Source organism: Salvelinus fontinalis, chromosome 2 (genome assembly GCF_029448725.1).
Source record: "Salvelinus fontinalis isolate EN_2023a chromosome 2, ASM2944872v1, whole genome shotgun sequence".
Classification (NCBI taxonomy): Eukaryota; Metazoa; Chordata; class Actinopteri; order Salmoniformes; family Salmonidae; genus Salvelinus; species Salvelinus fontinalis.
The window spans coordinates 80,004,662-80,069,601 of record NC_074666.1 but is presented as its reverse complement, the minus strand read 5'-3'; the positions used below and the strand labels follow the sequence as shown (position 1 = coordinate 80,069,601).

The window sequence follows — 64,940 nt, the reverse complement described above, 5'->3', positions numbered from 1 at the left end:
TAGTCAGTTTTACAAGGGTATGTTTGGAAGCATGAGTGAAGGATGCTTTGTTGCGAAATAGGAAGCCGATTCTAGATTTAGTTTTTGATTGGAGATGCTTAATGTGAGTCTGGAAGGAGAGTTTACAGTCTAACCAGACACATAGAATATGTGGACAACCACAAATACCTAAGTCAGAACCGTCCAGAGTAGTGATGCTGGACGGGCGGGCAGGTGTGGGCAGCGATCGGTTGAAGAGCATGCATTTAGTTTTACTTGCATTTAAGAGTAGTTGGAGGTCACGGAAGGAGAGTTGTATGGCATTGAAGCTCATTTGGAGGTTAGTTAACACAGTGTCCAAAGAAGGGCCAGAAGTATACAGATTGGTGTCGTCTGCATAGAGGTGGATCAGTGAATCACCAGCAGCAAGAGCAACATCATTGATGTATACAGAGAAAAGAGTCGGCCCAAGAATTGAAACCTGTGGCACCCCCATAGAGAGTTCGAGGTGGAGGTCCGGACAACAGGCCCTCCGATTTGACACACTGATCTCTGTCTGAGAAGTAGTTGGTGAACCAGGCGAGGCAGTCAATTGAGAAACCAAGGCTGTTGAGTCTGCCGATAAGAATGTGTGGACTGACAGAGTCGAAAGCCTTGGCCAGGTCGAGGAATACAGCTGCACAGTATTGTCTCTTATCGATGGCGGTTATGATATCGTTTAGGACCTTGATCGTGGCTGAGGAGCAACCATGACCAGCTCGGAAACCAGATTTCATAGCGGAGAAGGTACGGTGGGATTCGACATGGTCGGTGATCTGTTTGTTAACTTGGCTTTCGAAGACCTTAGAAAGGCAGGGTAGGATAGATATAGGTCTGTAGCAGTTTGGGTCTAGAGTGTCTCCCCCTTTGAAGAGGGGGATGACTGCGGCAGCTTTCCAATCTTTGGGGATCTCAGACGATACGAAAGAGAGGTTGAACAGGCTAATAATAGGGGTTGCAACAATTTCTGCAGATAGTTTTAGAAAGAGAGGGTCCAGATTGTCTAGCCCAGCTGATTTGTAGGGGTCCAGATTTTGCAGCTCTTTCAGAACATCAGCTATCTGGATTTGGGTGAAGGAGAAATGGGGATGCTTGGGCAAGTTGATGTGGGGGGTGTAGGGCTGTTGCCCTGGGTAGGGGTAGCCAGGTGTTAAGCATGGCCAGCTGTAGAAAAATGCTTATTGTTATTCTCAATTATCGTGGATTTATCAGTGGTGACAGTGTTTCCTAGCCTCAGTGCAGTGGGCAGCTGGGAGGAGGTGCTCTTTTTCTCCATGGACTTTATGGTGTCCAAGAACTTTTTGGAGTTTGTGCTGCATGATGCAAATTTCTGTTTGAAAAAGCTAGCCTTTGCTTTCCTAATTGCCTGTGTATATTGGTTCCTAACTTCCGGGAAAAGTTGCATGTCACGGGGCTATTCGATGCTAATGCAGAACTCCACAGGTTATTTTTGTTCTGGTCAAGGGCAGTCAGGTCTGGAGTGAACCAAGGGCTATATCTGTTCCTGGTTCTACATTTTTTGAATGGGGCATGCTTATTTAAGATGGTGAGGAAAGCACTTTTAAAGAATAACCAGGCATCCTCTACTGACGGAATGAGGTCAATATCCTTCCAGGATCCCCGAGCCAGGGCGATTAGAAAGGCCGGCTCACTGAAGTGTTTTACAGTGATGAGGGGTGGTCGTTTTACCACAGACCCATTACGGATGCAGGCAATGAGGCGGTGATCGCTGAGATCCTGATTGAAGACAGCAGAGGTGTATTTGGAGAGCAGGTTGGTTAGGATGATATCTATGAGGGTGCCCGTGTTCACTGATTTGGGGTTGTACCTGGTAGGTTCATTGATAACTTGTGTAAGGTTGAGGCAATCAAGCTTAGATTGTAGGATGGTCGGGGTGTTATTAAGCATGTCCCAGTTTAGGTCACCTAACAGCACGAGCTCTGAAGATAGATGGCGGGAAATCAATTCACATATGGTGTCCAGGCCACAGCTGGGGGCAGAATGTGGTCTATAGCAAGCGGCAACGGTGAGAGACTTGTTTCTGGAAAGGTGGATTTTTAATAGCAGAAGCTCAAATTGTTTGGGCACAGACCTGGACAGTAAGACAGAACTCTGCAGGCTATCTCTGCAGTAGATTGCAACTCTGCCCCCTTTGGCAGTTCTATCTTGTCGGGAAATGTTATAGTTAAGGATGGAAATATCAGGGTTTTTGGTGGTCTTCCTAAGCCAGGATTCAGACACGGCTAGGACATCCGGGTTGGCAGAGTGTGCTAAAGCAGTGAGTAAAGCAAACTTAGGGAGTAGGCTTCTAATGTTAAAATGCATGAAACCAAGGCTTTTACGGCTACAGAAGTCAACAAATGAGAGAGCCTGGGGAATGGGAGTGGAGCTAGGCACTGCAGGGCCTGGATTAACCTCTACATCACCAGAGGAACAGAGGAGAAGTAGGATAAGGGTATGGCTAAAGGCTATAAGAACTGGTCGTCTAGTACGTTCGGAACAGAGAGTAAAAGGAGCAGGTTTCTGGGTACGCTAGAATAGATTCAAGGCATAATGTACAGACAAAGGTATGGTAGGATGTGAATACAGTGGAGGTAAACCTATGCATTGAGTGACGATGAGAGAGATATTGTTAATAATATTGTTAATATGTTAATAATAACATTATATCTAGCTGTTAATAAGAAATCAGGTCCACAAGAAATCGTTTGAATTACCTTTTTATATTCCAATGTCAATTTGTTTACCAACAAATTATGAAATGCCATGGATGCTACATGTAGTACATTAAGATAACTGCAGTGGAGCAGCTGTGTGGAGTCCAACTATTATCATCATGTTCTTCTTTCTGTAACAGAGTAGCTGTGCAATTAGTTACACGTTCCATCCCCTGAGAGAGGGGATATAAACAGTATACATTTAAATGTTTATACTGGTGGCTATCATGCCTACTTAATAAAGGTCAAATTGAACTACAAAAAAATAGATAGGCTACTGTATTAAAAATACATTTCTTGAAGAGCACTGTGTACCTGTCATTATTTTATTCTCTGGTTTGATGATGTGTTGGTTCAAATAAGTATTTGCATAGCCTATCCTTTGAGCAACATTCTTGCGCACACCTGCACACAGTAGACAAGAACACAACATTTCGTCAGCAGCTTTGCAAGGTGAAGGAATGGAATTTGCAATGCTTCAGTTTCCCTGCTTGAAATGTCATTACATATCACCTCAGCCATGGCATTTCAATGAGGGAGACTATAAAGGTAGGGCACGAAGTGTTCAGGGATTTATCAACTGACTGACAACTCTTAACGTGTACTTTGTGGTACATCTTATGTGTATAATTGTTCTTTACCCGGTTGTGTATGCTAAATACAGTGACTGAAAAGAGCAAATATATTATCTTTCTCGAACTCACCAGACCCTCAATGAGCTTGCCATGGTAGGCCAATTTCTTTAACCTGTTCAAAATTGACAATGTCGGCAGAGACATATTAGAAATATGGCTCTGAATACAGGCTGTAGCATATATACTGTGAGATCACAAGTTACATTGCATTCGGAAAGTATTCAGACCCCTTGACTTTTTCCACATTTTGTTACATTACAACCTTATTCTAAAATGGATTCAATTGTTGTTGTTTTTCCCCTCATCAATCTACACACAATACCCCATTATGACAAAGCAAAAACAGGTTTTTAGAAATGTTTTGAAATGTGTAAAGAAAATGAACTGATCACATTTACAAGTATTCAGCTAGTGTATATTTGCAAATTAAGCAAAAACAATTGTCTTTATTTTAATACAAAGCATTTAAAAATACCTGATATACTAAGAAAATGTATATATGAGTGCAAGAATCAAGTACATTAGAAAAAACATTTGTTTTTGTGTGCTATAATTCAGTCAATATCTGATGGGGGGGGGTCTAATAGTTTGGAGTATCTTCATCCATTGTACAGCTGTAAATGTTATTAGAATAGTTTTTACAAACTTCTAACAATTTCGATGACAGGTCTGAGACGGCGCACACCTTTTAAAAACCATACCGCCAGGGGATGAGCTCCTGGAGTGGCACCATCAATTCCCATATGACACGCTGAAATAGTTGCCATATACATCTTCTGGGTGGAGAATGAACAGCCCCTGCTTGAAAAACCCCCGTATCAACATTAAAATGTCCACCAGAGGAACAATTCCTTTATTTTTGCACCAAAGCTCAAAGCCCGCCACGTAAATATATCCTCTCGTGGAGCGTGCCATTTTAAGGACTGTACTGTAACAATAAACCCTTGCCATCAGTTTCAGCAAATGCACAAAATTTGCTGAAATGCTTTACGTACATATATGCACGAATTGAATGTGTGATTGGGTTGAAGCCTCACATGATTGTGTTGTCAGTTTATACCTTTCAAGGGCCAAGCCCACAGATTCCAAATGTCTGGCTGCGGCAAATGACCTACGCGAACCACTTTTATTGTAAATAAGAATGGTAGTTTGGGCCAATGGGGAGCGACAATGATCAATGACCAGTCCTCCGGAAGCACTATCTTCAGTGTGGTCTGAATCACGACCATAGGGGGGAAACGCGTAAAGGAGGGTCCGATGACACTGGTGTTCGCTCTTACAGTACACAGCTATGCAAAGTTTTCACATTCTGCTGCCTTAAATTTAAAAAAAAATGTGACTCCAGAATGACACACATTAAATACATTATTTACTATTCATATCTATTTGGCACAAAATAATCTGAAACACAACCAAAACAAACAGCAAATGCATCCAACACAGTTGTAGAGTCACAAGCTTGATGTAGTCATTACGTGCTATGAATATGGGACCAAACAAGTTGTACTATGTAATAACCATATGTGAATATATCCTAATACTTTTATTTCCCTAAAATGGGGGGTCTATGTATGAAAGTGACGTAATTTCTAAACAATTTAACGGATATGGATGGTAATTGTGGTTTGTGGACCTCAACTGCCTCTTTAAAGATACAGATCAACCTTGTATGGGTTGTATGAATTACACACTCAACATTACTTTATTTCGTTTTAGAAACAGGCAGTATAGACCTTGACAACACTGCTTAAATGGGAGTCTATATTGCGGTTGGTTTTGAATCTGGGCCTAGACTGTAGGTATGCGTGCGTAAAATAGGTATATCAAATAGATCATCTGTCAAAGTATTATGAATAACTATACGAATCAACAATATTTTACAGTAGTATGATGATGTCTTAAAGGGCGGGAAGTATGGCTGGAATTCAGCAATTCAGAGTATTGTAAAGAAGTTTATTGTTTTTCATTGAAGATGATATGTAATTGTCAGGAGGAATATTTTTATTTTTACATATTTTTACATTATTTAGGAAAACATTTACAGGAAAAAGTCGTTGGTTGCATCACACCACACAATTTTACAAAATTGCTAGCACAATTTAACCCAATATAAAGAGTGTTTGTCTTTTTATTTAAATATTATAGCGTACATGGTAATTATTTGTAACACGGATAAATAATATAAATATATAAAGGTTACAATGGCATACTTAATATATTAAACGAAATTAAATTTTATTGCAGAATTGATCTAAAAGTAATGCTACTCTCACACGTGTTTCTTGGCATTTTTGATTACTTGTGAAATGATGCTCCCCATTTCAGCTCTCACGACCTCCCATGAGCACGCGCTGAAACGCTGAAAGAAAAAAGTGAAAAAAACATATTTTAGGTGAAAATAATACATAATACACCATAGGTATAGGCTAAGCCCACTCCACCCCTCTCAATAGTTTAGATTTGAAACACAGCTGACAAAAAAAATGCAACCTATGATATGTTTTACCTCATGTAAAAGAAAGTCATCCAGCTCTTTGAAGTAGTTCTTAATTGGAAGGTTTAGATGCACACTCATGTCTCTCACCTGAAATAGTAAACAACATTAGTATAAATATCCATGCGATTACATGAAAAATAATAATAATAATAATAATAATAATTGTGTAAAAAGCTACAGTAAACAAAAAATAAACATAACCAAGAACGTACACATTTCGAATAGGTCCTATTTTGTCGATCAAGAAGGTCTTGGAGGTCCTTGAGTTTGATGGAATTCCATTTCACAAGAGTTAGGTTTTGTTGGAAGAGCTCGCTGGCTAGTTGAAACGCAAGTCTCAGTGTCCAAAACTTTTCCCCCTCCTGTAATCACAATAACACCCCGTGTAACCATGCAATTGAACTTGACTAACACAGAAATTGTAGCCACTCATGATCTCCTGAGCATCACCTCTATTGAAAGCGTTGGACGTTGGACCCTTAACCTTTCCGCCTCTGGGATACAGCCTCTTGGTAACCTCTCCTATACCACACACAAAATACATCATATCTCAATAAAACAACTGAATATATGAATGAATCAAGCTCCAATAATCTATTTTTAAACTAGAATAAATAACTTGTGATCTCACAGTATTTAAGCTACAGCCTGTATTCAGAGCAATATTTCTAAATATGTCTGTGTCTATATAGTCAATTTGTAACAGGATAAAGAAATGATCCTACCTCGGCAAGATCATTGAGGGTCTGGCGCGTTTGAGAAAGATAATATATTTGCACTTTTTGGTCACTGCATTTAGCATACACAACCGGGTAAAAAACAATTATACACAGAAGATGTATCACAAAGGACATGTTAAGAGTTGCCATGTGTCCTGTCAAGTTGATAAATCCCTGAACACTACTTCTTAACGTTGGGCTACGTGCCCTAACTATATAGTCTCTCTCATTGAAATATCATGGATGAGGTCATATGTCATTTCCTAAGGCTATAAAAAAAGGAAATTCCAAACAGGGAAACTGAAAGAGCATTGAAAATTCCATCTCTTCACCTTGAATAGCTGCTGACGAAATGTTTCGTTCTTGTCTTCTGTTTGCAGGTGTGCGCAAGAATGTTGGTCAAAGCATGGGCTATGCAAATACTTATTTGTACCAATACGTCATCAAAACAGAGAATAATATAATGGCAGGTACACAGTGCTCTTTACGCAATGCATTTTAAATACAGTAGCCTATGCATTATTTGTAGTTCATTTTTACCTTTATTAAGTACACATGATAGCCTACAGTATAAGCATTTAAATGCATACTGTTTATATCCCCTCTCTCAGGGGATGGAACGTGTAACTAATTGCACAGCTACACTGTTACAGAAAGAAGAACATGATGATAATAGTTGGACTCCACACAGCTGCTCCACTGCAGTTATCTTAATGTACTACATGTAGCCTACATGGCATTTCATTATTTGTTGTAAAACAAATTGACATTGAAATATAAAAAGGTAGTTCAAACGATTTCTTGTGGACCTTATTTTTTATTTACAGCTAGATACAAAACAATTAGTAACGAAGCAAGTTGGGAGAAGTAGGTTCAGTTTAGGAAAAGGGTGGCAAAAAATGCTAAGAAATAAATAATAGCAACCTTTGTCGCGGGGGATGATGCCATCGGTGAATACAAACCATAAATCGCTTTCACTTTCGATAACAGCAGGTTTTACATACCCCTGCATTTCGTAATCTATCCCAGTAGGTAGAACGTTACACGTCACCTTTTAAGATGGTTAGCTCAATTGTCCTGCATTCTATTTGTAGCCATCTTCTCATATGGTGTTGAACATAACCTTTATATATTTTTATGAATATATCACATGATTTCACATGATTGATTTGTTTATGTAATTATTTGGTTATTTATTTAAATGAACTGTACAATGCAATTCAGCGCTTAGCTGCCAAGCATGTACACCATGACAATAAACTAAACCTTACTATAAATACGATTCATACCTACTGGATATTTTATTGGCTATAGGCCCCAAAAATTAAAAACAGTCTAAAACTGCATTATAATCTACAATACTCACTATCTCCTAAGAAATTCGCCTGTCATATTTAAGTAAGAGTGTAATCTGATTGAGACAACCCCATATAAAACCCGGTTGACATTTTCTGATCTGCTTGAAGTGATGTCAACAGGCCAGCAGGGGACATTCTTCCCCCTTAGGTGCTGTTGTGAGGACAACGTTTTTTAGAGAGGATGGATGCTTCAAATTCATGTATGGGGACATACACTGTAGCAGTTAGTGCTAGACAAGACAAGATATGGATGCTTAGAATTCTTAATTTACTGAATGAATCACTTGAATGCCATTCTCAACTGTGTGCTTTAAAATATAAGTTGAATACATTTGGAGATGAAATCAAAGCAAATAAAATCGAATTAAATTGAATTTGTCACATACCCAGTTTACAGGATGTATAAAAAGTGGAGTGAATCCTTACCACCTCTACACCTGGCTGTCAAAGGAGTGTTGTCCGGCAGCGAATCAGTTAATTCAGCTTATTTTACTGCCTTTTAAAAGAACATAGTTGATATGGCTGACTTGCTTAAACAAATGTGGTTTCAACTGACAATTGAGATGTACACATATGACATAAGGGGATAAGAAGCAGATAAGAGGCAATCTGTACTTTCGATTAAGACATTAATGAGCATGCTAGGACAGACATAGTCAATATAACTATTTGTTAAGCACTTTTGAAATGTACAGCGACAGAATTCAGAACATGGGCCATTCCTACAGTGTTCTCCCTGTACACCAAGTCAGAAACGTAGGATAAATATTTCAATATTCAATGTTTGCATTTCTCCGAAAAAGGTTATAGGCTTCAAGTGCACCGCCAAGTCAGAACAGCAAAAATCACTGAAGCTGGAGACCCATATCTCCCTCACTAACTTTAACCACCAGCTGTCAGAGCAGCTCACAGATCACTGCACCTGTACATAGCCCATCTGTAAATAGCCCATCAAACTACCTTATCCCCAAACTGTTATTTATTTATTTATTGCTCCTTTGCACCCCAGTATCTCTACTTGCACATTCATCTTCTGCACATCTATCACTCCAGTGTTTAATTGCTAAATTGTAATTATTTCGCCACTACGGACTACTATTGCCTACCTCCCTTATCTTACCTCATTTGCACACACTATATATAGACTTTTTCTCTATTGTGTTATTGACTGTATGTTTGTTTATTCCATGTGTAACTCTGTGTTGTTGTTTGTGTCACACTGCTTTGCTTTATCTTGGCCAGGTCGCAGTTGTAAATGAGAACTTGTTCTCAACTAGCCTACCTGGTTAAATAATTGTGAAATAAAAAAAATTCTCTGGATTTATGGTGCTTTCAAGACAACCGTGAACTCGAGAGAAAAAAATGGTTGAATCGTGATGACGTCAGTGATCTTCAGGTCGTAGCTCTAGAAAGAGTCATGAGTTCCAAATGTAGTATTCCGAGTTGGATGAATGTTCAAAACGTATTTTCCCAGTCGTAGCCGAGTTCCCAGTAGTCTTGAACTCTCTAACGTCAGATTTTGCAGTTCCGAGTTAACAGTTGTTTTGAGCGCGGCACAAATCATGCTTCATTGACAGCATGGCCAATGTTGAATATTTTTGAATTTTCAACTAGGAAAAGAGACCCTTAATCTTAGACTTGGGATCACACAGCCACTCCACTGAATAGCAGGCTAATGATTGCTTTGCAATGCTTGCAGTTAGCCACTGATTTCTTCCAAACTACTCATTGTTGAATTTGCGATTTCTAACTTGCTGTTTAATGTTTATGTCCAATGGCCGATGAGCACCTATACTTTTTATCTATTATTTCTCTTCATTATTTCTCTTCATATGACAAGGATTAAATAGGATTTGCCAGTAGATTGCCAACTTGATTCATGATGATGACTGCTAGCTAAGATTTTGAATGTATGATGTTGACATCATCAGTCCCATCAAAGCTACTGTAGATATAATGTGTTTTGATATAATTTTATCCGTGGCCAATGACCTTGAGCCTTCTTGGATGGGCACTTCTAATGTAACTCCATGGCAGCACCCAAGGGGTGACGTAGTCTCCCCATGAGTGACAGAACACTGAGCCATTCACAGCGCAACGCTACGTAATTTCTGCTGGCTTGCTCCACCACCACAGAAAGCATTAGCTAGGCGGAAACACCTGCATTTTGGAGTTGCCTTGCTCAATAAAACAAAAAAGTGACCTTGTTAGTATGCGGCTTTATTAAGTCAATGATAAATATGTTGTTTTTTACATTGTTTGCAAACTGATATGGGACACATATTAATGCCAAATAACATGCATAACAGGAAAGACGCATTTCTGCTAAAAATAGGGTCTCATCGCAGGTGGAGCTCTGCCCTGAAAGACGGCTCGCCACTGCTACTGTATATAAAAGTTATGTTCCAAACCATGTGAGAAGATGGCTACAAAACAGAATTCACGACAATTGAGCAAACCATCTAAATAGGTGACGTGTTGCGTTCTACCTACGGGGATAGATGACGAAATGCAGTGGTATGGAAAAACGTCTGTCAATTGGCAGCTTCAGTAAATAGTCCGTGCAAAACACCAGTCTCAACGTCTACCGTGAAGAGGTGACTCCGGGATGCTGGCCTTCTAGGCAGAAACAGAAACACATTTTTTATGATATAGCCATAATATTTTGACTTTGTGGCTGTGGATACTAATGAAAACCACAAAAGTCTTACACTTTCGAAAACGACTGGTTTTACATCACACTGCATTTCGTCAGCAGGTAGAATGTTACACGTCACCGTTTTGCACGCTAACCAAACCGGTTCCGCGCATGCATCCGCGTGCTCATGATGATTTTGTCTATCCCCACCAGACGCGTTCATGACAAACAGGTTAAAATACCAAAAGCAACTCTGAATCAAATATAATGAACAAAAATATAAATGCAACATGCAACAATTTCAAAGATGTTACAGTGCCTTCAGAAAGTATTCAGACACCTTGAATTTTCCACAGTTTGTTAGGTTACAGCCTTATTCTAAAATTGATGAAATAGTTTTTTTCCCTCATCAATGCCCCATAAGGACAAAGCAAAAACAGGTTTTTAGAAATGTTCGCTAATTTATTTATAATTTATATATAAATATAATTTATATAATGAGAACCACTACTTTTACAAACAGATGGAAAGTGTGTGATTTTTATGAAAATATTTGCTCCTGGATGTACAGTTGAAGTCGGAAGTTTACATACACTTAGGTTGGAGTCATTAAAACTTGTTTTTCAAGCACTCCACAAATTTCTTGATAACAAACTATAGTTTTGGCAAGTCGGTTAGGACATCTACTTTGTGCATGACACAAGTCATTTTTCCAACAATTGTTTACAGACAGATTATTTCACTTATAATTCACTGTATCACAATTCCAGTGGGTCAGACGTTTACATACACTAAGTTGACAGTGCCTTTAAACAGCTTGGGAAATTATGTCATGGCTTTAGAAGCTTCTGATAGGCTAATTTACATAATTTGAGTCAATTGGGGGTGTACCTGTGGGTTTATTTCAAGGCCTACCTTCAACCTCAGTGCCTCTTTGCTTGACATCATGGGAAAATGAAAAGAAATCAGCCAAGACCTCAGAAAAAAATTGTAGACCTCCACAAGTCTGGTTCATCCTTGGGAGCAATTTCCAAACGCCTGAAGGTACCACGTTCATCTGTACAAACAATAGTACGCAAGTATAAACACCATGGGACCACGCAGCGATCAAACCGCTCAGGCAAGAGCCGCATTCTGTCTCCTAGAGATGAACGTACTTTGGTGCGAAAAGTGCAAATCAATCCCAGAACATCAGCAAACGACCTTGTGGAGATGCTGGAGGAAACAGGTAGAAAAGTATCTATATCCACAGTAAAACGACTCCTATATATCGACATAACCTGAAAGGCCGCTCAGCAAGGAAGAAGCAAGCCACTGCTCAAAAACCACCATAAAAAAAGTATTATTGTCCTGTTAAAAAACTAATTATAGTCTCTATAAGCATAGGGCGGCGCACAATTGGCCCAGGGTTGTCCGGGTTTGGCCGGTGTAGGCCGTCATTGTAAATCAAAATTTGTTCTTAACTGGCATGCCTAGTTAAATAAAGCTTAAATTAATTAATGAATTAAAACATTTAAAGCGCAAACCAGATGGGATGGTATATCACTGCAGAGTTCTGTGGTAAGCATGCTGGTTAATTGTGCCTTGAATTCTAAATAAATCAGGGACAGTGTCCCTGGCAATCAGGGACAGTGTCGTCCCCCGTTCTTTTTTACTGCAAAACAATGTAAAAATGTCTGCACATTTGTGAATCCTTGCATTGGGTAACACTATTTAGATAGCCCATCTGTATATGCTCTACGGACTATCTTGCATTATTCAAGTGTGCAACATTATGTGCGATATGGTTTGGTTGAAAAGCTCCTGTATACTTTGAATATCTTGCTTACTTTTATATACTACTATATACACTATTGTATTACTGGTATGTTGTTATCTGCACACACATGCAGAGGGAATGTGGCTTTGGCCACATTGACACCTTACGCAATACAAAAAGATATGCAAACATATTCAGTCCGTAACTTTTTTTACTTGACACAAATACGCAGGAATGCCATTTTTCGAAGCTAATTGTGACCTTGCATTTGTCCCAAAGCCACTCTTGCGTTGCCTTGGCTGTGTGCTTAGGACCGTTGTCCTGTTGGAAGGTGAACCTTTGCCCCCAGTCTGAAGTCCTGAGCGCTCTGGAGCAGGTTTTCATCACAGATCTCTCTGTACTTTGCTCCGTATATCTTTCTCTCGATCCTGACTAGTCTCCTAGTCCCTTCTGCTAAAAAACATCCCAACAGCATGATGCTGCCACCACCATGCTTCACCGTAAGGGCTTGGTTTTTGCTCTAATATGCACCGTCTTTCACAGTTTCTGTGTCATTTGATTGTTGTTTCCTTAGGTTACCGCTGGAGGGCACCCTTATCCTGTTTTCTAGTTTCCAGGTTACCCTGATTATTACTTTTTGGATTCACCTGTGTTAAATTACTTTCTCTGTTCACCTGGTTGCCTTGTTATTTAGGTTCCTCAGTTGGCCTGTATCTTTGCTTAGGTTTCATGTTTTAATGGTGTGCTCTTGTGTGGTTGCCTTGTTTCTGTTAAGACTAAGGAAAAGTTCTGGATTTACCCTTACCTCTGCTTGCTGTGTTTCTTTGTGCCTGGGTTCGAGTTCGTACTAGCAGTATTGTTACACTGTCAACTGTGTGACCTTAGGGTTAGGTGCCTTTCCAAATCACGTCCAATCAATTGCATTTAATACATGTTGATGATGCTCTTGTCACTCTTTTCAAAGAACCCACGCAATCAAAGATTACGGAAAAACTTGAATAGATCTATCTGGACATCAAAGTCATTATTGTATGTAGTAGGTACAAATGATAACCCCTTATTGAGAACACCAAGGTGGGCTAATGTCAGGCTCTTACTTGATAAGTTTAAGACAATTGGCTCCTGTTGGACTTGGGGTCCGTCCTGGATCTCAATTGGTAGGTATCGTGGGGTGGCAGTGGATTTCTTCTTCCCCCGACGTGTGTGTCAAACCATCTTACGTACTGGGGTGTTGTCCCTGACATTGTTCCCTGTGTCCCTGCCCTCTGTTGTAGAAACAACGCTCACCATTGGTAGAGGAACCATAGGTTGCGCTGTCTGTCGATCGATAGTCTGACAGAGGGACTCTGCGTATGTCAACGGCATGTCTCTTCCTGTTTTGTGGTTTATTGTGCTCAGGATCTCTGCCAGAGGTATATGAGTCTGTTGTTATTTTCTTCCAAATCGCGTTTATGCTTGTTAATTTTCCTCTCCTTCAAGTTCGGTCGTAATCTTGGTCAGCGTTACTCTTAATGCGATCATCCAGTTTGATAGGATCATTAAGCTCGTCTCGTAGAGCTTGCTGTGAATTGTCAATGGAGGTTTCGATCAGAATGAGAGTATGCCAACAGTGTGCAAAGCTGTCATCAAAGCAAAGGGTGGCTACATTGAAGAATCTCAAAGGTAAAATATATTTAAGATTTGTTTAAAAAAAAAATTGGGGATTCTGCTTACATTCAGCTTACATATGTCTAATGGTTAACCATATATTGATTCTGCTTACTACTTCGAAGAAAACAGTGTAGGTACTGGAAAATTGTAAAGGCACTGGAAAATTCCCAATAGATCTTATATCGACAGGTGTGTGCCTTTCCAAATCATGTCCAAACAATTAAATGTACCACAGTTGGACTCCAATCAAGTTGTAGAAACATCTCAAAGATGATCAATGGAAACAAGATGCATCTGAGCTCACTTTCATGTCTCATAGCAAAGGGTTTGAATACTTATGTAAATAAGGTATTTCAATATTTTATTTGTAATACATATGCTAAAATTGATAAAAACCTGGTTTTGCTTTGTCGTTATGGGAAATTGTGTGTAGATTGATGAGGGGGGAAAGTCAAGGGGTCTGAATACTTTCCGAAGGCACTGTAATTAATATTAGGATTTTTCTTAACATAAAGCAATGTAATTCAATGTCCCCAAGTTAGCGTACTCTACATTTCATGCCCAAATAATCTCAAATGAACTTCTAATCAAGTCGTCGAATTTTGAGTCTGTTTTCAACTTTAAAAGAATCCTCAATACACCTTTCAAGAAATTAGCTTTAAAACAGAATTTTTCTCCTGAGGTGGACCTTCTGACTCATCTGGCTAGGGGTGGACCAATGATTTCAGGATCCTGACTTCGGGACACTGACTTCAGGACACTGACTTGAATGAGGTAAATCATGTTCCACATTTAAATAATACAACGAGCATGGAATTCAAATGAACAAATACCCCCTGTCATTTTACAAGATATAAACCTCAGTAACAGTTGAGCGCATTTCCGCATCTATACCACTAGCCGGCAATGTAGCTGACTCATCAAAGTGGCTATCGGAGGGTCTAATCAGCCCCTACACCCTCCATAATTTCACTCCCTTGGCAGGGGGTCTGGGGTCTTCGCATTTCTTGGGACGTCTTGAGCTCATTGCCTGAATTTCTACACAATCTAATATGACCCATGGCCCTTATACCGTGTGTATTTGGAAATACAAAAAGGAAGCAAAAATGCACACAGTCATCAAGCTAGGTAAGAGTGTCACGGCCGATGCTGGAAGAAGACCAAGGTGCAGCGTGGTAAGCGTACATTTCTCTTTTTATTTAAAATGTCGCCAACAAAACAACAAACGAAAAACAAACGGACCAGTACGACGCTCGCCACGGTAAGCACGGGGAGTTGGCTCAGGTCTATAACCAGACTCCGACAATCTCCCCGTGTGCCCCCCAATTCTGTTTGGGGGGGGGGGCTGCCTCTCTAGCTTCCTTGCCAGCCGCGTTCCCTCGTAACGATGGGCCCCTTTACCAGCTGCCTCCGCCTTCCTGGCTGCTTCCACCTGTTCCCATGGAAGGCGATCCCTTCCGGCCAGGATCTCCTCCCATGTCCAGGATCCTTTTTACCACACTGCTTGGTCCTTTTTAGTTGGGAAGTTCTGTCACGGACGATGCTGGAAGAAGACCAAGGTGCAGCGTGGTGAGCGGAGTTCTTTTTATTTCAAATGTCGCCAACAAAACAACAAATTAAAAACAACCGTGAAGATTAAGGGCTATAGTGCCACAAACAAAGACAACTTCCCACACTGAAAGGAGGGAAAAGAGTTACCTAAGTATGGTTCCCAATCAGAGACAACGATAGACAGCTGTCCCTGATTGAGAACCATACCCAGCCAAAACATAGAAAACAAAACATAGAATGCCCACCCCAAATCACACCCTGACCAAACCAAATAGAGACATAAAAAGGCTCTCTAAGGTCAGGGCATGACAAAGAGATCGTTATTGAATATGTTTAATTGATTGATAAGACTGAACTAGATCAATGATCATTCAATAATCAATATTGTGTTACAGCTTTAACCAACAGCGTAACAAATGAACAACTCTTACAAATAAAGTACAAAGACTTAACTTTTGATTGTCGTTATTAAGACATCTTCTATATCAAATGTCAGCCCGAGCCGCCTGCACCACTACCAGTCTAGTCAATAACTGAACTCTCTCTCCCCAACACAACTTCCTTCCCATCTTTTTTCTTCCTTCCCACATCTCAAAGGTTTGGAAATCAAAAGTTTAATAAAAACAGACATAAACCTCCTACACATTAACACAGAAATATGTCCCCTTTTGTGTGTTTACAAATCCAGAAGAATACTGAAGTGCAAGATATTCAGTTTAACTAGTTTATAGTACCTTCTATGGATGGTCTTAAACTGCAGTAATTTATGTCTGAGATTATATGAACAGAAGCAACACAGACAGCAGTTGCCTCTGTTCATCTCTCCCGTGCTGGCCTTCACACGCCTGTCTGCGCACTCCGTGTTGTCCGTGTGTTCCTAAATCCAGCCTCCTGCTAACCCCACCCTGCTTCTGCGTATGACAAAGAGGCGTGCCTGAACGTGTAAATGAAGGGGTGAGGGGAGGGGAGTTATTTGAGAATCAACCAAAGAGAACGAAAAAAGGAAAGAGCCAAAGGAGGAAGCACAGCCACAACATCAACCGCTCCCTCATTATAGGCTACACAAAATGCACACACACACATTTTGCCTGTCCCACCAGTTTAAACTGATTTTAAACATATTTTACTGGGTCCTAAATCCAGACAAGGATTGCATTACTGGTGATCGATGTATCTACTGTCGTACTTGTGACCAGTATTAATAGGATCAACTAAATCCTTTTGTGACAATATTGGAGGAACAATGCGCTTTATTAAGCCATATGTTCTGCTTTTCATTGCTGGAATATTCTTCCTTCTGGGGTATGTAAACCATTTTGACATTACTTCCTTTTTATGTGATTAATTAAGGGCTTTTGTGATAGATTTTCATACTAGTTTCTAAGAGCTCTGAGATGTCATTTTTTAGATATATTTCTTGAATGTGAGTATGTTCTAATCTGTTAAGGGTTGGATGGATTTAAGAAATGAGATTTAATCAAGATTTAAGATATAACATACCTCTTGAAAACTACAATTACATGAATGATTTATCAATATCTGGTGTTGAAATATACTATCAGCATTGCCTAAAATGTAGTTCTCTTTTCTTTATTTTTTATTTGTGAATGTATTATAATAGTAGCAGTAACCGTAGCCAATGTATTAGGCCATTTCTTCACCCTATACAACAATAATATGGTATAATTTTATTGATTTTGTGTTGTATGCACATATTATCTCATCTTGAAGGAGTTTACATAAAACATTGTCATTTTCTAATTTGATCACTCTGTTGTCACAGATCGTTTTTTCTGTGCTGCAGGAAATTCAAATGACACTCGTCATTTACATCAATTCAATGACAACAAGCAATTCTCATTCTCGCTCACTCGCTCAAGACAACGTAGTTCAACTTAATGAAACCAGTTCTAACACCTTCATAACACATGTATTCATTATCATTCATAAGTATTTTTCCAAATAAAAGCCCATCATTACAGAACTACAATAGGAGGGGACAATGTTATGTCTGTTGTTATGAGTAACTTATTCATAAGACATATTCACCATAGTGCTCCTGACAAAACCCAGTGATGTTGTTAGAGATGTGATATCTTCATTTGAAAAACAATCCAGCGGCAGGAGGATTTGATTCTAAAAATAAAGAGATATTTTCTAAAAGGAAATTAGTTTTGATAGGCTATAGTTTATCTTGTGTTATTAATAAGCTATATAAAACAACGATTGCTGATGTGTATGGCTGCATTTCAAATAAATGTTGGTATATTTGAATGTCGCAGTTGTTGGACCTGCAGTAATAGGACATGTATTCTGTCTGGTGCTTTAGCGCTTGAGTGAGGGAGTGTGAATGAGAACTGTGGGTTTTCATTGAATTATGTAAATTACAAGTGTAGTGTAGTCATATGAACTTGTGGCACACACTTTTAGGTCCTCACATGGTACAGGTCAGTACCTTTTAAGGGTACCTGTGCGCAAAATCTAGTATAATGGTAAATTTTTCTTCCCAACATAGTCAATGTTTAAAACGTAGGTGGAGCAATGTGCTGGCGGGGACTCAATAGCATTATTTGGGGGCATAGTTTAAAACAAGGCTCTTCACCACGGTTCCTGGAAAGCTAATGTTTTGTAGATTTTCACTCCAAAGCTAGTATACTGTCGCACACCGGATTCTAAGAATTAGCTGGTTGATAAACTGAATCAAGTTACAACTGGGGTTAGAGTGAAAACCTACAGGAGGGTAGCTCTCCAGGAACAGGGTTGGAGAGCCCTGGACTAAAATACAGTGCCTTGCAAAAGTGTTCCTACCCCTTGGATTTCTTCAAATTTTATTGTGTTACAAAGTGGGATTAAAATCATTTTAATTCATTTGTTTTGTCAATCTACAAAAAATACTCTGTAAGGTCAAACTTAAAGAACACACTGAGTCAATACATGCTAGAAACACCTTTGGCTGTGATTACATCTGTGAGTCACCTCTGTAAGAATGTACGAATGTCCTCTGTGTTGTCTTAGGAATTCAGCATTCTCTGTTTTGTTCTTGCCAACCTCCATTGTCTCACCTCTGAGAGGCAGAGGTGACGTCATGTACTGTAAGTGATATCTGATTGGAGGTTAACTTTATAGTCACTCTATTGGTCACCAACTCAGATTGTGAATCCAAACAACTCAGATGCTTAGAAAAGGGTCTAAGATTCATTGTTCTTTCTCATTTTTGTTCCTGCTGTGGAATTTTGGGGCATGGCCTTTCAGGCTATGATTTCTCTCGCTTTCTGATCATGCTTAGAATAATGCTTTGTTAATGTTAGTTATGCCTTGTATGTGAATCCATTTATTTTACGAGGTAATTCAATATGGATGTAACCAAATAAATGTCACTTGAAAGCAGCTTTAACAAATGCAAATGCAGATACTTTGTTGTTATTCTGCCTGCACTTTTTGACGTTAATGAAAGTTAGCGGTAGTTGGCTAGCTAGCAAGCAAGGGAAAAGAACATTGCCAGCCACTATAGTAATGAAACATTTAGAACGAACGACCATAGATACAGAACAAAAAGACTGAAATTGCTGGGTCGCGTCTCTCGTTACCGAACCGATAGAACGAATGACCAGCCGGCTTGGGTAGCAATCCTAGATTTGTGTCGGGACTATATCTTGTGGAAGGATGAAATAGTATGAATAAATTAATAAAAAAACGTATTTACTGAAAATGTCAATCATTATTTGAATACTGTATGTTGAAAACAAACGGTAACACCGTGCCAATATATCCTCCAAACACCGGCTTCTTAGGCATTACCACTTAAGTATTCTACATACTTAATTAATGAGTATATACCAAATACTTTAAGTTAGTATACTGTAAACGAACGGTATCCTTTCAGTTGAGCATACTAGCGCTACACCTGTCGACCGGAAGTTGATGCTGTTGCTATGCAATTTCTTGCTATTTAGCTAGACATCTTATGACTTTGGGTGTGTTTGTAAATTCAATCTAGAGTACCAGAGTGCGCTCGCAGTGTGTTCGTAAATTCAGGGCGTTGTCAGATTGTCCATTTGTTCATTCGGAGTGTTCAAAGCTCACACTGGACGCTCTGTCCGAGGAGTAGGGTTGATCCGAGCATTCTGACCTCACAACCGCAGTCAAGCACCCAAGCTAATTGGCTAACTTTGGATAGCTTGCTAGCTACTTCCAGACACAAATGAGAGAACACCTCACTCTGACCATTTTACTCGCCCTAGTAGAGCTGGTTAGTTTTTTTTCATGTTATCCAGAGCGTTGGTGACTATGACTGTGGTGCTGGCAACAATTTAATTATGCTTTTTTGCATATTAACAAAGCACTCAGATGAGAGTGCTCTGAAATCGTAGTAGATAGTCAGAGCGTATTTACGAACGTACCCGAAATAACAATGTTCATTGACAACGCACAACAACTATGCCACTTAGCTAAGCTAAGAATGATGTGAATAATCAAGTCAATAAACAGTGGCTAGTTAGTTAGATAGCATGTAGTTAATATACTGGCAAATTCACTGTATTAGTAGCCAGCATATTGGTACATACTGCTGTAAGGATATGTTATGCAGTTCGTAAGGATAGATTAGCTAACAAATTGTCAGCCAAAGTAACTTAACTTATTTGAAAAGTGAATTTGTATCTGTTCTCGTCTGACTTCGACTGCAAATCTGAAAACGTTGTAATGTCACGCCCATTTTCTGAAGAATTTCATTATGGGCGCTAAAAAAAACATAATCGTGTCCAATGCTTGTATACTTTGTATTTTGGCTAACAGAGGTAGTAGAGTTTGTCATAGCACTCACACGTACATGTATGTGCATAAATATATACAGTATGTATGCATATATTTACACTATAAACAGAAATGCAAGGGGGGGAAATTATGTATTTCTTTCTCAAAACATTGTATTTTCATCCAGATTTCAGGATGAACAGTAACAGACAAAACAAATATAGTAGAAGATAAACAAATAGGCTTGTCCTTGTCCTCCTCCTCATCCTCCAACTTGTCCTCTTCCTCCAACTTGTCCTCGTCCGATTCCCCCTCTTACTCTCACTCCTCTTCCTCTAACTCTCCAAAATTGGCCTCCATTGTTGTCCAAATCAAGAATGCCAACCTGAATCCTATTTATAGCGCTCAAGTTTTGATTTCTAAGTGTAGAAAATAGCTATGTGTTTTCACACGTGAGCACTGGGTGTAGGTAATCAGTAAATGAGTGTGGCATTTGGAATGGCAGTGTTTTCCAAACGAAACACAAGACCTGCTAGTTTTGAATGATGTGTCTAATGTAGAGAGCTGTGTTTAGTGTTTTGCAAAAAGTGTGTTTTACAATTGCAAACTGAGTGTAAAGCAGACAATGGGCTTGCAGATTTACAGACTTGGTCTAAAGATTAGATACATGAGATAATGGTTTCACTGAGTGTGCCTCAAGTATCACTATTAGTGTGTAAGCGAATGTAAAAAAAACAAAGTAAGTTACTAGCAGTTACTGGCCATTAGGTTACTGTGCATTTTACAATAACTTACTGACAGATGGTTGTCAGTTAGGTAATGTCAAATTCACTGCAGCTTCTGTTGCTGGAGTTTAAAACCATCTAAACTATCTCATTGTAAACAGGTTATGCAAGCCATACAGATCCTATCTGATATCACAGTCACAGTAAGGAAAAACGTGGCTAGGGACTGGGCGGTGGGAGATTCAATAAATCAACTAAGTAGCTTGTGACACAGTTGATTTATATAATCTCCCACGCTGGTGACACTTAGGCTTATACGCCACATCAAAACAAATCAACGTTTATATGCACTGGATACAGCATAAACAAACTTAAAATGATTGAAGCAACTGTTTGCATCAGCTTTTTGAGTATTTCCAACATGAGGTATTTTTTATTTATAATATACACTTTGCTTTTAGGGTTTCATTAACAATATATTAAGTGCTAACTACTTATAGCATCTCAAATTGGTTAGATTTAACTTGATCATTTACAGAACTGTTATTGTAAATTGGATCTCAATTTACTCTGGATAATGTACTCAAAATTAGTTGTTTGATGAAACAACACCTACATGGGAATATGCATAAAAGTAACAAACATCAGAGGACCTTTGAAACTTCACTTTCATTGCAGATTTTTTATTTTAATTGCAATGTGTTTCTGCAAGAGAAAACAACTGGCAAAATAATTACGTTTCAGTGGCAAAGTCAACATAAGGGAAATTATCACTTTTCAACCTCATTTGTCCTCTAGCAGCTTCCCATAAATCAACATGTGAAAACGTCATGCGTTATAAAAAAAATACATGGTTTTAATGAATGTTAATGTTGTAATAATATTCATGTGATTTTAAGCAAATATGAGCAGGCAAATTTAGGCCCGATACCAACGCATCAACAACAAAAACATCCAAGATGGCGTAGCAGTCAGGCGTCTTGTGTTCGTCTAGTCGTGTCCCGTGTATATATCTTTTTACATCTATCTTCGCATATATTTTTTAAAATATTTTCCTTAACCTCAACATACTCTCCTGGAACCCGCCTCACCCAATGTGGTATAGATCTGCAATTTTCTTTACTTTAGAACCGGAATCCCCAAAAGAAGCTAGCCAGCTAACAGCTAGCTAGTAGTTAGCTAGCCACTGCTAGCTGTCATCAGCTAACCTTTAGCCCGGACAACTCCTGTCAGTCTCCACAGCGCGATTCAACCCAGAGCATATCGGACTTCTTCTTCTCCATATCTCTGGATTCCTACTGCAAGCTCGAAACCTTTTCACCTGGATTATCGCAGCTAGCTTACTGCTATCCGAGTGGCTACTCCTGGCTAACGTCGCTATCCCAAAGCAAGCACCAATTAGCCTGGAGCTAGCCTATGCTAGCCCCATCTCCCAGCTAGATGAAGATTATCATCACCCACTCCTTGGGCTACAAAACCTATTTTGCCAATTGGCCTGGACCCCTTTTACTGCCGATACGGAGCCCCGCCGATTCATCACGACTGGACTATCGACGTAATCCGCCCAAGGGGGTTTTAAAACAAGCTCCTCCGTCGCTACGTCTCCTGAATGACCATCTGCTAGCCGCGGCTCGCTAGCTGTCTAGAGCATATCGGACTGTTAGCTGAAGAGGTCCATCAGCCAATTTCTTGGGCTACTATACCTATTTTGCCATTTGGCCTGGACCCTTTGACTACACAGAGCCCTGCTGAGCCATCATGACTAGTCTGCCGACGTAACCGCACGAGGGGGCTACAACAGACTTCTTCCGCTGCGATGTCCCTCTAAGGCCCTTCTGCTAGCCTACTAGCCCCGGCCCGCTAGCTGTCTGAATCATCTTGTCTCCAGCCCGCCTAGCTACCCACTGGACCTCTATGATCACTCGGCTACGCATGCCTCTCCCTAATGTCAATATGCCTTCTCTATTGCTGTTTTGGTTAGTGATTATTGCCTTATTTCACTGTAGAGCCCCAAGCCCTGCTCTATGCCTTAGCTAACCCTTTTGTTCCACCTCCCACACAGTGACCTCACCTGCTTTAAATGGTGTCTCTAGAGACAACACCTCTCTCCGTCACTCACTGCCTAGGTTTACCTCCACTGTATTCACATCCTACCATACCTTTGTCTGTACATTATGCCTTGAATCTATTCTACCACGCCCAGAAACCTGCTCCTTTTACTCTCTGTTCCGAAGGTACCAGACGACCAGTTCTTATAGCCTTTAGCCATACCCTTATCCTACTCTGTTCCTCTAGTGATGTAGAAGTTTATCCATGGCCTGCAGTGCCTAAATCCACTCCCATTCCCCAGGCGCTCTCATTTGTTGACTTCTGTAACCGTAAAAGCCTTGGTTTCATGCATGTTAACATTTGAAGCCTCCTCCCTAAGTTTGTTTTATTCACTGGTTTAGCACACTCTGCCAACCCGGATGTCCTAGCCGTGTCTGAATCCGGGCTTAGGAAGGCCACCAAAAACCCAGAAATGTCTATCTCTAACTATAACATTTCCCGACAAGATAGAACTGCCAAAGGGGGCAGAGTTGCAATCTACTGCAGAGATAGCCTGCAGAATTCTGTCTTACTGTCCAGGTCTGTGCCCAAACAATTTGAGCTTCTACTTTTAAAAATCCACCTTTCCAGAAACAAGTCTCTCACCGTTGCCGCTTGCTATAGACCACCTTCTGCCCCCAGCTGTGCCCTGGACACCATATGTGAATTAATGTCCCCCCATCTATCTTCAGAGCTCATGCTGTTAGCTGACCTAAACTGGGACATGCTTAACACCCCGGCCATCCTACAATCTAAGCTTTATGGCCGCATGGCAAGCGGTACCGGAGTGCCAAGTCTAGGACAAAAAGGCTTCTCAACAGTTTTTACCCCCAAGCCATAAGACTCCTGAACAGGTAATCAAATGGCTTCTCGGACTATTTGCATTGTCTGCCCCCCCAACCCCTATTTTTACACTGCTGCTACTACTCTCTGTTTATCATATATGCATAGTCACTTTAACTATACAATCATGTACATACTACTTCAATTGGGTTGACCAACCAGTGCTCCCGCACATTGGCTAACCGGGCTATCTGCATTGTGTTCCACCCACCACCCCCTCTTTTACGCTACTGCTACACTCTGTTCATCATATATGCATAGTCCCTTTAACCATATCTACATGTACATACTTCCTCAATCAGCCTGACTAACCAGTGTCTGTATGTAGCCTCGCTACTTTTATTGCCTCACCACTGTATATAGTCTTTTTACTGTTGTTTTATTTCTTTACCTACCTATTGTTCACCTAATAGATTTTTTGCACTATTGGTTAGAGCCTGTAAGTAAGCATTTCACTGTAAGGTCTACATCTGTTTTATTCAGCGCACGTGACAAGTAAACTTTGATTTGATGCCCTCAATCTCACAAAAATTATCAATGAACCTACCCGGTACAACCCCAAATCCGTAAACAAGAGCACCCTCATAGATATCATCCTAACCAACCTGCCCTCCAAATACACCTCTGCTGTCTTTAACCAGGATCTCAGCGATCACTGACTCATTACCTGCGTCTGTAATGGGTCTGCGGTCAAACGACCACCCCTCATCACTGTCAAACGCTCCCTAAAACACTTCAGCGAGCAGGCCTTTCTAATCGACCTGGCCCAGGCATCTTGGAAGGATATTAACTGTTATGCTGATGAAGGAGGACCCAAAAGCGACGTAATAGAAACAGAGTCTTTATTCCAGTCTTAAACAAACAATGATGTTCCTGGATATTATCCAAAGGTAATCCAAAACAGGAAACTGAAAATCTCTTGTCAGTAGAGAGGAACGACTGGAGACGCGACCACCGACTGCAGGTCGCTTCAGGAAGGCACAGACCGTAGCTGACATAGACACCTGCTCACACGCAACATCTGACAAATGCAAAAAACACAACAGGGCGGAACAAGGACACAGAGCAGCTAACCTCAAACAAGAATCCGACAAAGACAGAAGCGGAAAACAGAGGGAGAAATAGGGACTCTAATCAGAGGGCAAAATAGGGGACAGGTGTGAAAGAGTAAATGAGGTCGTTAGGAGAATGAGAACCAGCTGGGAGCAAGAACGGAACGATAGAGAGAGAGAGCGGGAGAGGGAAAGAGGGAGGAGGAGAGAGAGGAATAGAAAGAGGGAAAGAACCTAAAAAGACCAGCAGAGGGAAGCACAGGGACAAGACATGAAAATCAAAGACAAAACATGACAGTACCCCCCCACTCACCAAGCGCCTCCTGGCGCACTCGAGGAGGAACCCTGGCGGCGACGAAGGAAATCATCAATCAACGAACGGTCCAGCACGTCCCGAGAAGGAACCCAACTCCTCTCCTCAGGACCGTAACCCTCCCAATCCACTAAGTACTGGTGACCACGTCCCTGAGAACGCATGTCCATGATCCTCCGTTCCTTGTAAACAGGAGCGCCCTCGACAAGGACGGGAGGGGGGGGAGGGAAGACGAACGGGGGCGCGAAGAAAAGGCTTGACACAAGAGACATGGAAGACAGGGTGGACGCGACGAAGATGTCGCGGAAGAAGCAGTCGCACAGCGACAGGATTAACGACCTGAGAGACACGGAACGGACCAATGAACCGCGGAGTCAACTTGCGAGAAGCTGTCGTAAGGGAAAGGTTACGAGTGGAAAGCCACACTCTCTGACCGCGACAATACCTAGGACTCTTAATCCTACGTTTATTGGCGGCTCTCACAGTCCTCCCCGCAGACGAAGGCAGACCGGTAATAAAGTCTAAGGCGATCTGAGACCATGGTCGAGAAGGAATGGGAAGCGGTCTAAGACGACCGGCAGGAGAAGAGTTACCTGACTTAGTCTGCGCGCAGTCCGAACAAGCAGCCACGAAACGGCGCGTGTCCCGCTCCTGAGTAGGCCACCAAAACCGCTGGCGAATAGAAGCAAGCGTACCCCGAACGCCGGGGTGACCAGCTAACTTGGCAGAATGAGCCCACTGAAGAACAGCCAGACGAATAGAGACAGGAACGAACAGAAGGTTACTAGGACAAGCGCGCGGCGACGCAGTGTGAGTGAGTGCTTGCTTTACCTGTCTCTCAATTCCCCAGACAGTCAACCCGACAACACGCCCTTCAGGGAGAATCCCCTCGGGTTCCGATGGCGACAATCGATGAGAAAAGTAAGCGCAAGGATGGACCTTATCGTCAGACTGGAAGCGCTGGGACAGAATGGCTCCCACGCCCACCTCTGAAGCGTCAACCTCGACAATGAATTGTTTAGTGACGTCAGGAGTAACAAGGATAGGGGCGGATGTAAAACGCTTCTTGAGGAGATCAAAAGCTCCCTGGGCGGAACCAGACCACTTAAAGCAAGACTTGACAGAAGTCAGAGCTGTGAGAGGGGCAGCCACTTGACCGAAATTACGAATGAAACGCCGATAGAAATTAGCGAAACCGAGAAAGCGCTGTAACTCGACACGTGACTTAGGAACAGGCCAATCGCTGACATCCTGGACCTTAGCGGGATCCATCTGAATGCCTTCAGCAGACAGATAATCATCGAGAGCCTTACGTTCGGGAGCCGACAGAGAGAATAATCTACCCTGAGGAGAAGTGGTCCCCGGATGGAGATCAATACAACAATCATACGACCGGTGAGGAGGAAGAGAGTTGGCTCTGGACCGACTGAAGACCATGCGTAGATCATGATATTCCTCCGGCACTCCTGTCACATCACCAGGCTCCTCCTGAGTAGAGGGGACAGAAGAAACAGGAGGGATAGCAGACATTAAACACTTCACATGACAAGAAACGTTCCAGGAAAGGATAGAATTACTAGACCAATTAATAGAAGGATTATGACATACTAGCCAGGGATGACCCAAAACAACAGGTGTAACAGGTGAACAAAAAATCAAAAAAGAAATGGTCTCACTGTGGTTACCAGATACTGTGAGGGTTAAAGGTAGTGTCTCATATCTGATACTGGGGAGAGGACTACCATCTAAGGCGAACATGGGTGTGATCCTCCCTAACTCTCTGAGAGGAATGTCATGCTTCCGAGCCCATGCTTCGTCCATAAAACAACCCTCAGCCCCAGAGTCTATCAAGGCACTGCAGGAAGCAGCCGACCCGGTCCAGCGTAGATGGACCGACAAGGTAGTACAGGATCTTGATGGAGAGACCTGAGTAGTAGCGCTCACCAGTAGCCCTCTGCTTACTGATGAGCTCTGGCCTTTAACTGGACATGACATGACAAAATGTCCAGCAGAACCGCAATAGAAGCAAAGGCGGTTGGTGATTCTCCGTTCCCTCTCCTTAGTCGAGATGTGAACACCTCCCAGCTGCATGGGCTCAGTCTCTGAGCCGATGGAAGGAGATGGTCGAGATGCGGAGAAGGGAAACCCCGTTAACGCGAGCTCTCTTCCACGAGCTCGGTGACGAAGATCTACCCGTCGTTCTATGCGGATGGCGAGTGCAATCAAAGAGTCCACGCTGGAAGGAACCTCCCGGGAGAGAATCTCATCCTTAACCTCAGCGTGGAGTCCCTCCAGAAAACGAGCGAGCAACGCCGGCTCGTTCCAGTCACTGGATGCAGCAAGAGTACGAAACTCAATAGAGTAATCCGTTATGGATCGATCACCTTGACATAGGGAAGCCAGACCCCTGGAAGCCTCCTTCCCAAAAACTGAACGATCAAAGACCCGTATCATCTCCTCCTTAAAGTTCTGATAAACGTCAGAACACTCAGCCCTTGCCTCCCAGATAGCTGTGCCCCACTCCCGAGCCCGCCCAGTAAGGAGTGATATGACGTAAGCGATCCGAGCTCTCTCTCCAGAGTATGTGTTGGGCTGGAGAGAGAACACAATATCACACTGGGTGAGAAAGGAGCGACACTCAGTGGGCTGTCCAGAGTAACATGGTGGATTATTAACCCTGGGTTCCGGAGACTCGGAAGACCAGGAAGTAGCTTGTGGTACGAGACGAAGACTCTGAAACTGTCCTGAGAGATCGGAGACCTGAGCGGCCAGGGTCTCAACGGCATGACGAGCAGCAGACAATTCCTGCTCGTGTCTGCCGAGCATTGCTCCCTGGAACTTGACGGTAGTGTTGAGAGAATCCATAGTCGCTGGGTCCATTCTTGGTCGGATTCTTCTGTTATGCTGATGAAGGAGGACCCAAAAGCGACGTAATAGAAACAGAGTCTTTATTCCAGTCTTAAACAATGATGTTCCTGGATATTATCCAAAGGTAATCCAAAACAGGAAACTGAAAATCTCTTGTCAGTAGAGAGGAACAACTGGAGACGCGACCACCGACTGCAGGTCGCTTCAGGAAGGCACAGACCGTAGCTGACATAGACACCTGCTCACACGCAACATCTGACAAATGCAAAAAACACAACAGGGCGGAACAAGGACACAGAGCAGCTAACCTCAAACAAGAATCCGACAAAGACAGAAGCGGAAAACAGAGGGAGAAATAGGGACTCTAATCAGAGGGCAAAATAGGGGACAGGTGTGAAAGAGTAAATGAGGTCGTTAGGAGAATGAGAACCAGCTGGGAGCAAGAACGGAACGATAGAGAGAGAGAGTGGGAGAGGGAAAGAGGGAGGAGGAGAGAGAGGAATAGAAAGAGGGAAAGAACCTAAAAAGACCAGCAGAGGGAAGCACAGGGACAAGACATGAAAATCAAAGACAAAACATGACATTAACCTTATTCCATCAGTAGAGGACGCCTGGTTGTTCTTTAAAAAGTGATTTCCTCACCATTTTAAATAAGCATGCCCCATTCAAAAAAACATGTAGAACCAGGAACAGATATAGCCCTTGGTTCACTCCAGACCTGACTGCACTTGACCAGCACAAAAGCATCCTGTGGCGTACTATAATGGCATCGAATAGCCCCCACGATATGCAACTTCTCAGGGAAGTTAGGAACCAATATACACAGGCAGTTTGAAAAGCAAAGGCTAGCCTTTTCAAACAGAAATGTGCATCCTGTAGCACAAACTCCAAAACGTTCTGGGACGCTGTAGAAAAAGTCTATGGAGAAAAAGAGTACCTCCTCCCAGCTGCCCACTGCACTGAGGCTAGGAAACACTGTCACCACCGATAAATCCACGATGATTGAGAATTTCAATAAGCATTTTTCAACGGCTGGCCATGCTTTCCACCTGGCTACCCCTACCCCGGTCAACAGCCCTGCACCCCTCACAGCAACTTGCCCAAAAGGTTTGCCCATGCCTTTCTTCTTCACCCAAATCCAGATAGTTGATGTTCTGAAAGAGCTGAAAAATCTGGACCCCTACAAATCAGCTGGGATAGACAGTCTGGACCCTCTCTTTCTAAAATGATCGGCCGAAATTGTTGCAACCCCTATTATTAGCCTGTTCAACCTCTCTTTAGTATCGTCTGAGATCCCCAAAGATTGGAATGCTGCCACAGTCATCCCTCTCTTCAAAGGGGGAAGACACTCTACACCCAAACTGCTACAGACCTATATCTATCCTACCCTGCCTTTCTAGGGTCTTTGAAAGCCAAGTTAACAAACAGATCACCGACCATTTCGAATCCCACCGTACCTTCTCCGCTATGCAATCTGGTTTCCGAGCTGTTCATGGGTGCACCTCAGCCACACTCAAGGTCCTAAACGATATCATAACCACCATCGATAAGAGACAATACTGTGCAGCTGTATTCCTCGACCTGGCCAAGGCTTTCGACTCTGTCAATCACCACATTCTTATCGTCAGACTCAACAGCCTTGGTTTCTCAAACGACTGCCTCGCCTGGTTCACAAACTACTTCTTAGACAGAGTTCAGTGTGTCAAATTGGAGGGCCTGTTGTCCGTACCTCTGGTACTCTCTATTGGGGTGCCACAGGGTTCAATTCTCAGGCCGACTCTTTTCTCTGTATATATCAATGATGTCGCTCTTGCTGCTGGTGATTCACTGATCCACCTCTACGCAGACGACACCGTTCTGTATACTTCTGGCCCTTCTTTGAACACTGTCTTAACTAACCTCCAGACGAGCTTCAATGCCATACAACTCTCCTTCCGTGGCCTCAACTGCTCTTAAATGCAAGTAAAACTAAATGCATACTCTTCAACCAATCGCTGCCCGCACCTGCCCGCCCGTCCAGTATCACTACTCTGGACGTTTCTGACTTAGAATATGTGGACAACTACAAATACCTAGGTGTCTGGTTAGACTGTAAACTCTCCTTCCATACTCACATCAAGCATCTCCAATCAAAAATTTAATCTAGAATCAGCTTCCTATTTCGCAACAAAGCATCCTTCACTCATGCTGCCAAACATACCCTTGTAAAACTAACTATCCTACCGATCCTTGACTTCGGCGATGTCATTTACAAAATAGCCTCCAACACTCTACTTAGCAAATTGGATGCAGTCTATCACAGTGCCATCCGTTTTGTCACCAAAGCCCCATACACTACCCGCCACTGTGACCTGTATGCTCTCGTTTGCTGGCCCTCGCTTCATATTTGTCGCCAAACCCACTGGCTCCAGGTCCTGTATAAGTCTTTGCTAAGTAAAGCCCCGCCTTATTTCAGCTCACTGGTCACCATAGCAGCACCCACTTGTAGCACGCGCTCCAGAAGGTATATTTCACTCGTCACCCCCAAAGCCATTTCCTCCTTTGGCTGCCTTTCCTTCCAGTTCTCTGCTGCCAATGACTGGAATGAATTGCAAATATCACTGAAGCTGGAGACTAATTTCTCCCTCACTAACTTCAAGCACCAGCTGTCAGAGCAGCTCGCAGATCACTGCACCTGTACATAGCCCATCTGTAAATAGCCGATCCAAATACCTCATCCTGTTATTATTTATTTTATTTTTTGCTCCTTTGCACCCCAGTATCTTTTTGCACATCTCACTCCAGTGTTTACTTGCTAAATTGTAATTATTTTGCCACTATGGCCTATTTATTGCCTTACCTCATTTGCACACACTGTATATATACTTTTTCTATTGTGTTATTGACTATGTTTGTTTATTCCATGTGTACCTCTGTTGTTGTTTGTGTCGTGCTGCTTTGCTTTTTCTTGGCCAGGTCGCAGTTGTAAATGAGAACTTGTTCTTAACTAGCCTACCTGGTTAAATAAAGGTGAAATATATATATTTTTTAAAATCACCCAAACTGGACACTGCACTTGTGGAGAACTGAGAAGATTGGACAGCTGTTATCAATCTGATAATTACACCTTGCCTCCCTAGGTTGTAGTTACACCATTTTGTGTATACCATCCAAATCCTCTCAGATCTTCACAAGTGCTTAGGGTTTAGGGAACGATTTGGGATAGGGCCTTTGTAGCCTTTCCTGCCCATTTGGTTCAACAACCTCCTCAAGTAGAACAGTATTGGAGTGTACTGGTTTAGCTTCTCCATGAAGGTGGATTGAAAGCAGATCAATCAATTTAATTCATTTATAAATCCCTTTTACATCAGCTGATGTTACAGAGTGCGATACAGAAACCCAGCCTAAAACTCCAAACAGCAGGTAATGCAGATATAGAAACAAGGTGGCTAGGAAAAACTTGCTACAAAGGCAGGAGCCTAGAGAGGAAACAGGATCTGAGGGGTGGCCAGCCCTCTTCTGGTTGTGCTGGGTTGAGATTATAACAGTACATGGCCAAGATGTTCAAACGCTCATAGATGACCAACAGGGTCAAATAATAATAATAATCACAGTGGTTGTAGAGGGTGCAACAGGTCAGCACCTCAGGAGTAAATGTCAGTTGGCTTGTCATAGCTGAGCATTCAGAGTTAGAGACAGCAGGTGCGGTAGAGAGGGAGAGAGAGAGTCGAAAACAGCAGGTCCCGTACAAGGTAGCGCGTCCGGTGAACAGGTCAGGTTTACATAGCCACAGTCAGATCAGTTGTAACTGGAGCAGCAGCACAACCAGGTGGACTGGGGACAGCAAAGAGTCATCAGGCCAGGTAGTCATGAGGCAAGTTCCCAGGACTCAGGTCCTCTGGGAGGGGAGGCAGAGAGAATTAGAGGGAACATACTTAAATTCACACAAGATATGAGACAAGACAGGAGAAATACTCCACATAACAGACTGACCCTAGCACCCCGACACAAACTATTGCAGCATAAATACTGGAGGCTGATACAGGAGGGGTCGGGAGACACTGTGACCCTGTACGACGATACCCCCGGACAGGCCCAAACAGGCAGGATATAACCCCAGCCACTTTGCCAAAGCACAGTCCCCACACCACTAGAGAGATATCTTCAAAGATGGTTCTGATCCTTCTAAAAATTCACCCAAATTGCCAAATGATATATACAGTTGAAGTCAGAAGTTTACATACACCTTAGCCCGAATATATTTAAACTCAGTTTTTCACAATTCCTGACATTTAATCCAAGTAAATATTCCATGTCTTAGGTCAGTTAGGATCGCCATTTTATTATAAGAATGTGATGTCAGAATAGTAGTAGAGAGAATTATTTATTTTAGTTTTTATTTCTTTCATCACATTCTCTAGTGGGTCAGAAGTTCATATACACCCAATTAGTATGTGGTAGCATTGCCTTTAAATGGGTTAACTTGGGTCAAATGTTTTGGGTAGCCTTCTACAGGCTTCCCACAATAAGTTGGGTGAATTTTGGCCCATTCCTCCTGACTGAGCTGGTGTAACTGAGTCAGTTTCGTAGGCCTCCTTCCTCACAGACGCTTTTTCAGTTCTGCCCCTCAAATTTTCTATGGGATTGAGGTCAGGGCTTTGTGATGGCCACACCTTGACTTTGTTGTCCTTAAGCCATTTTGCAACAACTTTGGAAGTATGCATGGGGTCATTGTCCATTTGGAAGACCCTTTTGCGACCAAGCTTTAAACTTCCTTACTGATGTCTTGAGATGTTGCTTCAATATATTGACAATTTTCCTTGCTAATGATGGCAATCTATTTTGTGAAGTGCACCAGTCCCTCCTGCAGAAAAGCACCCCCACAACATGATGCTGCCACCCCTGTGCTTCACGGTTGGGATGGTGTTCTTCGGCTTGCAAGTCTCCCCCTTTTTCCTCCAAACATAACGATGGTAATTATGGCCAAACAGTTCTATTTTTGATTCATCAGACCAGAGGACATTTCTCCAAAAAGTACTCACCTTGTCCACATGTTCAGTTGCAAACCGTAGTCTAGCTTTTTTTAATGGCGGTTTTTGAGCAGTGGCTTCTTCCTTGCTGAGCGGCCTTTCAGGTTATGTCGATGTAGGACTCGTTTTAATGTGGATATAGATACCTTTTTATCTGTTTCCTCCAGCATCTTCACAATGTCCTTTGCTGTTGTTCTGGGATGGATTTGCATTTTCCACACCAAAGTACATTCATCTCTAGGAGACAGAATACGTCTCCTTCCTGAGTGGCATGATGGCTGCGTGGTCCCATGGTGTTTATACTTGAGTACTATTGATTGTACAGATGAACGTGGTACCTTCAGGCGTTTGGAAATTGCTCCCAAGGATGAACCAGATTTGTGGAGGTCGACAATTTTTAATCTGAGGTCTTGGCTGATTTAATTTTCCCATGATGTGAGGCAAAGAGGCACTGAGGTTGAAGGTAGGCCTTAAAATACATCCGCAGGTACACCTCCAATTGACTCAAATGGTGTCAATTAGCCTATCAGAAGCTTCTAAAGCCATTAAATAATTTTCTGGAATTTTCCAAGCTGTTTAAAGGCACAGTCAACTTAGTGTATATCAACTTCTGACCCACTGGAATTGTGATACAGTGAATTATAAGGGAAATAATCTGTCTGTAAAACAATTGTTGGAAACATTGCTAGTGTCATGCACAAAGTAGATGTCCTAACCGACTTGCCAAAACTATAGTTTGTTAACAAGAAATTTGTGGAGTGGTTGATAAACAAGTTTTAATGATTCCAACCTAAGTGTATGTAAACTTCCGACTTCAACTGTAAATCATGAATAAGAGGTCAAATAGTGGTGAGATTTGAAAAGATTAAAAAAAGACAGCAGATATTGTTAAGCAGACAAAATGAGGCACCGCAATTACCCTTCTGCAGGAAAAGTCCTCTTAGTAAACTCAAAAGTATTTTAGATAGAGTAAACTTTGCATTAAACATACAACTTTGTAATAAGCATTGAACACTGTTCTGCTGCCCAGAACATTTGAAATACTCAAGTAGTGCTGATTCAAAACAATGCACACTGACTTGACTGAGAAATATCAGTAAACGGCAAACACAGAACATCACATCTGATTAAAGTCTTAGGTCACCTAGGCAAAAGCACATTCAACATTTTACACTTGCCATTTAGGCCAGGGTTTCCCACAAAAAACATCCTCTCCACCTTAAAAGTATATTTCAATTCTTTGGGATTGCTTAGTTTGTGTTGTGGAAAGAACAGCTGCTTTCCCCCCGTAACATGGACTCTTTACAACATGACTAAACGTTGTTGCTCCTTGTTTTAGCAAGCTGTTGCAGCAAAAAAGGTATCATGAAATATACTCACCCGGACAATGGCTTACCAAATCAAAATAGAACACACTGACTTGACTACAGAAATATCAGCAAAAGTAAACAGAGAACTGATAGAGTCTTTGATTTGAGTCGGCAGTTGCCTTGGTAAAAGCTGCACCTTCAATGTTACATCCTTGTCATTTAGGCCAGAGTTTTCCAACCACCAGAGTTTACTCCTGGGCCTTGGCTTAACAAGTAAAATAAAAAATCCCCAAGCACATGGGGTGGGGTAGATGGTTTTGGGAACCCCTGATTTAGGCAAGTAACTTCAAATCAAATCCAATTTTATTTGTCTCATGCGCAAAATACAACCTTTCACCTTACAGTGAAATGCTTACTTACGAGCCCCTAACCAACAGTGCAGTTAAAAAAACCAGATAAGAATAAGAGATAAAAGTAACAAGTAATTAAAGAGCAGCAGTAACAAATAACAATATATGGAGGGGGGTGTCAGTACAGAGTCAATGTGCGGGTTAGTTGAGGTAGTATGTACATGTAGGTAGAGTTAATTAAAGTGACCATCCCGGGGGGGGGGGGGGGGGGGGGGGCAATGCAAATAGTCTGGGTAGCCATTTGACTAAATGTTCAGGAGTCTTATGGCCTGGGGGTAGAAGCTGTTTAGAAGTCTCTCGGACCTAGACTGGGCGTTCCGGTACCACTTACCGTGCGGTAGCAGAGGGAACAGACTAGGGTGGCTGGAGTCTTTGACAATTTTTAGGGCCTTCCTCTGACACGGCCTGGTATAGAGGTCCTGGATGGCAGGAAGCTTGGCCCCAGTGATGTACTGGGCCGTACGCACTACCCTCTGTAGTGCCTTGGGATCGGAGGCAGAGCAGTTGCCATACCAGGCAGTGATGTAACCAGACAGGATGCTCGCGATGGTGCAGCTATAGAACCTTTTGAGGATCTGAGGACCCCTGCCAAATCTTTTCAGTCTCCTGAGGGGGAATATGCCCGCTTCACGACTGTCTGGTGTGCTTGGACCATGTTAGATTGTTGGTGATGTGGACACCAAGGAACTTGAAGCTCTCAACCTGCTCCACTGCAGCCCCGTCGATGAGAATGGGGACGTGCTCGGTCCTCTTTTTCCTATAGTCCACAATCATCTCCTTTGTCTTGATCACGTTGAGGGAGAGGTTGTTGTCCTGGCACCACACGGCCAGATCTCTGACCTCCTCCCTATAGGCTGTCTCATTGCTGTCGGTGATCAGGCCTACCGCTGTTGTGTCATCTGCAAATTGAATGATGGTGTTGGAGTTGTGCCTGGCCGGGCAGTCATGAGTGAACAGGGACAACAAGGGGGGGGGGGGGTCTGAGCACACACCCATGAAGGGCACCCTGTGTTGAGGATCAGCGTGGCGGATGTGTTGTGACCTACCCTTACCACCTGGGGGCAGCCCGTCAGGAAGTTCAGGATCCAGTTGCAGAGGGAGGTGTTTAGTCCCAGGGTCCTTAGCTTATTGATGAGTTGAGGGCACTATGGTGTTGAACGCTGAGCTGTAGTCAATGAATAACATTCTCACATAAGTGTTCCTTTTGTCCAGGTGGAAAACGGCAGTGTGGAGTGCAATAGAGTTTGCATCATTTGTGGATCTGTTGGGGTATGCAGATTGGAGTGGGTCTAGGGTTTCTGGGATGGTGGTATTGATGTGAGCCATGTACGCAAACTGAAGTGGGTCTAGGGTTTCTGTGATGATGGTGTTGATGTGAGCCATGACCAGCTTTTCAAAGTGCTTCATTGCTACAGACGTGAGTGCTACTGGTCGGTAGCCATTTAGGCACGTTACCTTAGTGTTCTTGGGCACAGGCACTACAGTGGTCTACTTAAAACATGTTGGTATTACAGACTCGAACAGGGAGAGGTTGAAAATGTCAGTGAAGACACTTGCCAGTTGTTCAGCGCATGCTCGCAGTACACATCCTGGTAATCTGTCTGTCTCTGCGGCCTTGTGAATGTTGACCTGTCTAAAGGTCTTAGTCACATCGGCTGCGGAGAGCGTGATCACAGTCTACCGGTACAGCTGGTGCTCTCATGCATGTTTCAGTGTTATTTGCCTCAAAACGAATATAGAAGCAGTTTAGCTCGTCTGGTAAGCTTGTGTCACTGGGCAGCTCTCGGCTGTGCTTCCCCTTGTAGTCTAATGGTTTGCAAGCCCTGCCACACCCGATGAGCGTCAGAGACGGTGTAGTACGACTCGATATTAGTCCTGTACTGATGCTTAGCATTTTCTATGGTTCGTCAGAGGCCATAGTGGGATTTCTTATAAGCTTCCGGGTTAGAGTCCCGCTCCTTGAAAGCAGCAGCTCTTTCCTTTAGCTCAGTGCGGATGCTGCCTGTAATCCATGGCTTCTGGTTGGAGATAAAATATATGTCAATTTAATGAGGCAAACACTTTTTTTCATGCAGGTTTCTCCAATAAAATAGCCTAACCTTAATGGCTCCCAATCAACAACAACAATGTGCTGTTATGTTAACAAACAACATATCCTGAAAACAGTACAGGTCAAAGTTAAATGGACAATCACAACTGTTGTTCAGGAGTTTTACCCCATTGTCATGATCACCGGTTTCAAGTTTGTTTCTATCAATTATGGACAAGCTGATCTTGGCAAAAAATACTTCTGCATTTCCCTGTAACGGTTTTCCTCCTCCTCTTCATCCGAAGAGGAAGAGCAGGGATTAAAAAAAATACAGCGTCTTGAGTTGACATAATTTATTTAAAGAAAAGACAAAAACACGAACTTCACTATAAACTAACAAAACAACAAACGGAGTAGACAGACCTGGACGACGAACTTACATTAAACACGAAGAACGCACGAACAGGGAAAAATAGACTACACAAAATGACGATGTACAAAACAAACCGAACAGTCCCGTATGGTGTGACAAACACTGACACAGGAGACAACCACCCACAACGAACACTGTGAAACAACCTACCTAAATATGACTCTCAATTAGAGGAACGCCAAACACCTGCCTCTAATTAAGAGCCATACCAGGCAACCCTTAAACCAACATAGAAACAGAAAACATAGAATGCCCACCCAAACTCACGTCCTGACCAACTAACACATACAACAAACTAACAGAAATAGGTCAGGAACGTGACATAACCCCCCCCTTAAGGTGCGAACTCCGGGCGCACCAGCACAAAGTCTAGGGGAGGGTCTGGGTGGGCATCTGACCACGGTGGTGGCTCAGGCTCAGGGCGAGGTCCCCACCCCACCATAGTCAATCCCAGCTTACATCTCCCCCTACAAATGACCACCCTCATATTACACCCACTTAATCTTTTGGGTAACATCGAGACAAGGGGCAGCACCGGGATAGAGGGATAGCTCAGGACAGAGGGATAGCTCAGGACAGAGGGATAGCTCAGGATAGAGAGGTAGCTCAGGATAGATGGGCAACTCCGGACTGAAAGGCAGCTCCGGACAGAGAAACAGCTCTGGACTGAGGGGCAGTTCTGGATAAATAGCCGCTCTGGGCTGAGCGACAGCTCATGACTGGCTGACGGCTCTGGACGCTCATGGCTGGCTGACGGCTCTGGACGCTCATGGCTGGCTGACGGCTCTGGACGCTCATGGCTGGCTGACGGCTCTGGCAGATCCTGTCTGGTTGGCGGCTCTGGCAAATCCTGTCTGGTTGGCGGCTCTGGCAGATCCTGTCTGGTTGACGGCTCTGGCAGATCCTGTCTGGTTGGTGGCCCTGGCAGATCCTGTCTGGTTGGCGGCTCTGGCAGATCCTGTCTGGTTGGCGGCTCTGGCAGATCCTGACTGACGAATGGCTCTAGCGGCTCCTGACTGACTAACGGCTCTGACGGCTCGGGACAGACGGGCGGCTCAGACGGCGCTGGGGAGACGGATGGCTCAGACGGCGCTGGGGAGACGGATGGCTCAGATGGCGCTGAGGAGACGGATGGCTCAGATGGCGCTGCGGAGACGGATGGCTCAGATGGCGCTGCGGAGACGGATGGCTCAGATGGCGCTGCGGAGACGGATGGCTCAGACTGATCCTGTCTGGCGGAAGGCTTTGGCTGCTCCTGTCTGGCGGAAGGCTCTGTAGGCTCATGGCAGACGGGCGGCTTTGCAGGCTCAATACAGACGGGCAGTTCATGCGGCGCTTGGCAGACGGACAGTTCAGGCGCCGTTGGGCAGACGGCAGACTCTGGCCGGCTGAGACGCACTGTAGGCCTGGTGCGTGGTGCCGGAACTGGAGGCACCGGACTGGAGACACGCACTTCCAGCCTAGTGCGGGGAGCAGGGACAGGGCACACTGGACTCTCAAAGCGTACTATATGCCTGGTGCGTGATACCGGCACTGGTGGCACCGGGCTGAGTGCACGCACATCAGGACGAGTACTGGGAGAAGGAACAGTGTGTACAGGGCTCTGGAGACGCACAGGTGGCTTAGTGCGTGGTGCCGGAACTGGAGGCACCGGACTGGAGACACGCACCATAGAGAGAGTGCGTGGAGGAGGAACAGGGCTCTGGAAACGCACTGGAAGCCTGGTGCGTGGTGTAGGCACTGGTGGTACTGGGCTCGGGCGGGAAGGTAGTGCCGGAAATACCGGACCGTGCAAGCGTACTGGCTCCCTTGAGCACCGAGCCTGCCCAACCTTACCTGGTTGAATGCTCCCCGTCGCCCACCCAGTGCGGAGAGGTGGAATAACCCGCACCGGGCTATGTAGGCGAACCGGGGACACCATGCGTAAAGCTGGTACCATGTAAGCCGGCCCAAGGAGACGTACTGGTGGCCAGATATGTAGAGCCGGCTTCATGGCACAATGCTCAATCTAGCCCTACCAGTGCGGGGAGGTGGAATAACCCGCACTGGGCTATGCACACGTACAGGAGACACCGTGCGCTCTACTGCGTAACACGGTGTCTGCCCGTACTCCCGCTCTCCACGGTTAGCCTGGTAAGTGGGCGCAGGTCTCCTACCTGCCCTTGGCCCACTACCTCTTAGCCCCCCCCCCAAGAAATTTTTGGGTAGTACTCACGGGCTTCCGTGCTAGACACGTCCCCTCATATCTGCAGTTTTGGGCTTGATTCACCGGTTTCCAGCCACATCTCTTTGCTGCCTCCTCATACCATCGCTCCTGGGCTCGCGCTGCTTCCATCTCCTCACGAGCGCGGCGATATTCCCCAATGTGCGCCCAAGGACCTTTTCCCTCCAATACTTCCTCCCAAGTCCATGAGTCCTGATTTCTTGGCCGCTGCTCGAACTCATGCTGCTTGGTTCTGGATCGGTGGGTGGTTCTGTAACGGTAGTCCTCCTCCTCTTCAACCGAAAAGGAGGAGTAGTGATGGAACCAAGGCGCAGCGGGTTGTGAACACATAATTTATTTAAAGACAAGACGAAAAAACACGAACTTCACTATAACTAACAAAACAACAAACGGAGTAGACAGACCTGGACGACGAACTTACATTAAACACGAAGAACGCACGAACAGGGAAAATAGACTACACAAAATGACGATGTACAAAAACAAACCGAACAGTCCCGTATGGTGCGACAAACACTGACACAGGAGACAACCACCCACAACGAACACTGTGAAACAACCTACCTAAATATGACTCTCAATTAGAGGAACGCCAAACACCTGCCTCTAATTAAGAGCCATCCCAGGCAACCCTAAACCCACATAGAAACAGAAAACATAGAATGCCCACCCAAACTCACGTCCTGACCAACTAACACATACAACAAACTAACAGAAATAGGTCAGGAACGTGACATTCCCGCAGTGTAAACACATTGCAAATAGGCTCATGATAACTAATGATAAAGTCCGGTAGCTGATATTCAAAGCTTAAATAGCCAAATTGATATGTCACAGGAATCAGGACTAATAAATCCAATGCAACCGCCTGTTTTACAAATGGTGGGCCTACCGCGTGGATCGGCATTCATAAAATTCCATTGTGGGCTGACATGGGCTGACATGGTAAGCTACAACCCAGTAAGCACGAGCCAACATCTTTTGAACGTCTTTTTTTTGGTCCTTTCCAGACATCTTATTTTTTTTATGTTTTACAAACGGTAGGCTTACAAAGTAGATGGCCATGCATAAAATGTCATTTCAGGCAACACTGTAGGCTACACCTCAGTAAGCATGGACCAACACCAAAGCCTCTGGATGTCTTTTCTTGGTGTGGTCCAGACCTGCCTTTATTTGGCCCAAATATAGACGTTTTTAAATTACGTATTTTAACTTTTATTAATGTTAAAATGGCGCTCATTCGTGTTAAGATGGCGCCGGTAGACAGGGCAGCTCTGCTTCTAGCTCGTAAGCAACTTTGCAGTTTTTTTGTGTGTGTTATTTCTTACATTATTAACACAGTAAGTTTTTTTTTTGTCATTACATACAGCTGGAAATAACATAAGGATATCAGAGCGGTGGCAACTCACCAGCATTCCAACCAGAAATAGGACTTCCCCATATTGGATCCTTTGTTCGTAGCCCACAAGGCAATTGAACTTATCCCAGAGGCTGCTCCAAGATGCCGACGGCGTAGAAGAGGCATTCGGAGTGTACTTCTAGTCTGACGCAGGAGGCGTGCACATCATCCACTGTGTCGAGTACCTTACTCGCTAATGTTCAGTCCCTGGACAATAAAGTAGATGAGCACAAGGCAAGGTTCTCATTCTAGAGAGACATCAGGGACTGTAACATACTCTGTTACATGGAATCATGGCTCTCTCTCCGGATATACTGTCCCCTTCCATACAGACAGCTGGATTTTCAGTACATCGTGCAGACAGGAATAAAGAACCCCATAGGAAGAAGAAAGGCGGACAAGGCCCTCCCCCGTCTTCCTTCGGCAAATCATATCACGACTCCATTATCCTTCACCCGTCTTATAGGCAGAAACTCAAACAGGAAGTACCCGTGCTAAGGTCTATTCAATGCTGGTCTAAACAATCAAAATCCATGCTTCAAGATATATTTGATCATGCGGACTGGGATATGTTCCGGGTTACCTCTGAGAATAACATTGACGTATACACTGACACAGTGACTGAGTTCATCAGGAAGTGTATAGTGGATGTTGTTCCCTCTGTGACTATTCCTACCCAAATCAAAAACTGTGGACAGATAACAGCATTCGCACAAAACTGAAAGCGCAAACCACCGCTTTTAACCACGGCAAGGTGACTGGGAATATGGTTGAATGCAAACAGTGCAGTTACGTCAATCAAACAGGCAAAATGTCAGTTCAGAGACAAAATGGAGTCGCAATTCAACAAAACGTATCACTTACCTTTGATGATCTTCAGATGCTTGCACTCACAAGACTCCATGTTACACAATAAATGTTTGTTTTGTTCGATAATGTAAAGGCAGTCAATGTTGTTCTCCCCCTTTAACGAGGAGGAGCATGGATAGGACCAAGATGCGGATTGAGGGAAATAAGCCATCTTTTAATGAACAAACAGCAAACAAGACACTACAAACTACAAAACAACAAACGTGACTAACCTTCAACTGTCCTGTGAGGACACAGGAACAAACACCCACAAAACACCAGTGAAACCCTGGCTGCCTTTGTATGACTCTCAATTAGAGACAAACAATACACACCTGTCTCTAATTGAGAATCATACCAGGCCGAACACAAAACCCCACATAGAAATACAAACATAGACAAACCCACCCAACTCACGCCCTGACCAACTAAAATGAATACAAAACAAAGGAAAACAGGTCAGGAACGTGACAGAACCCCCCCCTTAAGGTGCGAACTCCGGGCGCACCAGCACAAAGTCTAGGGGAGGGTCTGGGTGGGCGTCTGTCCACGGTGGCGGCTCTGGCGGTTCCTGACTGGCGGGCGTCTCTGGCAGCTCCTGACTGGCGGGCGTCTCTGGCAGCTCCTGACTGACGGACGGCTCTAGCGGCTCCTGACTGACGGACGGCTCTACTGGCTCGGGACAGACGGGCGGCTCTAATGGCTCGTGGCAGACGGATGACTCAGATGGCGCTGGGCAGACAGATAGCTCAGACGGCGCTGGGCAGACAGATGGCTCAGACGGCGCTGGGCAGACAGATGGCTCAGACGGCGCTGGGCAGACAGATGGCTCAGACGGCGCTGGGCAGACAGATGGCTCAGACGGCGCTGGGCAGACAGATGGCTCAGACGGAGCTGGGCAGACGGGCCGTTCAGGCACCGCTGGGCAGACGGCAGACTCTGGCCGGCTGAGACGCACTATAGGCCTGGTGCGTGGTACCGGAACTGGAGGTACCGGGCTGAGGGCACGCACCTCAGGGCGAGTGCGGGGAACAGGAACAGGGCACACTGGACTCTCGTGGCGCACTCTAGGCCTGGTGCGTGGTACCGGAACTGGAGGTACCGGGCTGAGGGCACGCACCTCAGGGCGAGTGCGGGGAGAAGGAACAGTGCGTCCAGGGCTCTGGAGACGCACAGGAGGCTTGGTGCGTGGTGCCGGAACTGGAGGCACCGGGCTGGAGACACGCACCATAGGGAGAGTACGTGGAAGAGGAACAGGGCTCTGGAGATGCACTGGAAGCCTGGTGCGTGGTGTAGGCACTGGTGGTACTGAGCTGGGGTGGGAAGGTGGCGCCGGATATACCGGACCGTGAAGGAGGACACGTGCTCTTGAGCACCGAGCCTCCCCAACCTTACCAGGTTGAATGGACCCCGTAGCCCTGCCAGTGCGGCGAGGTGGAATAGCCCGCACTGGGCTATGCAGGCGAACCGGGGACACCACCTGTAAGGCTGGTGCCATGTACGCCGGCCCGAGGAGACGTACTGGAGGCCAGATACGTTGGGCCGGCTTCATGGCATCCGGCTCGATGCCCAACCTAGCCCTCCCAGTGCGGCAAGGTGGAATAGCCCGCACTGGGCTAAGCACGCGTACTGGGGACACCGTGCGCTTCACCGCATAACACGGTGTCTGACCAGTACAACGCCCTCTTACTCCACGGCAAGCCCGGGGAGTTGGCTCAGGTATCCAACCCGGCTTCGCCACACTCCCCTTTAGCCCCCCCCCAAGAAATTTTTGGGTGAGCCTCTCGGGCTTCCGTGCTAGCCGCGTACCCTCATACCTGCGCTCCTGGGCTGTGGCTGCCTTCTTCTCCTCCCGAGAGCGGCGATTCTCTCCCACCTTAGCCCAGGGTCCTTCTCCATTGAAAATTTGCTCCCAACTCCATTCCTCTTCTCTCCATTGCTTTAGTTCTTGTTCTCTCTCCTCAATCCGCTTGGTCCTGTTGTGGTGGGTGTTTCTGTAAAGGCAGTCAATGTTGTTCTCCCCCTTTAACGAGGAGGAGCATGGATAGGACCAAGATGCGGATTGAGGGAAATAAGCCATCTTTTAATGAACAAACAGCAAACAAGACACTACAAACTACAAAACAACAAACGTGACTAACCTTCAACTGTCCTGTGAGGACACAGGAACAAACACCCACAAAACACCAGTGAAACCCTGGCTGCCTTTGTATGACTCTCAATTAGAGACAAACAATACACACCTGTCTCTAATTGAGAATCATACCAGGCCGAACACAAAACCCCACATAGAAATACAAACATAGACAAACCCACCCAACTCACGCCCTGACCAACTAAAATGAATACAAAACAAAGGAAAACAGGTCAGGAACGTGACAGATAAAGTCCCTCTTTATGTCCAAAAACCTCAGTTTTGTTGGTGCGTTTTGTTCAGTAATCCATTGGCACAAAGCGCGGTCACAGCAGGCAGACGAAAAATCTAAAAAGTACCATAAAAGTTTGTAGAAACATGTCAAACGATGTTTATAATCAATCCTCAGGTTGTTTTTGTCATAAATAATCGTTCATATTTCAACCGGACAATAGATTCGTCAATAGAAAAGAAAAACAAGAAAGGCACACTCCCGGTCAGGCGCAGGCTAATCTCTGGAAATTTCCACTGTCCACTCATTGAAGGTGGTGTTTCTCCCTAATTTTTCAGAGTAAAAGCCTGAAACTATGCCTAAAGACTGGCCACATGTAGTGGAAGCCATAGGGATCGTGAACTGAGTCATAAGTCTTTGTATGGTGGATAGGCTTTCAATGGAAAACAGCCATTTCAAAATAATAGCATTTCCTGGATGGATTTTCCTTGCCATATCAGTTCTGTTATACTCAGACATTATTTTAACAGTTTTGGAAACTTTAGAGTGTTTTCTATCCAATACTACCATGCATATGCATATCCTAGCTTCTGGACTTGAGTAAAAGGCAGTTGACATAGGGCACCATATTCATCCAAACTACTCAATACTGCCCCCGGTCCCAGAAAGGTTAATGGAAAGTCATGTTTTTCTACAGACTCCAGGAAGAAACCAAGGGCAGTTGATGCTTGTTGTTAGTTGCTGCACCGAGATACATGATCTATAGAATATTGGGTATTACAAAAAAATAAACACATGTATACAAAAACAGCTGTGCTGTTGTATAATTCAAACCCATTATGAATAGCAAGCATTGGATTATCCACGTTGAGTCAATCAAACATGACCAACTTCAAACACCATGGGAGATCAATCGGTTACCTTTCTTGAGAAGCAGTCTGTCACAAAATCTGTTGAAAGACCGTTTTAGACAGTTTTATATACTTGCCAAATCTATACAGCCATCATGCAGTGAAATATACAGAGGCAGCATTGAATGGGCTATGAGTTATAGGACTAAATGTGTACCCCTAAGCTGAAGGGGGTCTAAGCTTACCTGATCAACTTGTGGTTGGTGTCCACGTGTACGAGGGAAAGAGGACCGAGTATGTTCATCTGACAACACCTCCAAGTCGTGTCATTCTTTCCTGCAGCATCGACATGATGCATTGAGTCCCACAATTGCATCCACTGGACTTGGTGACCCAGTGCTTTCAGATGTCCTCTCACCATACTAATTGTGGTGAACTTGTCTTGAATGTGGCCACCAGATTGTCCAGCTCCTCGTCTGTATGTTCCCCTCACGCGATTCCGTATTCCTGCATTCTGCGTTGGACAGTTTGTGTTGAGATGCCGAGCAGCTTGGCAATGTAAGGTACAGGCAGATCCATTTCAATCAGCTGTCGAAGGTGCTGTTCTGACAATCAGTTTAGGACGTCCCATTTCACCATCAACAACAAAAATTCATGGGGCACATCTTTCTTCCATTTCAGCATTGACTAGGCCTCACAGTTTGGAGAGACCCTGCAAGTCTACTTAATTTGCTAGTGAGCTGATATATATATATTCTCATTGGTGCAGACAAACTGTAAGTAATCAAGATCCAGAGCAGGCGGAAGGCGTTGCATGGCTTACTGCAATCTGTAAAGGAGCCTCTCCATAATGTGCCTCCCCATCGCCTGTGAGGACATATGAAAATTGTAATTTGACCAGCTGGTAGGCAAGTTAGACTCATTGTCTTCCCCTCGCTCTAAACCCTTCACGAAAAAGAAAGACAAAACTCACAATCCAAAAAACTGCCAATGAAAGCAAAGAAACAGACATCGAAAGCAAAGATATGAGTAGCGTAACCAAAAGGTAGTAAATGCAGGCAAGAGCATAGGCAAAATGGGTTAAATTGGATTGGTTGTTGTGAAAGTTTAACTGAAAAGATTTCAATTGTTTTTTTCAATATCAATTATTTCACCCTTCCACAAAAATATGTTAACATTTTCAACTTGATTTTATGTTTACAATTTATTTTATTTTAAATTCAATACATATGGCGTGAAATTGTCCCCATACTACACCCCTGTCCGGTAATGTGAAATCCAAAGATTAGGACCTAAAGAGTTTATTTCAATTGACTGATTTCCTTCTAATCAAATGTTATTGTTCACATATTTAGCAGATGTTATGGCAGTTGTAGCAAAATGCTTGTGACTGTTATATGAACTGTAACCCAGTAAAATCTTTGAAATTGTTGCATGTTGCTTTTATATTTAAGTTCAGTACATTTAAGAAACCAATACAATTCAACTGAATTATGCTAATTAGTTAATGCATTGGAAACGCGTCTGCTCTTACAGTTGTTAAGCTGCAAGTTCAGTGAGTGAGGTGGTAAGATACTCAGTGATACACTGCACATCAACAAAGTGAGGTAAGTATATTTATAGCTCTATGACTGGCAGGAACACTAACAATGCTTAGACTAGCCAATACCTTCACCCCCCAACAAAGACAGATACAGTATTGTTCCTTGCTGGCCCACAATGAAGAACTGTTCAGGGAGGCTTGTAAACGAAAACACCTTGACGCAAGGAAAATTTGAACTAAAGTGTGAAAAAGGATCAATAATAATAAGAGACTGTACACTGTAAACCATTTCCTGTTGGTTTTTTTTATGGTGACTTACAGGCAGCCAGTTGCCTGTAAGTTACCATATAAGATGGTACAGTATGTCTCCATACTGTATTTTACAGTTTCCAAATGTTACTCTAATCATTTTTATCATTGATTTTACAGTTACACACAACTGGCTGCCAGTAAGTTATTGTAAAACAACAGTACAGTTGGTTATTGTAATCCTCTTCTGGTAATTGTAATGAATTAATTACTTTAAGGGGAGATGGAGTTTTGTATTTTAATGTAATTGCATAAGATTGGTGCAAGCAAGTTGGCTGCTAGCAAATGTGTTTACATATTTCAGAATATCATTGAATTCCAGTTTGGAAGCTTTTGTTAAGCCTCTAGAAGGGAAAGTCATAAAATACAAAATGTTGGTCTTAAACTCTTCCAAACTGGCAGTGACTACAGTGTAAAACAGACCAAATGACATGGCAAATACTCAACCATTAAAGGTTTGAAACTTGCTGGAACTCCATTCTATCCCCTATACACATTTAACTTAGCCTCTTACAAGGCACACTTCACAACATGTTAATGAGTCAGAAACAACAATACTAACGACAGTAAGATGGGCACAAACTGCTTCTGCAACAGAAATCCCCAATCACGCTTTAAGGTGATGTCATAGCGATGTTGGCTAGCTAAGCTCTCGCTCAGAAACACGACATCAGTCGTCTTGTGCCGAACTGCACATGTGAAGGCCATCAAATCAAAGGCACTCCTTCAATATCAAGTTGTTTTTGACGAAAATGTGTCAGTTTGTGACTTTCACGTGGTTGGAGTAATAACTATATAAGACATTGGCTCTAATCTACTGCAGGCTGTGCCTTTAGGTTGAGAAAATGAACAACTAACAAATCATTTTTCACTTCTCTCATCGAACACGGTTACATGCACACAATAATACGATTACTGTGGATAGTCATTAATATAATAGATCGATTAAAACGTTTACATGCTTTGCAAGAAGAACAATATTCCTAATAATCCTACTCAGATGGATACATCTAAAATCATGCTACTGATGGGCCTTTTGATAAGTGCAGAAAATCGCCAATCAAAATAAATGCTACGACAGTGACCAAATCATTTTTTTGGAAGACTATTTGATTTTGAGTTCGGACATACAAACTTTATGTGTGAAAACTACTTCTAAAGATGCATACTTTCAGTTTTTCCAAACTCACTTCACTCTCACATAAGAGGGAGGTTTGCGCAAACATTGCTGCCACATATGCAGATAAATACAGTACACCGCTGGAACGCTGATTAAATGTCCTAATCTTTTGAAAGATTGCTCAGAAAACCAGGTGTTTTATTAGGCACATGCTTACTTCGAGTATGACCTTACACCTATTAAGATACGCAGAGTAAGGTGTTTACATACAGTACAGTCAAAGGTTTGGACTCACCTAATCATTCCAGGGTTTTTCTTTAATTTTAGTATTTTCTACATTGTAGAATAATAGTGAAGACATCAAAACTATGAAATAACACGTGGAATCATGTAATAACCAAAAAAAAGTGTTTAACAAATCAAAATATATCTGATATTTTTCAAAGTAGCCACCATTTGCCTTAATGACGGCTTTGCACACTCTTATGGCTATGATGAAACTGACTCATGAGGACTGCCACAGGAAAGGAAGACCCAGAGTTACCTCTGCTGCAGAGGATAAGTTCATTACAGTTAACTGCGCCTCAGATTACAGCCCAAATAAATGTTTCAGAGTTCAAGTAACAGACACATCGCAACATTAACAGTTCAGAGGAGACTGCGTGAAGCAGGCCTTCATGGTTGAATTGCTGCAAAGAAACCACTACTAAAGGACACCAATTATATGAAGAGACTTGCTTGGGCCAAGAAACACGAGGAATGCACATTAGACTTGGTGGATTTCTGTAATTTGGTCTGATGAGTCCAAATTTGAAATTTTTGGTTCAACCGCCGTGTCTTTGTGAGATGAAGAGTAGGTGAACGTATGATTTCCGCATTGTGTGGTTCCCACCGTGAAGCATGGAGGAGGAGGTGTGATGGTGATTTGATGGTGACACAATCTGTAATTTATTTAGAATTCAAGTCACACTTAACCAGCATGGCTACGACAGCATTATGCAGTGATTCGCCAATCCATCTGGTTAGCGCTTAGTGGGACTATGATTTGTTTCCAACACGTTAATAACCCAAAACACACCTCCAGGCTGTGTAAGGGCTATTTGACCAAAAAGGAGAGTGGTGGAGTGCTGCATCTGATGACCTTGCCTCCACAATTACCTGACCTCAACTCAATTGAGATGGTTTGGGACGAGTTGGACCACAGAGTGAAGGAAAAGCAGCCAACAAGTGCTCAGCATATGTGGGAACTCCTTAAAGACTATTGGAAAAGCATTCCAGGTGACTACCTCATGAAGCTGGTTGAGAAAATGCCAAGAGTGTGCAAAGCTGTCATCAAGACAAAGGGTGGCTACTTTGAATAATCTAAACTATATTTTGATTTGTTTAACACTTCTTTGGTTACTACATGATTCCATATGTGTTATTTCAGAGTTTTGATGTCTTCACTATTACGCTACAATGTAGAAATTAGTAAAAATAAAGAAAAACACTTGAATGACTAGGTGTGTCCAAACTTTTGACTGGTACTGTGTGTGTGTGTGTGTGTGTGTGTGTGTGTGTGTGTGTGTGTGTGTGTGTGTGTGTGTGTGTGTGTGTGTGTGTGTGTGTGTGTGTGTATACACACATATATATATATACACACACACAAAAACATATAATGGGGGAATGGAAATGATGCAGACAATTACATTGATGGAAGCTTCAATCTATCTGCAATATTAAATCTGACCTACCCCCCTACCAAAATAAATAAGATGGGTTCTAAGGGGATTCAATAGCGACAGCATGCGAGATAAGTCATGGTCCAATGACTGTACCTGCTAGCAGCAGATTTCCCACGTCCGAAGATACATCTATAAATCGGTAGACGGTTCCGATTGGATCCTTATGGGAAAAACCTAATTAATTTGACATGTGTTCAAGTTAATGTGATAACTTTTGACAACATGTAAAAGCAACATGTGATAACATATAACTACACATAAATGTGACATGGGGATGCAACATGTGACACAATGAAACTACACGTGAAAATATCTGAACATTTTTCACATGTGAAAATGCAATTCCACATCTGAGAGTTAGATTAAAATCAGTAATCGACACAGACATGGTGGCTTAGAAGGAAGATCGGAATGCCGTGAACCAAGAGGTTGTGAGTTCCAATTCCAGATGGGACAGGTTGAATAATAACGAATGTATAAATAAACATACACAATGTAATCATGTATGTCAAATATGTAAGTGGGAAACACTGCGGCTATTTCGTGATGTTCAGGGGACATTATCGACTTTTTGTTTGCAGGGCATCATGTGAACATTTGAATCCACATGTGAAATGCTATGTGATCGCGTGAAATATCATATGTGGTGTTCCAAAACCACATAGTTTAACATGATGTCACGTAAAATTTCACGGGTGAAATACAATTTCACATGTGTAAATCATGTGGACATATCACATGTGAAATCGTGTCATTTTCCACATGTGAAATCAGGTGTTTTTTTGTAAGGTGAGAATTTCTGTTTGCGTCGCCGAACAACGAACAAGAAACTATTAAATCTAGTATTTAGATCCTACACCCAAAACCCAAATCAATTCCAGGTTGTGTTCTCACACCTGTCTATATTTCACACACCTGTTTGTCTACCAAGTCCGAACAAAACATTGCAAACGATATTCGATTTTGATCTGGGGAGGGGGTGTAGCATATAAAACTTCATAGCCGTTAACCAATTTTGGATGTAGCGTCAGACGGGGGGGACACATGCTGCAGGCAGGTACAGTCATTGGGTCATGACTTATCTGGCACGCTGTCGCTATGGAATCCCCTTAGACCCTGTCTAAGTAATACATTTAATAATTAGAAAGGTGTCTAAATGTGGCCTAGTCCGAGGGAAGCAATAAACAGTCATTTAAATTCTCAAGATGCCATTAAAAAAAAATATATCTCAAACTTAGCAATTTACAAACTTAAACCACAGCCACATGGCGAATCTCCCTCTTACCCAGGGGTTATACATGGCCAACACACAGTTAAATGTCAGTCACCGTTCAATATTTTGCCACTCTGTGAATCCCAGACCGTGCCGACTACTGCCAAAAGGCAAGCTGCCATACTACTCCACCCATGCATGTATAAACAAGAACAGGTACAAACAGGTTCTTAGTTTGGGTTAAGTGGAAAAATATGGAATTCCCACACGTGTGAACGCCACAATTCTTTCCCCTCCTCCACAATATTCAGTGCAAACTGAATGACTGAGGCTTTCTTTTCAGCCTCGTCAAAAAGGAAAACAAAGGTAACACAATGATTTAACAGGTTATGTTGCAGGGTTGAGGGAAGCACTAACTAAACAGTCGTTGAACTTCTCAAGATTTAATCAAACTATTCAATATAATAACTAGGTATCTTGGTACACTTCAACACCACATACCCCTCTCTGAGTGGTACTGAATAAAGACAATGGCTCTCTGAAGCTACATGCAATTAATATCAGTACAGCATTTTTGTTGTATTATCAACAACAAAAAATTAACCCTTTAAAAATGTCTACACACTTGTGAATCATTGCATTTTAAGTGTGCAACATTATGTGCAGTATGGTTGAATTGAACATTTCCTGTATACTTTAAATATCTTGCCTACTTGTATATACTACTACATACTATGGGATTAACAGTATGTTAATAGCTGAACACACACACGCTGCATGAATGTGGTTTTGGCCACACCACATCCAAGGTAATGTAAGAATAGTATAAAGCCTAATTTACACCCTACACAATAAGATATGCAAATGTATGTGGCCCGGTAATGTGTAACTCCACGCAACTATGCAGTGTTCCCATTTTGCCAAGCTAATTACGTCCTTACGTGGTGTACTTGTGTAAGGGTATAAATTACGTTTAAAACAAAAGTTGAAAATCTGATGTCTAAGAAAGGCTGCGCCGGCAACACATTTTGTTCGTGTAAAAAGACCATTAATGTTTTCATGACAGACTTGAACTGATTCTCTCCTGCTTCCCCAAAGGTATGTCTACTTCAGCTTCTTCTCTGAAAGTCTCAACAGGTAAGATCAAGTTCTGTCAATCTATTACAGCCCAATGTCGCTATAGTGTGAAATGAAAGTCCCAGTATTGTCTGATTCCTACTAACAGGGTTTGGTTTGTGGCTTGGAATGTATTAAGGGGAACGTTATTTTATGGTTTTATGGATTCCAACAGAGAAATTACAATTGATGAGGACCAGAAGGGCAGCAGGTTAGTTGAGAAACTGAGAATTTCCCCCCACAAGTCATGGTACTTTTTACTTTTAAAAGGTAATATGGTAGTTTTAAAGTTATGATGTTAGGATTATAGTAGTTTTGTTCTGTCACAAGATAATCCATAAAATTGTGGTAAACAGCACCACACCCGGTCAGAAAACGGAATGTTATATTCTCAGCCAGGCCCATCTTTTCAAAGAAAACACAATTTAATTATCTCTATTTGAGCAAAATAATTATTTTTGTTGTGATCACAAGAAATTCCTAACAATTTGGGTAAAGAGCGCCACAGTCAGGCAGAAAAATCTGAATGTTCTATCATAGTAGTTTCCCTGACAGATTTGGCTGCCAGGGCATTTTTCCATGACTGGAAACATTAAAATTATATATTTTTATATCACCCAAATGATCAAAATGATAAGCTACTGTCATTTACATACTGAGATCAATAAAGCAAATTAAACATGAACTTAAATGCAACCAATAGCATAGGCCAATAAAAAGTGGATTCACAGAACTTAGGCCTATAATATGAGGAGGAAATAAGAGTCCACCAACTTTCCAGTGGCAATCACCAATTCAAACAGATTTTAACCGTAATGATATTTTGAAATGTTGCCCAAATACCTTCTAGCTGCTGCCTGCTGTTCATTGGTCCACTGTCTTTGGTCTGGAGGACTCACTAAACACCTGCTCATCGAATGTCACTTTAATATCTTGGGCATTAAAGTCATATTAGCTGACGTACTGTAAGTGTCTGACACATCAGTGTGGGGAGCTTTGATATATTAGGAGGCCACAACTGACATTAGTGTCTGATACATCAGTGTGGGGAGGTGTAGCCTAATACACCACAGCTTGTTTCAAGGTTCTTTAATTGCCAGTACCATAGAAGTATTGAGATCATAACATGGCTCTGGTCAGTACAACACAGTCAGGCAAGATCTTTGTTCTGTTTCTCTAGACGTACTGATGTGGTGTCAGTGACCCCGTGGTTGGCACCCATCGTCTGGGAAGGCACCTTTGACCCTGTGCTAATCGACAAGATCTACAAGCCCATGAACCTCACCATAGCAACCACCGTGTTTGCCGTTGGAAAGTGAGTACAACTTTTGACAAATATTCAAAAGGGAAGTTGAACTATCAATACTTTTTCAACAATGCAACTATAAGGACATAAGTACCTGATGTAACATGGCAGGTAATAAAATGTTATGACGCTGTCATGATTCATGCCTTGGAACACGTAAATAATTGTTCTACTTCATGTAATTATCTAGACGGTATCCTGGTTAGAAAGTGGTATATTATCCTATGAGAATGATGATGCAGTTAAGGGGATACCTAGTCAATTGCACAACTGAATGCATTCAACCAAAATGTCTTACACATTTAACCCAACCACTCTGAATCAGAGAGGTGCGGAGGAGCAGTTGATGTTGGGGGTTAACTGCTTTGCTCAAGGACAGAACAGCAGATGTTTCCACCTTGGCTTGGTTCAGGGATTTGAACCAGTGATCTTTAGGTTACTGGCCCAACAATCTTAACCTCTAGGTTACCTGCCACCCCATCAGTTAGAGGTGTGATGACATCAAAATCTCAGTTGCGACCTACTGCTGTTGTGTCCTTAAGCAAGGCACTTGTTAATCCTTATGATGTGTATGCCTTTAAATACTGACAGATACGTCAGATTTCTCCAAGATTTTCTGGAGACAGCAGAGAAGCACTTCATGGTCGGCTTCCACGTGCGCTACTATGTTTTCACTGATCGTCCCCACGATGTTCCTTCAGTGAACCTGTCTCAGGGGAGACATTTGATTGTGATCCAGGTCCCGGGTTCAAACCGCTGGCAGGAGATATCAGCCCGGAGGATGGAGTTCATCCAGACCACCATCGAACGTCAGATCAGAAGGGAGGCCGACTACATCTTCTGTCTGGACGTAGACAGCAAGTTCCACGCTCGCTGGGGGTCCGAGTCTCTTGGAAGGCTGGTTGCTGTGATACACCCAGGCTACTACGAGCAGTCGCGTGACCGCTTCCCGTACGAACGGCGTCCAGCCTCGGCTGCCTACATCCCCATGGATGAGGGAGACTACTACTATGGCGGGGCTATGATCGGAGGGTTCGTGGAAGATGTGTACACACTAACAAAGGTATGTCGGACCCGGTTTGAGGAGGATGCAGGGAATTCCATCGAGGCTGCCTGGCAGGAGGAGAGCCACCTCAACAGGTACCTGCTCGACAATAAGCCCAGCAAGGTGTTGTCTCCAGAGTACCTGTGGCAGGACAACAAGGCAAAAACCAAACAGGTCAAAGTCATTCGCTTTTCAGCAGTCATTAAAAACAATGCTGAAGTTCGTCCCAATGTATAAAAATAGGTGGTGGCTATTAGACCGGCAGTCGTAGCGGTAAAATTAATTGAGTTTAGGTTTAGGAACGAGGGTTAAGTTTAAATGTAGGTATAGTTTGACTGAGGTTAATGTTTGGGTTAAGGTTAGGGAAAGGCAAAATAATAATAATTTGGGGGTGCTTATATTTGTCACCTGTGGGTGTTTCTTGTACAAATGTGTAATGGAAATGTATTTCTTGCATTTCACAACTCTTGAGTTTGGGGTCACGGGCCAGGGTCACCATTGTTCGTTTTAACTTATAAGAACATGTTTTTTCATTTTCTAGCTTTATTTCATTCTGTAGCCTATCTATTTTGCATGTTGATTACTGTGAAGAGGGAACGAATAAATAAATAAATATGTAAAAAATTTATCACAATAGTATTATTATATGTTATTTTCTTGAAATAAATGTTTTACCACTTTCCATTATGTTTGTGTTGTGTCACTGCTTCTTATTTAACCAATGTCCAAAGTGATGTTTTGATTTAGAGCGTTACACTTTAGTGGGATTCACACTAAAATGTTAAATAGTGCTTCCCTCTGGTGGACGGTTAGGGTACATGAAATACTGGGAAATGTATTCCATAGCCTAACTAAAAACAACAACTTTAGTGAACTAATCATCTGGCAACCACAACATGGTGTCAGCAGAACGGGAAGGCCAGAGAATACATACTTGGACGAGCTAAAGAGCAACACCAGACTGGAGGAGGAGGAGATTGTATCTGCAATGGAGGACAGGCACCTCTGGGGGACTCTTATCAACCCAAGACGTCCAAATCCATATGGTAAGGACTGTGTATATATTTTTTTAATAATTGAAGAAGAAAGGATGAGCTTTATTAAAATTATACTCATGAATAAAATGTTATTGGAATGATTCATAATAGAATAATAGAAGCAGTGGATCACTATAGGGCAGAATTTTTTTAAGTGTTGGATGGTGTGGAGATTCAGTTTGGCGACCGTTTTGACCAGGACAGTCTAAACGTCCTGCAAAAGTTGGAAAGAGCGCTTCTCACGGCGGAGTTGGATGAGTCTCTAGATCAGTACTCTGAGCTGAACATAGATTCTCTTTCAGTGCAGCTGCTTCTCTTTTGCAACAAATACCCCTGTAGCAGCAGTGGAGAGGCAGCAGAGGTCCTCAGGAGGCTTCCAGTGGAGGTGCATGAATATAAAGATGTGGAACAGGACTGTAACCACCAAAAACGTGCTCTGTCTAGTCCCAATACACCATCACAGCTTATTGTGAAATAGACACAAATTACTTACTCGTTGTTTGACCAAGTTGAGGTGCTGATCAGAATTTTGTTTGTGGTGCCAGTGTCTTCATGTGAGGCTGAGAGGAGTTTCAGTGCACTCCGCCGGTTAAAGACTTGGCTACGGGCTAACATGGGCCAAGAGAAACTGAACGGCGTAGTTGTCTGTAATGTACATAAAGGCAGGCTGGATGGTCTTGAAGGAAATATCTGCCAGCAATTTGTTGCATCCATTGAAACCCGCAAGCATATGTTCCGTTCTTTTGTTCAGTAGTGTGTATAGCAGTGGTTCTCAACCTTTTTCAGGTACTGGAACCCCTGCATATTTTGAGCAAAGCGGGCAAGGTTTTGAGTGGTCCTCAGGGACCTCCACCCCCTCTATATTATATGTAAAGTTACTGAAATCCTTTTGCTGAATAGGTTCATTACACTTTTTTATTTCACGGACCCCTTGCAATTACACCAGGGACCCCTATGGGTCCACGGAACCCTGTTTGAGAACCCCTGGTGTATAGTATGATATTTGATCTTTTGTTTAGTAGTTTTCAGTTTTTAGTACATGACAGTGCACTTACTAATTATATATTTGATGTTATTTCATTTGAAATTGCATACTTAGTGTGACATACTTGTCCATAGCTGCTGTTTGAAGAGTTGAGACACTGACTGAACAATAAACACCTATTTTTTAAGGATATTTGAGTTATTCATTGAAGTAGTTCTTTCGCTTTTAGAACTGTACTTATTTTGAGCTTTTTGTTCTTGTAAAGCTATTGTAGTAGACTCAGGCCAGTGGCACATATTTAATGACTATATAAATGATTCAGAAAAAGTTAAATAATAAGGTCAATTCAATACGGAGACCAACTTTGTGATGGTTCTCAATGGAGAGTCTTTTAGATGAGATCACACCATGTTCATTGTATTTACGAAAACTGCACCCATACACAGTGTACAGTACCATTGCCACCTACTGGCCTTTGTATTGCTGGTTGTAATATACAAATACCTTCATACATACTGGACTGATAAGGAACACTGCTATAACTATTATTAGTAGTAGTATTATAATGATTTAAACATTTTAACAAGTTGGGACAACCTTTTAGTTAACTACTGTATCTATCAATTATTCAGTAGTAGTAATTATGGTTCCTCAAAATACATTTAACATATTACAACGTAGGCTGTGTTACAGCACTACTTTTGGTGTCCCCCTTAGGAATTGCTCTTGAGAAAATGTAATGTAATTGTCCCCTCCAACGTTGATATCAGATTTTTGCCCCTGGGCGCACGGGGCAGGTCTGGCAACTGCAGCCAGAGATTTGGAATCTGTGGGCTTGGCCCCTGAAAGGTCCAAATTGATGGCAAGGGGTTTACCGCTGAACGTTATTGCTACTGTACAGTCCGCAACTGCTCGCTCCACGAGAGGGTTCTATGGATTTAAGTGGCGGGCTTTGAGCTTTGGTGCCAAAATAAAGGAATTCTTCCTTATCTGTGTTCTTTGGTTGACATGTTATTGTTCATACAGGGGCTTTTCGAGCAGGGCCATTAATTCTCCACCCTGAAGGTATATATAGCAGCTATTTCAGCGTGTCATTTGTGAATTGATGGTGCCACTCGGTGGGGTCATCCCCTGGCGGTGCGGGTTTTAAAAGGTGTGCGCCGTCTCAGGCCGGTCATCCAAATTGTTAGGTTGAAAAAACGATTATAATAAAAGTTACAGCTGTACAATGGATGAAGATACTCCAAACTATTAGATTTTTTATTTTCCTTCAGATATTGACTGAATTATAGCACACAGACAAATAATGTTAAATGTTTCTCTTGTACTTGATTCTTGCACTCATATATACATTTAGTTAGTATATCAGGTGCTTTTAAAATGCTTTGATTAAAATAAAGAATTGTATGTGCTTAATTTGCAAATATACACTAGGTGTATTTGCGTACATGGATAAATGAATATAAAGATGTGGAACAGGACTGTAACCACCAAAAACGTGCTCTGTCTAGGCCCAATACACTATCACAGCTTATTGTGAAATAGACACAAATTACTTACTCGTAATTGCACGATTTCCATCACAATGCATTTTGTGTTTATTATACAATTTGCTTTCTTCATAATACATTTGTGTACATTACACAGTCATAATACCCATAAAACCTAGCAGTCAAACAGAGAAATGGTTATAATACTTTTTCCATCATTCATTTTTCCCATAGGGGATCTTAGAAACACTTAAGGATCGGACCTTTTTTTCCAATTTCCTCCTAAAATGACATGCCCAAATCGAACTGCCTGTAGCTCAGGACCTGAAGCAAGAATATGACCATTCTTGATACCATTTGAAAGGAAACTCTTTGAAGTTTGTGGAAATGTGAAATGAATGTATGACGAGACAGCAGGGGCTCAAACTGTAGAACCCAGTTGCTACATTTGAATATAAAAATGTATATTATCAAACAAAATGTTGCTACATTTTATCTCTGGGACCCTCAGGATGACAAATCAGAGCAAGATTACTGAATGTAAGTACATCATCTACCTTCAGAGGTGAATGTATCAAACCAGTTGCCGTGATACGTGTTTTTTTGTTTTGCGCTCTACTCAAACAGTAACATGGTATTTTTTCACTGTAATAGCTACTGTAACTTGGACACCGCAGTTAGATTAACAAGAATTGAAGCATTCTGCCCATATAAAATGTCTATGTCCTGTAAAGTTGGCTGTTGATTACTCGTCATTCTAGTCACATTGGCGCATGTTAGCAAAAGTCGTCCCGGTTTAGGGACACCGATCCTGTATTTTAAAATAAGGGGTGTATTTCGTGTAGGCTTACCGTGGCGTCATGTTTTACAAATCTCTTTCACAAGGTGACTTTTATCAATATATTCGCCTGTATTTAACCCCCCCCCCCCCCCCCCCACACACACACACACACACACACACACACAAAAATCCAGAGGTAATTAGCTGCTAATGTCGCTATCATAAAGAAGAACAAATGCCATCATGATCTGGATGAGACGGATGTATGGAGGCAAAGGTAAGAGTCTCTGGATTAACTATCTAATGTTAGCTAAAATATAGTAATGAATGAATTGACAAAGTGTCTTTAAATGCACAATTCTGTGAACTGTCTTTTTCCTAAATTGACACAATACCTGTTAGCAAAGGTGTCAGCTAGAGATGACATGCAAGAGCTTGCAGGGATTTGTAGTGTTGCATCATGTCTACTTTGATGCTAATTAGCATTTTCTGAGACTAAATAGAGCTGAATATTTATATTTTGTTCAATATAGTTGGCTATAAATTGATTTTGGTATTTTAACATGCATCTGGTGGGGATAGACAAAATCAACATGCGCACGCGGATGCACGAGCAGAGCCGGTTTTGTCAGCACCTATTGGGATAGATGACGAAATGCAGTGGCATGTAAAAAGTTTCGTTGTCGAACGTGGACGAATTTATGGGGTTTCCACTAGTTACCACAAACACAAAGTCAAAATTGGCTATCGTAAAAAAACATGAAAACAAAAATGCATTTTTCGGTTTTAATTTAAGGATAGGGTAAGGCATAGAAGTCTGGTTAGAAGTATGGTAAAGGTTAGGTTATAGTTTAAAATCACGTTTTAATTAGATAAATTATAGAAGTGGGTTATGACTTTGGTGTTTTGTGTGTGGTCAAGGGGAGACCCAGCTGTATCCAAGAGGCGGCATGGATAATGGATATACAATCAACGCGTTCACTATAGGTGACGCTTAACAGCCAATATGAAGATCATGCGTGGCTATAATAACTTCAGTGTTAGTCTTCAAATTAATTGGTTTTACGTGGTGTGATTTTCATTACAGATGGTAAAAAAGCTTTGCACACTGAGCTTCATGTTTTAACTGGCCGGTGAGCTCTTCCAACAGAACCTGACACTTGTGAAATGGAATACCATCAAACCCAGGGAGCTCCAAGACCTTCTTGCTCGACAACATATGACCTATTCGGAATGTGGACGTTCTTGGTGATGTTGTTGTATTTGTTCATTGCATTACACTGGAGGCTATTACTTTATTAACCATAGTATCCGTGTAATTCATGTCATTAATATTATTCACAAGGAAATTCATATTCAAGTTGTTTGTTATGTTTACAATTTTTTCAGGTCAAAAACATGTCTGCTTCCTGACTGTCCAATGGGAGACAAGGTGAAGAACTACTTTAAACAGCTGGACGACTTTCTTTCAGGTGAGGTAAATATCCCCTAGGTTTACTTTTGGGGGGTTTAAATGTAGTCTAATGAGAGGGGTGCCTATAAATATGATGTAGGCCTACGTGTATACTATGTTTTCTTAAATATATATATATATTCGTTTCTCGTTTTTTCTTTCAGAATTTCAGTTCGTGCGCACCGGAGGTCTTGAGAGATGAAATAGGGAGCTTCCTGAGACATTTTCAAAAGAAATAAATAGCTAGCATATTGTAGTTACATTTGCATTAAAGTTTATTAATAAAACATGTTATATAAGTTATTTTGTTAGGTATATTAATTATGACACTTATATGTGTTTATGTTATTCCTCCATGTTACATAAAATTGTCACGAACTCTTAGGAAAAAAGGTTCTAGATTGAAGCAAAAAGGGTTGTATTGATCGTTTCATATATGGCACCCCTGAAGGTTCTATATAGAACCCTTTTCTAACAGTGTGTATAATATTTGAATAAACACACACACACACACACAGCTTAGAATTGTGCTATCAATTTTGTAAAAATGTGTGGTGTGAATCAACAAATGAATGAAGACGAATTTCTCCATGAAATGTTAGCATAACTCCATACCAACATCATCTTTAATGAAAAACAATAACCGCCGTTAGAATACACTTTTAGACAAGAAATCATATGACTGTGGCATCATATCACTGTAAAATATTGTTTATTCGTATAGTTATTAATAATATAAAGTATATACTGGATATTATGAAACATAATTATTATTACAAAATGAATATTAGTTCAATTGAGTATACCAATCGCTCTTAAAACCAAGCCTCTACTCTTCAGTCGCTGGAGAGGAAAGGTCATCGATGCAGAGGTCCCATCAACTTAAATAACTGGGTGAATAAATAAAATATGTATTTACAAGTCCATTAAAGACAAGAATATTGAATACTTTGACAGATGATCTACGTGAAAGACCTATCTTACGCACACATGCCTATAGGCCCAGATTCAAAAGCCCCCGCAATATAGGCTCCAATTGAAGCACTATTCCCAAGGTCTATACTGCCTGTGCACTTCATATGCTCCAGTGTCTAATTTTGAAAACCGGGAGCATATAGAAGGGTGTCTACCAAAATATTTCAGACCACCCAAACCTGTTTCTAAAATGTTATAAAGTCATGTTGATCTGTATCTTTAAATAGGCAGTTGAGGACCACAAACCACAATTACCCTTTAAGCAGGTGGTTACAACGTAGTTGACACCATAGTTTCTTTGCGCAAATGAAAAGGTGTTGCGTTTTCAAACATTAAATACCGTGGTTTTCAAAGTGAAAGGCCAAACTAAATGTATTCTATATGGTGATATTTTATTAGGCCATTGTCCGATGGATTCACATGTTTCTTTTTTTAATTAAAAAAAATCCTGCTTGAAAGGCCAATATTTCATGATAAAATAGCAAATAACTCAAGATGTAACAATTCTTTGAGAGATGCACCTGTCCTTTCCCTGCATTTTCTCCAGACGTAAAACAACACTCAGGTATGAAAGTGTAAGGGAACTTCCACCTTTCACTTTTGGAATACCTTGCAGACTCTTAGTATAAAGGATCGACACAGGTTGGAGCATGGCAGAACTCGGGAATTCGACAAATTGATCAGTCAGGAAGAACACTTTATCTCTTTATCCGTTGCGGAAAACTTACTTTTGTCGGAATTATAATTATACGAAGTAGTCTATCTTTCGGAGGGGCATCAACGTTGATTGCGGACAGACAGAGAACTACAGCAGACCTACGCTAAAATGGGTTCAATCAGCTTTTGGATGTGCTTGGTCATGACGATTTGCACCTGGAATAAAACCATCGGATGCACGTGGATGAGGACACTGCCTCGGTCTCCGAGCATGTTCCAAGTGTTCAGCAACAACACCATAACGATGCTTCAGAAAATGGTAGGATATTGGAAAATGTTTATTCACTTCTTCCTGGTCATTGAGCTCTTGTCATCTTTTCAACATTTCATGAGCTGCTATGTTTCATTTAAATTACCTGACTCCTTTTTGTAAAGTAATAATAATTCAATATTTTGTTTATATTTTTTGGCATCTCAGGGTCATGAAGTCTCTCGAGAATCTCAGATCCCTTTCCCTGACAAACAATACAGAAAAGTCAATAATTTCAAGGTAAGAAATATGCATAAAAAATGTTTTGTTCTATCCATAACCTTTTGTCTAAGAGTGGATTAAACACTAAATTCGGAAAGTATTCAGACCCCTTCACCTTTTCCAAATTTTGTTACGTTACAGACCATTTCTAAAATTGATTACAAATAAATAAAAATGATCATCAATCTACACACAATATCCCATAATGATAAAGCAAAAACAGTTTTTTGTTTTGAAAAAAATAGCAAAAATGTCTAAAAACATGTTTTGACTTGGTCATTATGGGTTATTGTGTGTAGATTGATGAAAGAAATACTATTTAATCAATTTAAAATAAGGCTGTAACGTAACAAAATGTGCAGATAGTGAGGGTTCTGAATACCTTCCGAATGCACTGTACATAGTTAGGTTATAACGAATAAGCAATATGCTATAACTTTCTGATATTTGCCCTCAATTTATAAGGCATATACTAATACAATTCACTCTGCTTCTAGGCTGACGAACAGATGGCCTTCATTTCGCATACTCTGAACGCTATAAAGAAATTGTACAGCAGTGGTAAATATGAGTCCACCGCCTGGGACCAGAAAGGAGTTGACAAGTTTATGAATGACCTCTATCGCCAGACCTCGGAGCTGGTCTGGCAGACCTCGGAGTATGTCATTTGTGATTTTCGCCCTTAACATTAATGCAAAAAGGAAAACATTATACTATCCTACTAGATTATAATATAAGTGGTTACATGTTAATCAAATCATAATATTAAATGAAATATTTGTATTTTGTTCCAACAGGTAAAGGCTATGAAAACTAGCCAATCAAAATCTGTCGAAAGAGTGAACAAAAATATGAGCCTTCACTTCAAGTTCCTGAAGAATTACTTGAAACGCGAGGTAGGTTGATCCATTTGTCTTACAAAGAGAGTACATTCACCAAATCTGGATGTATTTATGTGATGATATAACATGTGTCTATTCTCAAATCTCAACAAGTGTATTTCATTTATGCAGGATTACAGCGCAAGCGGCTGGGAAGACATAAGGACAGTGGTGCTGGCACACCTACAAAGACTAGACACAACATTAAGTAGCCAATGAGCGTTATGTGTGTGTTGTGTAGATATTATTTATTTATATATCTATTTATCTATTCATATATCTAACTATTTATTTACATGTTTACTTATTTGTTTTTATTTACGTATTTATTTATTGGGTAGTAATGTATTCACAACTCTGTGGAGTAAATTATTTTTTATACTGAATAATTCTGTGATTGACTTAGGCCTATACATAGCCTAATGTATCAATGTTTCCGTGCATTTTCTTTTGTATTCATGAAGGCCATTGCATACTGTATTTATTATTGCAACCTGATAGGAAATGTTTGCTATTGTAATAATGAAATATATTTTAATTAAATAAATGTGTCCTCTACAGCTGTAATCTTTTTTACTCAAATAAATTGTAATTTATGGCATAGACACATGTAGCAGATGTTTTAACGGGTGTAGCGATATGCTTGTATTTCTAGCTCTACCACTGCAGTAATATCTGACAATACACAACAATACACACAAATCTAAAAGTAAATGAATGGACATAAGAAACATAGAAATATGTCAGAGTCCGGAGTATATATATACAGTACCAGTCAAAAGTTTGGACACACCTCAGGGTTTTTCTTTATTTTTACTATTTTCTACATTGTATAATAGTAGTGAAGACATCAACACTATGAAATAACACATATGGAATCATGTAGTAACAAAAAAAGTGTTAAACAAATCAAAATATATGTTATATTTGAGATTCTTCAAAGTATCCACCCAGCTTTGATGTCAGCTTTGCACACGCTTGGCATTCTCTGAACCAGCTTCATGAGATAGTCACCTGGAATGCATTTAAATTAACAGGTGTGCCTTGTTAAAAGTTAATTTGTGGAATTTCTTTCCTTCTTAATGCATTTTAACCAATCAGTTGTGTTGTGACAAGGTAGGTGTGGTATACTGAAGATCGCACTATTTGCTAAAATACCAAGTCCATATTTTTGGCAGAAACAGCTCAAATAAGCAAAGAGAAATGACAGTCCATCATTACTTTAAGACATGAATGTCAGTCAATGCGGGAAATTTCTAGAACTTTGAATATTTCTTCAAGTGCAGTTGCAAAAACCATCAAGCGCCATGATGGACCTGGCTCTCGTGAGGACAGCCACAGGAAAGGAAGACCCAGAGTTACATCTGCTGCAGAAGAGAAGTTCATTAGAGATACCAGCTTCAGAAACTGCAGCCCAAATAAATGCTTCACAGAGTTCAAGTAACAGACACATCTCAACATCAAGTGTTCAGGGGAGACTGCCTGAATCAGCCCTTCATGGTTGAATTGCTGCAAAGAAAACACTACGTGTGTGTGTGTGTGTGTGTGTGTGTGTGTGTGTGTGTGTGTGTGTGTGTGTGTGTGTGTAAGGCTGTAAATTAACAAAATTTGGAAAAAGTCAATGGGGATGAATACTTTCCGAATGCACTGTACCTTAGTTGAATGCACTGTTTGCCGCTGTGAATAAAAGTGTCTGCTGAATGACCAAAA

At 42.1% G+C, this 64,940-nt stretch overlaps 3 protein-coding genes across 4 annotated transcripts; 2 read left to right on the top strand and 1 right to left on the bottom strand.

Moving 5' to 3' along the window:
* Window positions 1–5,639: 5,639 nt before the first annotated feature.
* Window positions 5,640–6,736, bottom strand: LOC129828255 (interferon alpha-G-like). Its single transcript, XM_055889468.1, has 5 exons — window positions 6,593–6,736; window positions 6,318–6,389; window positions 6,080–6,229; window positions 5,877–5,954; window positions 5,640–5,729 (listed from the first exon to the last, which is right to left on the bottom strand). The coding sequence occupies exons 1-5, from the start codon at window positions 6,734–6,736 to the stop codon at window positions 5,640–5,642; spliced, it is 534 nt and encodes a 177-aa protein (XP_055745443.1).
* Window positions 6,737–14,697: 7,961 nt separating this feature from the next.
* On the top strand, window positions 14,698–55,067 carry LOC129828229 (globoside alpha-1,3-N-acetylgalactosaminyltransferase 1-like). Of its 2 annotated transcripts, none has more exons than XM_055889467.1 (4): window positions 14,698–14,765; window positions 52,071–52,109; window positions 53,269–53,403; window positions 53,986–55,067. In XM_055889467.1, exons 1-4 carry the CDS (start codon window positions 14,761–14,763, stop codon window positions 54,674–54,676), a joined length of 870 nt encoding a protein of 289 aa, XP_055745442.1. In that variant the 5' UTR covers window positions 14,698–14,760; the 3' UTR covers window positions 54,677–55,067. The 2 variants fall into 2 exon arrangements, with proteins under 2 accessions (XP_055745442.1, XP_055745441.1); XM_055889466.1 differs by lacking the exon at window positions 14,698–14,765 and adding an exon at window positions 16,386–16,844.
* A 6,894-nt stretch (window positions 55,068–61,961) lies between these two features.
* On the top strand, window positions 61,962–63,685 carry LOC129869352 (interferon a3-like). The gene is made up of 5 exons (XM_055943689.1): window positions 61,962–62,136; window positions 62,296–62,367; window positions 62,847–62,990; window positions 63,147–63,245; window positions 63,363–63,685. The coding sequence occupies exons 1-5, from the start codon at window positions 61,987–61,989 to the stop codon at window positions 63,447–63,449; spliced, it is 552 nt and encodes a 183-aa protein (XP_055799664.1). The 5' UTR covers window positions 61,962–61,986; the 3' UTR covers window positions 63,450–63,685.
* Window positions 63,686–64,940: the final 1,255 nt, after the last annotated feature.

Coding starts and splice junctions, on each gene's coding strand:
- LOC129828255 (XM_055889468.1), bottom strand. CDS start 6,736: ATGGCAACTCTTAACATGTCCTTTGTGATACATCTTCTGTGTATAATT. Junction 6,390..6,592: donor CCCTCAATGATCTTGCCGAG/GTAGGATCATTT, acceptor TGTGTGGTATAG/GAGAGGTTACCAAGAGGCTG. Junction 6,230..6,317: donor GTCCAACGCTTTCAATAGAG/GTGATGCTCAGG, acceptor TTGTGATTACAG/GAGGGGGAAAAGTTTTGGAC.
- LOC129828229 (XM_055889466.1), top strand. CDS start 16,786: ATGCGCTTTATTAAGCCATATGTTCTGCTTTTCATTGCTGGAATATTC. Junction 16,845..52,070: donor GGAATATTCTTCCTTCTGGG/GTATGTAAACCA, acceptor GCTTCCCCAAAG/GTATGTCTACTTCAGCTTCT. Junction 53,404..53,985: donor ACCGTGTTTGCCGTTGGAAA/GTGAGTACAACT, acceptor AAATACTGACAG/ATACGTCAGATTTCTCCAAG.
- LOC129869352 (XM_055943689.1), top strand. CDS start 61,987: ATGGGTTCAATCAGCTTTTGGATGTGCTTGGTCATGACGATTTGCACC. Junction 62,137..62,295: donor TAACGATGCTTCAGAAAATG/GTAGGATATTGG, acceptor TTGGCATCTCAG/GGTCATGAAGTCTCTCGAGA. Junction 62,368..62,846: donor GAAAAGTCAATAATTTCAAG/GTAAGAAATATG, acceptor CTCTGCTTCTAG/GCTGACGAACAGATGGCCTT.